At 37.3% G+C, this 72089-nt stretch overlaps 3 protein-coding genes across 12 annotated transcripts in view; 2 read left to right on the top strand and 1 right to left on the bottom strand.

Annotated features, from left to right (window-relative positions):
• The window catches only part of LOC138887865 (acyltransferase Pun1-like), a 570-nt gene extending 296 nt beyond the window's left edge, over window positions 1-274 (top strand). Inside the window, exon 1 of the mRNA XM_070169657.1 lies at window positions 1-274. This exon is cut by the window's left edge and continues 296 nt beyond it. Within this exon, the coding sequence (XP_070025758.1) occupies window positions 1-274 (274 nt within the window).
• Window positions 275-3083: 2809 nt separating this feature from the next.
• Window positions 3084-5011, top strand: LOC138887864 (uncharacterized). Its single transcript, XM_070169656.1, has 4 exons — window positions 3084-3277; window positions 3368-3799; window positions 3933-4248; window positions 4814-5011. The coding sequence occupies exons 1-4, from the start codon at window positions 3084-3086 to the stop codon at window positions 5009-5011; spliced, it is 1140 nt and encodes a 379-aa protein (XP_070025757.1).
• A 14140-nt stretch (window positions 5012-19151) lies between these two features.
• On the bottom strand, window positions 19152-61495 carry LOC104214807 (polycomb group protein EMBRYONIC FLOWER 2-like). 10 transcript variants are annotated; one of them, XR_011406151.1, is made up of 24 exons: window positions 61278-61495; window positions 56853-56993; window positions 56172-56278; window positions 55905-56073; window positions 55391-55446; window positions 54108-54225; window positions 53864-54023; window positions 53741-53782; window positions 52515-52654; window positions 49974-50036; window positions 49743-49864; window positions 48869-48933; window positions 48173-48225; window positions 47975-48028; window positions 47830-47889; window positions 47356-47402; window positions 47132-47253; window positions 42451-42616; window positions 41338-41386; window positions 29261-29319; window positions 23231-23314; window positions 21240-21319; window positions 20043-20132; window positions 19152-19537 (listed from the first exon to the last, which is right to left on the bottom strand). XR_011406151.1 is itself a non-coding variant. In XM_070170955.1 (24 exons), the coding sequence occupies exons 4-24, from the start codon at window positions 56228-56230 to the stop codon at window positions 19414-19416; spliced, it is 1923 nt and encodes a 640-aa protein (XP_070027056.1). In that variant the 5' UTR covers window positions 56231-56278; window positions 56853-56993; window positions 57903-57999; window positions 61278-61491; the 3' UTR covers window positions 19152-19413. The 10 variants fall into 10 exon arrangements, 9 of the variants coding, with proteins under 9 accessions (XP_070027056.1, XP_070027057.1, XP_070027058.1 ...); XM_070170955.1 differs by lacking the exon at window positions 29261-29319 and adding an exon at window positions 57903-57999 and having other exon boundaries at window positions 61278-61491; XM_070170956.1 differs by lacking the exons at window positions 29261-29319; window positions 56853-56993 and adding an exon at window positions 57903-57999 and having other exon boundaries at window positions 61278-61492.
• Between the last annotated feature and the right edge of the window lie 10594 nt (window positions 61496-72089).

Genomic DNA, 72089 nt, shown 5'->3' with positions numbered 1-72089 from the left:
GTGTATATTCCACAAAGTTGGAGATGGATACAGTGGTTACAATCTATTTAAGGACTTCAATATTTCATCCAACAAGGATGAAAGCATTCACAGAAGATGCACATTTTCTGGCCTAAAACTTGATGAACTTAAGGCCTCATTAGTTGCTAAATCAAGTGTCAAAAATCCGTCGCGCAATGAAGTTGTCAGGGGCGATTTGCAGCAGTACCCTATTTTTATGCCATCTTTTAACCTATACCTTATTTTTAAAACTATTGATTTTGTAACCAACTAACAAAAAATCCATAATAATATGACCATTATACCCCTTCCAAAACATATAAAAGATGCATCAAGCATACCTAGAATCAAATTCCAGATCTTCTTCGTATCTCCTCCATCAGTCCGTCTCTCCTGAGATCGCCTCTCGCAAACCATATTTGAACCAGATTCAAATTCCAAATTTAAAATTACAAAATACATTGTAAGTATTCAAATTCATCTTCAGAATTCAAAATAGTTTTTGAATTACATGTTTTCTGATTGATTGATTGAAATTGTTTGACGAACTTCACTGATATGCTGAATTTGCATTCTAAATCTATTTGACGATGAATTCTAACATTCTAATCCGACAAATATGCTGAAGTTATTTAGTTTATATCTAAAAAATTCAGCAAAACGTGCAGGCAAATAACACAACGAAGAAAAAATTATATTAAAACATTATATGAGTGTTTGAATATTTAAAACATCTATGCATTTTTTAGTTAATATTTAAAAACTTCAACAGGAGGAGCTAAAGTTTTTCTATTACACTGGGTAAAAAAATAAAACATCAATTAAAATTTCATATTGCACAAAAAACTTCGGCATAGGTGCTGAAGTTTTTTAGTTAATATTTACAAACTTCAGCAGGAGAAACTGAAGTTTTCCTATTACACTCTGTAAAAAATATAAAACATCAATTAAAATATCATATTACACAAAAAACTTCGGCATAGGTGTTGAAGTTTTTTAGTTAATATTTACAAACTTCAGCAGGAAGCGCTGAAGTTTTCCTCCTACACTGGGTAAAAAATAAAACATAAATTAAAATTTCATATTGCACAAAAAAATTCAGCACATGTGCTGAAGTTCTTTAGTTAATCTATAAAAACTTCGGCTGATGGAGCTGAAGTTTTCCTCCCGCACTATGTATTTTATTATCATTTTTTTGAAAAACTTCATACCAAAAAATTCTTATGTTTTCAGGAATATGTAAAATATTTTTCATATAATTTTTTGTATGCTGAAGTTTTTTTAGTTCGTCTGCTAAAAATGCTTAATATTTTGTCGTGCAATATGTAATTTTCGGATAAGTTTTGTTAATTGTTTTGTTATTTTCTAAGTTTAAAAAGAATTTTTAGTTCATGCTTGAAGTTTTCATCAAGCACTGTGTATTTTATTATGATTTTTTGAAAAAACTTCATACCAAAAAATGCTTAATATTCGGATTAGTTTTTGTTAATTCCTGCTGAACTTATATAGTTCATTTCCTCTGCTATTTTTCGACTTTGAATAGAATTAATATTAAAAAAACGCAGAAAAAACTTAAAACAAAAACTGAATATTTCATTAACATCAAAAAAGATAAATTAAACTACATAAATAAAAAAATAAATATAAATAACAAAAAGAAAAACTAATCATCCATATCATCATCATCATCATCATCATCATCGTCGTCGTCGTCACTACCAGATGGACGAGCATCTTCATCAGCAAGATTATCAAATCATGCATACATCACAAGCGTATCAAGCTTGTTGTTAATTTCTTCCACCTCCCAGTCGTACTTGTGTATGAGCTCATCTAGTTTCAGCTCAAAAGCCTCTATAATGTCTTGCTTGATTTCTTCCACTATTTGTCTGATGACAGCATCCATTTTTTCCTTTTTGTATTTTATTATGTCTGTTAAAATATATGCGTTTGAGTGAATAAACTCACAAGGAATAGCGTGCTTATATAGGGGGAAAAAACTTCTGCATGGTATATGAAAAGGCAAAGAGGAATTTTAAATGTTGTCTAATGAAAAGCGTGTATGAATGTGATAGGAATGTAATTATTACACTAACACATACCCTCAACGCAATATAATTACTACTTTAATTGTGTAGGTTACTCCTGTATACTATGCAATTAATGCTAAAACATGCTCAAGTTTGTTGAATTCATTTGCTAAAACTTCAGCCCAATATGCTGAAGTTCTTTAGTTCATTTATAAAATCTTCAGCACCTAATGAGCTGAAGTTGTTTTCCCTGCATTCATGAATCCCTGTCATACAGCTTTTTCAAAAAAACTTCAGCTGATATGCTGAAGTTATTAAGCTTATTTCTAAAAACTTCTGCACTTAATAAGCTGAAGTTTTCTGTGCAGCATTCATTAATTATGTCATACATCTTTTTCCAAAAAATTTCAGCAGAAGATGCCTAAGTGATTTAGTTCATTTGTAAAAACTTCAAGCACAAACAACCTAAAAATTCTTCTATTCACTTTCCTAATACTTGCCACTAACATGAATCTGCAGGATGAGTTCAATTTGCGTTGTTATAACTTTCAATGGGAGTTGGACTCCTGATTTCAAATACTTGGATCATGATACAAAACTTATTCTACTTAATAAGCACATATCATTCAATACTTTCCTGAAGAAAATTAGTGAAGTTGCAAATATTGATTCAACCAGATATGCACTAAAAGTATGGTTTGATATCAAACTAAATACAAGCAAAGGAATGCTTGTAACTTCAGATGAAGAACTCAGTACCTATATACATTTGCTTACAACTGATTCACCCTACAAGAATTGTCATTTTATCATCGAAAAATACATCCTTCAGAATCTGCAGCATTCAAACAATCGCTTGCATATGCGATAGATTCAGAACCTTTTGTTGATTATCAACATGAAGTAGGACAGTCAATAATGGAAGTAGACAACGAGCAACAACCTTCTAACATTACAGCTGCTTCAGAATATATAATGCTGAAACAATTACCCCATCCTCCAATAAATTCATACCAGTTTGTCGATGACCAAGAAGAAGAAGGATAACTAATAATGCAAATTGACAACCAACACAAAATCCAACAAAGCTTTTTGTTACCTTCTGCAATGATAAGCAACAACGAAGATGAAGTAAACATGGAGCTTATACCGATAACATCAAATAGAATTAAAGAAATTGCTGAAAGTTCTTGTGCTTCTCAGAAATCAAGAAAAAGAGTGAGGAGAAAGCTAAAAGAATCCACCATGTAAAATACTTAGGCACGATGCGTTGCCTGAGAAAGTAAGAGTTGGATCAATTTTTGAGAACAAACAAAACATGGCTAAATTTTCTGCAGCTTGGAGATAAACCAGAAAGTTGAATTCACTGCTGTTAGATCATTTTCAAAGAGATACGAGCTGAAATGCATCGTGGACAAATGTGGTTGGAATGTACGTGCTACCAGAATAAAAAATTCCACACTATTCAGGGTGATAAAATATCATAACACCCATGAATGCTCGGTTGATGCAAGAAAATTATATCAGAAGCAAGCTACATCAAATTTTATAAGTGAACAAATTATAGAACATGTTCGAGACAAAAAGATAGAGGTTACACCAGCCTTTGTAGAAAATGAAATGAAAAAGAAATTTGGAATTGACATTGGTTATCACAAGGCATGGCGTGCTATTCAAAAAGTGGTTGCTTGCATAAGGGGAACACCTGAAGAGAACTACCAGATTATTCCTTCATACCTACACATGATGGTGGACAAAAACCCAGGAACGTACACAAGCATAAAAAGAGATGCGCAGAATAGGGAAGCAAAACAATACTAACTATCAGCCTGAAGTTTCAAATGTTCCTATTTGAAAAACTTCACATCTTATGATTTGTTTTTTTTGTGTTTCACTGTACAGATTTGCTTACATGTTCTTTGCTCCTGCGACATCAATAGCTGGTTGGTCCTACTGTAGACCCATTATTGCAGTAGATGCAACGTTTTTAAAGTCAAAATATCGTGGTGTTCTATTTGTTGCTGTATCAAAGGATGCAAACAATCAAATCTTTCCTCTATTTTTTGGTGTAGCAGATTTAGAAAACAATGAGGCATACATTTGGTTCTTGGGGGAAATGAGAAAAGCAATTCAAGTCATCATGAACTATTTTTCTTGTCATATAGAAACCAATCGATTGCAAATGAGATTAGAAAAGTTTTTCCTGAAGCTCACCATGGTATCTGCCTCTATCACTTTGAGAAAAATTTAAAGAAAAGACATGCAAAAGCCACGGTAATAAATCGTTTTCAAAGTACTGCAAGGTCATACAAAGGTGAAGATTTTAATTAGTAAATGTCCCAACTCAAAAGTATTGACAAGAAAATATACAATTACATAATGGAAGAGCCTCCCGAAAGATGGGCTCGATCGTGGTTCCCACGGCGACGTTATGATATGCTAACAACAAATATGGTAGAATTAATGGATTCTGTTTAACTAAAAGGGAGAGAAATGCCTATTTTAAGAATGTTAGATTTCATCCAAGAAAAGTTGGGAGAGTGGTTTTATGAACGGAGAAAAAAGGTAAATGAAACTTTTCACAGAGTATCAATATGGGCAGAAGAAGAGATGACTAGGAAGATGGACTTGGCTTGCAAAATGTTTGTGAGTATATTTATTAACTTCAGCTTTTTATATCTGTTGCAGTGATTTACTGCTTACATTTAAAAAAATTCATACTTTTTCTTTTTGAAGCAAAAATACACTAATATAGTTTGTCTTAATTTTTTATTCCTTGTTAGATGTTCAACCTTGACTCAATGTTGTTTAGAATAAATAGTGAAGGAATCGAATTCATTGTGGACTTAAAGAAGAGAACTTGTGACTGCCTGGAATTCCAACTTGATGAATTGCCATGCCCACATGCAATTGCTGCTATAAATAAGAGATATTTGCAGAAATCTGATTACTGCTCAAATTGGTATTCAAGGGAAAAATAGTTGAAAACATATAAAGGACATGTGAATACCGGGGGAGATCAAAAATCATGGGATATACCACAAAATGTACAATCTGAGATCACAAAACCTCCCGATGTAGAGATTTTATAAGGAAGAAGACAAAAGAAGAGGATATACCTGCGACTGAATCAGTACCATTCAAGTCTACCAAATGCAGTCGATGTAAACAAGCTAGGTATAACAGAACAACTTGCTTGTCTTCTCCAGCACCTCATCCATATTCCAAGAAACACACTGAAAAATACTCCAACCTTCAATAATCCTTAGTCTGAATTTAGACTTTCTTTATTGTATGACATAATTGAAATATAATTTTTTTCATAGGAATAAAAAAAAACTCTTGGACTATTTTATATACCGCTAAAGTACAAATCACTCATTTTTGTTACGCAAGCTTACAGGTTTGGTTGCATTTTAAAAAAGTACGCAATGACTTCTGTGACAAAAAACATCAGCTTACAGTATGTGAAATACATATCCTTAAACAAACAAACACACACACACACATATATATACACACTCACACATACACACATACGCGTACATCACATAAAAAGAAATGCATGTACAAACAAAAGTTGCAGCATCTCTAAGCTGAAGTTATAGAAAAAGAACTTAATAAAAACTAATAACCATACTGCAACTAAGAAATATAAAGCAAATACCAACAAATAACAAGGATAATGCAATAGAAAGCTAAGAACAAAGAGGGTGACAACTACATTAATATAAAAAGAGATGAGAACAACAAACAAAGTACAAACAAAACTTTAGCTCTCTGGGCTGAAGTTATACAAAATGAACCTAAAAACTTCAGCTCTATGGGCTGAAGTAAACAAAAAAGCATAACATTAAAACATAAAAAAAGGATTACAAACACTAACAATCATCACCACCACCATCATCATCATCACAGTACTCCTCAATTTCTCAATATATCTCATCATCATCAGTATCGGAGATAACTATAGGGTAGTCGGGCAAAAGACCATTGAATCCAAGAAGATCAATCTTCAACTTGTTGCATTCATCACGCAGCTGACTTTGTTCGACGATTACTTTGTCCATAAGAGTAAGAAGAGTCTTCAGGTTGTTTTGCAGCTTGAAATAGTCGTTCCAGCTGGGAAACTGAAAACTATCAAACTGCTGCACAACCTTGTCGAACGAGGTTGAATAACCTCCACAACTACGTTCCAGGTTAAGCCTGTTCTGGAATGATTCATTCGCAAAGAGATTTGGTCTGATTCTCTCCCAATCATCCTTTATTTGATCCCACAAAAGCATAAGATTAGCCATAGCTTTGTTATTGTACCACTCACACTTCAAACTCTCCCACTTCTACATAATTTCATCCATATTAGGCTTCCTACTTCCGCTTGCACCAGACATTTTTTCTTTAACAAAAGCTAAAAGACTAAGGATGAATATAAATTTAAAGAAATATGATGGAAGTCTATGAATGACTATTAAATTTTCAAGTGAAGAGATTGTTAATATAGACAAAGAGTTCACCTAATCAATTTAATATCTATAAATGTAAAAGTAACTTTTCAGCTGTTTTTACTGCTTTACGTTCAGAGAAATTGAATGAAACAAGATAAGTAGGTGGTAAAAGCAAGTATGTGGTAAATGCAAAAAGAAATGTAACTTCAGCCGTAATAAAGCCCACAGTTTTTCTATAGTAAAAAAATAACTTCAGCCTGAAAAATATCTTTTTGGATCATTTACTATATAGCAAACAAATGTAAATGAAAGATGAAATAGGTGACAAAAAATAAAAAGTAGATAGTAAATAAAGATAAGTATCAACTTAAAAAAATACCAAAATATGCCGAAGTTTTTGTCATAAGCTTTTCCAAAATCTTCAGCCCAATGTGCTGAAGTTATTTAGTTCATTTCTAAAAACTTCAGTACATCATAAGCTGAAGCTTTTCATCGTGGATTCAATAGTTTTGTCGTAAAGCTTTTTCAATAACTTCAGCCCAATATGCTAAAGTTATTTAGTGCATTTATAAAAACTTCAGCACCTGGTAAGCTGAAGTTATTGTCCTGGACTCGATAATTTTTGTCGTAAAGCTTTTTCAAATAACTTACGCAGAAACTGCTTTAGTGTATTTAGTGATGAGCTGAAGTTTTTGTCGTACATTTGACACTTTTGTTATGACTTTTAACCAAAACTTCAGCTTAAAAAGAAAAAGTTATTTACTTCATGCTCAAGTTTAGCATGCTGAATTTCAACAAAAATATACTTGAAATTCATGAAAAAACACACAAACATATTTGAATCAATCCAAGTCACATAATTCACACAAAATAATGTATATTTACAAAATCTAATTTTGTTTTCACTTACATCCTTGGAAAAAAAGAAAAAAATAGTTTTTTATTTACAAGTTATTCTCTATTCAAAAAATTCACAGAGTGTCTACATATTCTCCATAGTCATGTCCTAGTTGCTCTTCTTGGTTTTGTTAACCACATTTCATGAACCTTCACTATGTCTTCAACTGATTCACAGAAGCAGCAATACGAGCACCTGACACAGGTTGACGAAGTTTAGTACTATGATTTTTTTAGCAACTACCGTCTTCTTTCATAAGAAAAAAACAAGAAAATATTGGCCAAAGACATGCTTACTGGTGTGCATCTGGGAATTCGTGGGAAGCAAAGATGGTGAAGGAGAAGTTCAAAATACTTCATATGTGACGGAGAGTGGCCACATCAAAAACTCGAGCCCCAGGAAATTTGCTCTTTTTCCTAAAAGTTAAATTTATCAACTAGTAAAAAGAGCAAATTGTCCTGGAGCTCGAGTTTTTGATCTGGCCACTATCCTTCACATATCAAATATTTCGACTTCTCCTTCACTATCTTTGCTCCTCAAGAACTCCCTGCTACACCCAATAAGCATGTCTTAGCCAACATTTTCTTGTTTTTCTTTGAATACAAATTTAAAGAAATATGATGGAAGTCTATGGATGACTATGAAATTTTCAAGTGAAGAGATTGTTAATATAGCTAATTTAATATCTATAAATGCTGAAGAGATTGTTAACTGTTTTTTGTTCACAGAAATTGAATGTAACAAGATAAGTAGTTGGCAAAACAAATAAGTGTTAAATGCTAGTAGTTGGTAAATGCAATAAAAATAGTAAAAAATAAGGCCACAAAAATAGTAAAACTTCGGCCCAATGTCCTTAAGTTTTTTAGTATATTTCTAAAGACTTTAGCACCTGATAAGCTGAAGTTTTTGTGTTGGATTCAATAGTTTTTGTCGTAAAGCTTTTTCAAAAAAATTCGGCCCAATGTGCTGATGTTTTTTAGTATATTTCTAAAGACTTCGACACCTGATAAGCTGAAGCTTTTGTGTTGGATTCAATAGTGTTTGTCGTAAAGCTTTTTCAAAAAAACTTCGGCCCAATGTGCTGATGTTTTTTAGTATATTTCTAAAGACTTCAGCACCCGATAAGCTGAAGCTTTTGTGTTGGATTCAATAGTTTTTGTCGTAAAGCTTTTTCAAAAAACTTCGGCCCAATGTGCTGAAGTTTTTTAGTATATTTCTAAAGACTTCAGCACCCGATGAGTTGAAGTTTTTGTATTGGATTCAATAGTTTTTGTCGTAAAGTTTTTTCAAAAAACTTCGGCCCAATGTCCTGAAGTTTTTTAGTATATTTCTAAAGACTTCAGCACTTGATAAGCTGAAGTTTTTGTGTTGGATTCAATAGTTTTGTTATGACTTTTAACCAAAACTTCAGCTTAAAAAGCAGAAGTCATTTACTTCATGCTTAAGTTTTTTGAAACAAAAATGTACTTAAAATTCATGATAAAAGACATAAACATATTTGTATGGCACAAAAGTGAACTAAAAAAATAATTAATGTATATTCACAAAATCCAAATTATGTTTAACCAATCCTCTAATCAAAAAATTCACATAGAGTCTCTTCAAAATCTCCATAATAATGTCCTTCTTGTTCTTCTGAAGTTTCATAGCCGCTATTTTTTTTCCACTTTCCATGAGCCCAAAGATTGGCAGCCAATTCTCTCCTGAATGTCAATGACTGACTTTGATCGAAATTGAAGACATCTTCTTTTTTCAACCGCATATCAATAAACTTAAGAGAAAATATACCACAATCAACACTACAAAAAACACATGAAAAAGAAATTGAAGAATCGTTAACACAAGGGCAAAAAATAATAAACATAAGATGCATGGTAAAATATATGCGAAACACATACTTGTTAGTCTATTGCGGTGTCTTCATCCACATAATTTGAATTTTTTCCACAGGACTTTCCCCATAAAATTTATTGTGTGCCCCAAAATTCAAGTATTTGAGACAGTGTGGAATCAACCGGGCATAAATTCTGACATGTTCAAGCGCACGATCGTATGTTACACTGCCCATGAAATTATACACATATATAATTTTATCTTTAAAGTCCAAAATTCCAAAAAAAGTAGTGCATAGATGTCTGGCCCGTCCTTGGCTTAAGTCGAAATGGAAAGAATACTTTTCTAGCAGATGCCCATGAGATACCACAGGAAAGGTCGAGGCCTTTTACGTAGTTGGCCACCTTTTCATTCGTTGATTCTTCCTCAAACCAACTAAAGTTTGTAAGTGGCTGAATAACCCCTTCTTCTTCTTCTTCTTCAGCCTGTTGTTTGGATATCCTCTTTCTCTTTGATTTGCTCTTTTTTTGATCCTGCGTTCTCTTTTGCTTCCTTTTGTTAATTATCTTTATCTTTTCTTCTGAAGGATAAATACCATCCAGCTTAGTCATATACTGATCGAAATGTAAATCTGTTATTGCACATCTTGATTTTGGATAACGTGGAAGGTGATAGCAATATTTTTTGTGCAAGTAATATATGCCCACATCAATATGCTGCAAATGAACAACAACAAATGATAACATGTGAAAATACCACTATGAAGTTTAGAAAAAACGCATTACAAAACTACAAACAGCATGAAAAAAACTTAAACATATTCAGTTTGAAGTGTTAGGCTGAAGTTTTAGCAAATAAGCTAAAAAACTTCAGCACTTTACTATGAATAAAGCTGAAGTTTTCCAAATTACAATGCAAAAACTTTACTATAAAAAATAAGCTGAAGTTTTGGGAAATACAGTTGAAAACCAATTCAAAAAACAAACTTAATAACTTACTTCATCCACAAGATCAGAGTCAGGATCCATAAGCTCGGTAAAGAATGATTTTGCAATATCCAGCTAATCTGAATCGGTTGGAATCATATTCACTGGCATCCATCTCCAACCACTCTGTAAATCTTTCGATCAATCCACTGTCTTGATTAACATAATGGAAGGGACACCTTCTTGTATTCTTTCCTACTTTCCAATCTTGCCCCCTTTGCTTTTTTTTTATAAACTACATAAGGAGAACTCAACCAAATACTCTCCATACGAATCATTTTCCCTTTTTTATCTTGTTTTCCTTTTGCTTGCTCTTCCTGCTGTTCCGTCACAACTAACTGCTGTTGTTCAGCAGCAGGGGGAAAAACTACAGCCATCGTGGCAGATGCTTGACCAACTCCCTATTGTTCACGACGTTCTTGTGTCTCTTCACGAACAACAACATCAACAGAATTATCTTCTGAACCAGTCCTTTGTGTACTACCAAGTGAAAATGAACATAAATTGAAGTTGGGGATATCACTGGTGTCACACATAGGAAAACTGGAAATCTTCCTTCTCTTAGATTTTGGAAGAAGTTTTGATGCATCATATGAGATCTGCAAAAGCAAGGAAAATATAAAAATAAATAAAACTGATAGAAAACACACATTAGGCAAAAAAACAGCTTGTAATTGAATTGCAGAAAATAACTACATGGTCTAAGTGTTGCGACATAGATGGTGTTTGCATTCCAACAGTACCTGTATCTTCATGCAAAAAAAACTAAATAATACTAACTAAATTTTATAAAATAATATCAACACACTTCACACCTGTCTGTGAGGCAACAGGTGTGAATATATGTATTTCTCCTTTTTCATATAGCTGCTTAAGCTCACTAAATTCTTTTTGAGCTGCCTCGAGTCTTTCTGAAAAATCATTCAAAAACATAAAAAAGAAAATAAAGTATGTAAAATTTCAAACTGTAAAAATATACTTCAATCAAATATAATAAATTCATGATCTATAGAATACCTTGACGTTTGTCTTCCGCTGTGGTTTCCCCAGGCTGCATGCCTTTGTCAATGCCTTTGTCAATATCAGCATTTATAGCTTCATTCATTTGTGAACTAACTTCGAGGAACATTGGAGTATTCTTTGGAAGGTTTTTCTCAACTCTACCTTCATTCAATTCAGCATCATCAGACAGTTTTTGAGTTGTGTCAATTGAAGCATAACTAGTTTCAACTTCCACTGCATATTCATAAAGAGGGTTAATAGATCAACTAGTTTTTCTATATATATATAACATAGAAAAAATTTATACCTATAGTGAAAATTTCACTACAGGATATTATAAAAAAACAGTTAAAACTTCAACTCTAAGAAGGCTGAAGTTAGATAGTCATAAACAAAAACTTGTTCGACAGTTACAAAAACAAAAACTTTAACTCTACAGCTGAAGTTCACCAGTTACAAAATAAAACATTCAGCAAAAAAACATGCTGTAGTTTTTACAAAAAACACAAACACATGAAACAAAACTTCAGCTCCAATCTAAGGTATCATTGAAATATTATAAACTTCACACTTTGTACCTGTAGTAACAATTTCCTGTGTATCACCACCTAGAAGTTCTTTGCAAATAGCTAGTAATCCTGCATACCGATCGTCTTTCCCAATAGTGCTAGACACATCACTCGCTTTCAGTTCTAAAGTACAAACAGGTGCTTGATCTCCATCGCCAAACAAATTGCCTTTTCCAATATCACTTTCCAAAGGACAACTCGGTGCATGTTTTTCAGTGCCAACAACTTGATCATCTAAACCTTTCTCAGTTGTTAACTCTTCATCATTTCCATCTTTATTCTGTCTACAAACACTAGATTGTTCCTCTACACCTTGTTGTTGAACATGTTCATCAACTTCAACAGCCGCTTCCTTATGTGTAGCATTATCATCTGCGACTTTACACAATGCATCATGAGCATTATGTTCTTCAGTCTTAACAACTTGATTATCTGCATCTTGCTTGCTTCCAATATTCTCAGTTGATAACTGTGCTTCATCATTTCCATCTCTGCTCAATCTATCAGCACTGGGACGTTCCTGATCTTCAAATTGTTCTTGAACATGTTGATCGCCTACAAAAGCCGTTTCCTCACGTGTAGCATTTACATCTGCGACTTTATCTAATGCATCATCAACAACATTAATATCCGATGGATGTTCGTAAAAGTCGTTCCCCCTATCATATTCTCGATGGTTCCTCAAATCAAAATTGCCATAATCCATTCCATTTGATTTGTTGACAATCTTAAACAACTGTTCAAACTTCTCATCGAAATATTCCTAGAAAAAAATTACTAACAATGATTAATCTGAATAACATCAGCAAAAATAAAAAGACTTCTCTATAAATTAGCTTACCTTCACTTTTACAAAAATCGCATCCACAAAAGCAGATCGCTTCTCCTTTTTAAACTTATCAAAAACTTCTTTCACGATTGTGCTTCTTTCTTTTTCTGCATGCCTTTGAACCTCCATCGTTAATCTCTAGAATAAACACACAACAAAAATTCAGATATAGAACAAAACTTCAGCTCAAAAACATGTTGTACTTTTACAAAACATAAAACCAAAAAACTTTAGATCAAAACTTACAGAACATATTGTGTCGAGTAATTCATTGTCATCAAAGTCACTTGTAGAACGGTAAGAACGACTTTGGGTATGAGATGATTCGCCAATAAAAGGAGTTCGATTCGCTTCTTTTGATCGACTCCGACTACGTGGTGATTCACCAATAATAGGAGTTCGATTCGATTCTTTTGATCGACTCAGAGTATGTGGTGATTCACCATTTGAAGGACCCGCGTTAAGTACCTTTGAACGAATCCGGCTGCATGGTAATTGGCCAATTAAAGGCATTGAATTCAATTCCTCTTCTGTAGGAATTATATCCAATACTCTGCTGCGATATTTCTGTTTAATATAAAAAAGTATATTATGAGAAGAATAAAACTAATACGTCAACATATTAACACAAAAACAAAAAAAAGTAACTTACTTCATGACTACTGAACATCTCAAAAAGTTCAGGAAATTTAGGCTCTCCCACACATACATAACGTAACATCCTGGGAACCTGAGGGGTATCAAGGTACTCATCCTCTCTTATATACTTCTCCCGAATATCTGGGAAGCGCTCATAGAACCAAGCACATAACGGATAAGGAAATCCACCAAGTTTATACTCAGTTGCATGGAATTTGTTCTGTTTGTCCAATGCATGTTTCGGTGAGTAAATGAGCTTCTCATAAGCCACATTACCCCAAGGATATTCAGCACAAACCTTATCATCTTCAACAATAGATGCATACTCCTCCATTACAGATGACTCGGTCTTTTTCCCAAACAAAATAGACTCTACAACAAGAATTTCCATAAGCTTCACAACATCATCATCGCTCTCGCATACGTGTATGTGATTCACAGTATTCTTTGGAATTTCATTCCGAGTCATAAAATCTCGAATATCCTTCAAAGTCACACCCTTAGACTTACCAAAATAGCGCTTCAGAATATTGCTCTCTCGATTAATTGGTTTCTTAACATTATGTGTTGTGATCCGCAAACCACACATAATGTGAAAGTCTTTAAGGGTGAAGGAAACATCATGGCCAAAAATCTTGAAACTAATCGAGTCTCGATCATTCGTGAATATTCGAGAAAGACATAGACAATGAACCAACTTCATGCTGCATTTGAATTCTCTATAGCCATAATGTATCGAAATGTACCATTATGAAGCTTATCATGTTGTGTAGGAGTCAAGAGAGTTGCAATTAATTTCTTCAAATCGCGGTTCCCCTTCCAGTAACCCTTAGAGTTAAACCAATCTCTAAACTCAAAATATCTTTAACCTGGTCTTGTAGGTGGAGGAGCAGGGACATAAGGACCTGGGGGTATTACAGGTAGTCTAGGTGCTTTAGGTGCATTAGCTGCTTTGCGTACTTTAGCTGCATTAGGATCTTTAGGTGCTTTAGGTGCCATCTGTTCAAAAAAAGTAAAACATACAAAAAATAACATCAGGACATTATCAAAAAGATCAGTTAAAACTTCAATCTCTAAGAAGGTTGAAGTTCGACAGTTACAAAACAAAACTTCAGCTCTAAAGCTGAAGTTCGCCAGTTACAAAAACAAAAAATTCAGCTCTAGAGCTGAAGTTCGACAGTTACAAAAACAAAACCTTCAGCTCTAGAGCTGAAGTTCATCAGTAACAAAACACAAAAACTTCAGCTCACCAGTTACAAAACACAAAATATTTAGCCCTATGTTGTAGTTTTTACAAAAAACAAAACACAAATTCAAATCCAAAAGTAATGCCAAAACATGAAAAAAAAATTCAGCTCCTATCTAAGGTATCATCACTTTAATAGTATCATCTATTTAACTCTCAATTTTTTTTAAAATTTGGACGTCTAATCACTGAAGAATTTATAGAATTTTCATCAACAACATAAAAACTCGTTTAAAAAACCTAAAATCACAATCGTAAAAGTAAAACTAATGCACTTATCAAATTAAACACTAAGAAACTATTTAATCATAAATACATGACTATCAAAACCAAAACCAGAAAAAACACAGAAAATCGTAAAATAAAAACCAAAAAATTAATGCAATGTACCTGTGATTAAATCGTAATGTGGGAACAACGACGAATAGCGGTTTTGAAAAATCAAAACAACGACGAAAACCCTTTGATTTCAGAAAAGAACAAATCAAAAAACGCGAATAACGGGAGAGAGAGACAATAAAGGACTAGCGTATACTTGGAGAGAAAATAGTCTTTTAATGAAGAAGGGCAAAATAGTCTTTTTCAAAGGCTTTTAACAAAAAAACGGGTACGGGTGCAAACAGAAAGATAAAGAGGCTACAGGTTAAAAAGAGGTACCCAAATAAGGCGCCCCGTGCAATTTTTACAGTTGTCAGTGCACTTCTCTTTAAAAGTTTCGGTACTGCAGTAAAAGTAAACTATGGTAATTGTCACAGGGGCGTTTTCAGTCCGCCGAAAATGCTGCCCGATGTGCGGCAGTCAAGTCCCCACTTGACCTCAGCGTTACCCAATTTTCGTTCGCTTCCGAGGTTTAACACTTAGAATCAATTTAAGGCAACAAAATAAACAAAGGCAACACAGATTTACGGGAACCCTTTCCCAACCTTTTATAATAAATCAATTACAAGGGAAATTCTCGAGTTAGGCAAGGTGCTGCCACCCTTGGCAGGCACCAACTCACAAAAATGGCCTACTCTTGCACGAATCAGCCCTATAAAAGCCCCTGCCTAAGGCTACTCGTGCTGCCACTCGTTTGGCAAGGCAATGGCACATATTTTGCCATGCTCAAGACATAAAATAGACAACCCTATGCCTATCTTTCAGACATTTCCCTCCCTAGGTACTTAGCCCGTTTTTAAGGCTGCTAACACACATATATATAGTGTAGTCAGCCCAAAAGTGTTGTCCTATTTCAGTTGACATCCCCCAACTGATAGGACATGATCCCCATGATCAAAACGTGTAGGACATGTCTCTCACATGCCCCAAAAACGTGCAAACACTCAGCCATTTAATCAGCAACTCCTGGACATGGGTTGTAACCTCCCAACTGCATCATGTGCACCCCATGTGCGCATTTCCTTGGCCAGCTGCTGCCCAATTTCATGTCTAGTCTTGGACCGGCTCAATGCCATTATATCCAGCTGCATTGTGCCAAGCTCCAACACCATTATATCCAGCTGCGTTGTGCTATAAATTTCCTTGACATTGCCACGAACTTGTTTGCCGCACGCCGCCTGCTGTCACAGTTGATTGTTCTTGTCAAGTCGCCCCTACTTGATCAAGTCTGTCCGTTGCCCATGCTGATTTTAACATCAAGTCACCAAGCCTTGATGCCCTTCCCTTTGCCAAGTCATTTGCCCACAATTAACTTAGGTGCCAGCCCGCTCACCTAAGTCATGGCAACATCACATTGCCAATGCCACTGCCTTGGCACTAAGCTGCCTCACTTTAGCGCCTAGGTCTTTCCCGTTTAACCTTGTCAAGCTCCCATCCAGCCCGCCTAGTTCCGTCAAGGTCTTGGCCTTGCTTGTACGCAACCCACTCTTGCTTTGGCGTAGTCCGTCACACCTTAGCCCTCAAATACAAGTGTTGTCCGTCTCACTTGTCTTAGCAACAGTTTGTTGCCATCGACAATACCCCCGCATTGTCTTGCATGTTGATTTTCCCCGGCACATAGGCTAATGGCAAGGCCATCATGCCAAAATCCTCGCCACTGTCATGCCGCTTGCCGATCAGCTTTGTCAGGGGTATAACAAACCACCCCAACCAGTTGAATTCGACGCCCTCGTCGAATAGATTCCAACACATGCTGCCATTTGCAAAGACATCACAAGTTCAGCACCCTTTTGAGAATTACGTTGTCCTTGCCCCTCAAGTGCAACGTTTTTGTTTTCTCATTGCATTTCTTGTCCGTCGTTCCCACAGCAAAACCAGCACGCCAACTGACTGATTTGAAAGAACCCACACTGATTTTTGGCACCCACAAACTCGAAAATTCTGCATCACTGCCTTCCTTGCCTTTTCTGAATTTCTAAACCAAGACAGTCCCTTCCACGAACAAGAACACTGACCCACTACCTTGCAGTCTTGTCCATGGCCATCTCGACCTCGTCACGAACCAAACCAAACCAAACCTGGCTTGCTCTGATACCAATTGTCACAGGGGCATTTTCAGTCCGCCGAAAATGCTGCCCGATGTGCGGCAGTCAAGTCCCCACTTGACCTCAGCCTTACCCAATTTTCGTTCGCTTCCGAGGTTTAACACTTAGAATCAATTTAAGGCAACAAAATAAATAAAAGCAACACAGATTTACGGGAACCCTTTCCCAACCTTTTATAATAAATCAATTACAAAGGAAATTCTCGAGTTAGGCAAGGTGCTGCCACCCTTGGCAGGCACCAACTCACAAAAATGGCCTACTCTTGCACGAATCAGCCCTATAAAAGCCCCTGCCTAAGGCTACTCGTGCTGCCACTCGTTTGGCAAGGCAATGGCACATATTTTGCCATGCTCAAGCCATAAAATAGACAACCTTATGCCTATCTTTCAGACATTTCCCTCCCTAGGTACTTAGCCCGTTTTTAAGGCTGCTAACACACATATATATAGTGTAGTCAGCCCAAAAGTGTTGTCCTATTTCAGTTGACATCCCGCAACTGATAGGACATGATCCCCATGATCAAAACGTGTAGGACATGTCTCTCACATGCCCCAAAAACGTGCAAACACTCAGCCATTTAATCAGCAACTCCTGGACATGGGTTGTAACCGCCCAACTGCATCATGTGCACCCCATGAGCGCATTTCCTTGGCCAGCTGCTGCCCAATTTCGTGTCTAGTCTTGGACCGGCTCAATGCCATTATATCCAGCTGCATTGTGCCAAGCTCCAACGTCATTATATCCAACTGCGTTGTGCTATAAATTTCCTTGACATTGCCACGAACTTGTTTGTCGCACGCCGCCTGCTGTCACAGTTGATTGTTCTTGTCAAGTCGCCCCTACTTGATCAAGTCTGTCTGTTGCCCATGCTGATTTTAACATCAAGTCACCAAGCCTTGATGCCCTTCCCTTTGCCAAGTCATTTGCCCACAATTAACTTAGGTGCCAGCCCGCTCACCTAAGTCATGGCAATATCACATTGCCAATGCCACTGCCTTGGCACTAAGCTGCCTCACTTTAGCGCCTAGGTCTTTCCCGTTTAGCCTTGTCAAGCTCCCATCCAGCCCGCCTAGTTCCGTCAAGGTCTTGGCCTTGCTTGTACGCAGCCCACTCTTGCTTTGGCGTAGTCCGTCACACCTTAGCCCTCAAATACAAGTGTTGTCCGTCTCACTTGTCTTAGCAACAGTTTGTTGCCATCGACAATACCCCCGCATTGTCTTGCACGTTGATTTTCCCCGGCACATAGGCCAATGGCAAGGCCATCATGCCAAAATCCTCGCCACTGCCGTGCCGCTTGCCGATTAGCTTTGTCAGGGGTCTAACAGTAATCTATTCCAATCATGGGTCATGACTCAAACTTTTGACTTGCGAGAGCAAATTGGGTTGCCGCCTAATTCTATTGGAAATATTGTGATAGTGTCTTTCATATCTATACTCACTGATGAAGATATGACATAATCAAATATAGTGACCGAAATAAGAAAGGAAAAGCAACATGTCTGCAGTAGAGATAATGTCAGAAATAATCTACTTCTTAAAGAGTTTCTTGAGCTAGCATCAAAAGAGAAAACTTTGTTCAAAACTCAAGAAAATGCATTTCGTTTTAGCAGCTTAGTGAAATTTCCACTTCATGAAATCGATTTTGGCAGGGGAAAGCCTGCAAAAGTGAGCATGCCAAATGGCCCAAATAACAGACTAATCATCTTGGTGACTAACCAAAGTGGAGGGATTGATGCATTTGTGTCACCGAGAGAGCAAGATATGTGTGTCTTTGAACACGACGTGAAGCTTCTTGAGTTTGCTATTCCAGTTCCAAATTTTTAGAGGATCAACATCATGCTTTTGTGTGTGTTGTATTTTTTAATGTAATAAGCTTGTCGCAAACCTACTTTTGCTGTTGAGTTCGCTACAGGATCATAGTTGTCCTTTATTGATCTTCAATGTATAGAATACATCTTCAGGACTACAGAACAAGGGCTAGCAAACACTTGTTTTTGGGTAAATTCAAAATGTACCATTGAGAACTGCAAAAGGAGCTCGAACATAATCGCATCTTATGGGGCCAAAAGCTGCTCCTTTTTAGGAATATTTACATTTTGGTATCTATACTTGCCGCAGAAGTGAATGGAAACACAGCTGCCTAAGCATGGGTGGGTTGGGGGAGGGGGGAGGGAGAGAGAGAGAGAGAGTCTGAAAATGAATCAGAGAGAAGATATAATAGAGCCCTCGAACAATGTGAATCATTAATTTCTAATTTAGAACGGCAGATGCCACTGTATGACCTCTATAAAACATTAAATTAGCGAATCTTACCCTTAAAAAGACAAAACAGTCATCTAGCCACGATAACATTAAGAAAACAGACGTTGAAAATTTGGAGATGTAGATCCAGCCACAAAGCTGTATCACTACCAAATCCATTGCTAGATTGTGAAATATAGTCACACGGGTATTCAGCTTCTAGTAGAATCATTGTCTTGGCTTTGGAATTGCTCTAGTATTAGGTTACAATTGTTGATTCCACGCGCTTCAATAAGACCATGGTTCCACAGTTTGGTCATGAATAATCTCCAGTACCTGCCATAAAACATTGGATTATACATAAAAGCTACACTAGAGATGAGGAAAACCGAGTACATGCTACTGTAGATGATGTGCAATTATCACATATTGAGATAAACCTAAATCGGCAATTTTAAGGGAAAACCAGTGCCACTAAAATGTCTAGACGTTTGTTGATGGCGCTATAACTACTTCATCAGATCTGAGAAAACATGTATTTATGTGACAACCAACAATAAATTTGTTTGCATGAGTAAAGAAAAATGAGCCACCCAAAAAAATGTAAATAAGATAAACAAGCTCAGAAATTCCCAATAAGCATCGTGATCATGAAATAGACCAACATTCTAATACATATTAGTAGTGTTCAACTCAACAAAAAACAGAGCAGTTTCTTTCTGGGAAACATACAGGATCTCAGATGAACCAAACAAAGGCACGATACAGGTGTCTGGATTGGATAGCATCGGATAGAAATAACAGTGAAATGTCGACACAGGTAACTAAGAAGATTAATTACCACAACAAGGCCGGTGCTCGGGCGAACTCCTCACCATGCAGCTTTGAAAAAGCCTCACATGCCCAAGGAATGTGACCATCTGCCAACACCCTACCACAGTAACAAGAAACATGTTATACAAATATAAAAATATAAAAAAATAAAGAGGAAAGGTCGCACTTTAAATAAACTGAGACTCAAAATTAACAAATTTCTGAAACTAAAGGGGAATGAGCCAAGAAACAAACTCGTAGTAGCCCAACTTGAATTAGAAGCTTCTCTATAGTACTTAAGCTCCTCTTCTCACCCCCAGACCCACACAATCCTCTTGTTCCGCCATCAATTCTCCCTCTGTTGCTCTTTACAGCCAGCAGGAAGGTAATTCAGCAACCGAACTTTTCCAACAGGCATCCCTTTATCACCAGCAAGTATGTAATTCAGCACGAGAAGACCACACTTGTTGCCCTTTGTTGCTTTATACAACTTTTGTTTTTTGCTTAATATATTATTATTCTGATAATCTTACCAGTCTGCTTGTGCATGAAGAGGGAAGAAAGACAGACCCAACTTCAAAACACATTTACTTCACTGAGAAGTTCGTGTAACTTGATAATAACAGATAAATAGGTTAGCGGCTTCTCGAAAACCCTTAAATGACGCAGCATTTTCCAGAAGTTCTCAAAAAATGTCTATTTGAAAGCATCAGATCAAGGACGGACTTCTCTTTTTCAAGGAACTCCTCTTTTGTCTTTCTCTTTTCCTATTTTCCAGGCAGTACATGAAGGTACAAGGTGATGTCACTCTCGTACTGAAACTAGCAAGTTGGCTGGTAACCAATGTCATTTACTCACTAATATAACACTGTTTTTGGTTAAACGAAGATGAAAGGTAGTGGAAGGGGGAGGTGGACTGGTCTATCTACTTCCATAAAACGGTTGTCACACCCCTCTCTTTTGCACAATGGTAAAGAAGTAAATGAGACTTACCTTATTATCACTCCACCTATTTCGGGGAAGGTTGGAGAAGCTAATCGCAGATTGTTGCACTTTTACCACATTCCTAAGTTACCCACCATCTACTATTACTTCACCGGCCCTCCCTCTTCACCCAAACAAAAATAAGAGCGGACGATACACACATCTCCATACCCCAGCACTCTGAATACTAATAGGAAAAACCGTACAGGCAAATAAAATCACATACGAAATAAGATAGTACCTTTGCTTTCTAACAAATGAGTTCCACAGATGCATCATTTGCTTCTCATCTTTGGTAACATCCACAAAATCATCAAGCATCTGTAATATGTCTGAGGTTAGTGGAATGATTTCTTCAAATAACTTATACAATCAAAATCTTGCCTCTTGAATTAACTAAACTTTGCAGCAGTTCCCAATGGAAATCAGTTGGAGGGAACAGTTTGGGTAACCTTTAGTAGTTCTCAAATGCATTATATTAAAGCAGCTTATGGAGTTCCATGATTCTGCCTAACATTCAAGTTGAGATTTCACGGTTCCGTCAAATGACAAGCAAGTATTAGGCAAAAACGTTTACCATCCAGTCAGAACCAGACATCAGAACACACCTTTCCCTAGTTGGTTTCAGTGGTCGATATTCATCCAAACCATTCAAAGTACCATTTTCATTCATTTGAGGAAAAATCAAAGGCAATTTGCCTAGTCTGTATCAGCTTTAAGGAAAATGGTGGATCATGAATAGAAAACATTCTGCAAAATGATCAGACCTTGATTTTAGTTTTAAGCAATTACAGGATATATCCTTTAGATCAATGAAATATACCACTTATCAAAAGTTTACGTCATTAAATGAGATTTTGATTCAATTACTCGGCTGTTCAGAAAATTACAACTGCATCAGCAGCAAGCCATATGGACGCTACTGCTTGCTGATAATTTTCAAAACTCTAGTATACATGGGACAATATAACTCATTGACACAACATAGAGAAATGTAATACATATGTTCCTCCAGGATCATGAATAAATAACATTCTGCAAAATGCTTAGCCCCTTTTTCCTCTACCCTTATCCCCTTCCCAAGTGTCCTTACTCATGTCCTAGCCCCTCAATGACCACAACCCACTTGAAGCCCACCACCACCCACAAAAAAAACCCTGCATTGATACTGATGATGGTCTGCCTGCCTCCATCTACCCTCTACGATGACGATCTCCCTCCACTGTCACACATTGGCAATCTCTATTTTTAAATATCTGATTTAATTTTCTGTAATTCGTTTTTTTCCAGTTTTTCAGTAACTTCTCATCAGCAATCCTTTATTTCTAAATGTCTTATGATTTATAATTGTACTTTTCTAGCTCTATTTCTTTTTCTTTTGGATGCGCTTTGCAGTATTTTCACCAGTTTTACTGTGATCTCTTTCTGCAAATTGTTCATTTTCTATATTTTTCCTTTATTTATCAGAATTTTATCCAAATGTTGTTGCTGTAATTTCTCTCTCTTCTCTCCCTCCCTCCCTTCCTCTTCTTTTTGCTAGATTTTTATTCCTTCTTCTGCTATATGTGTTTTCTTGTAAGTTCTTTTAGTTGGACGATCGAATTGTTAGTGTGTAGGATTTGTGATGATCAAGGTGGGATGCCCATTGAATTATTAGAAAAAATAGATGCAGCACTTTGCAATTAAAATATCGACTTGTGGCACAGGGTATTCATAGAGCTAATTGTGATCTGCTTGTGACGAAAATGTGGACTGCATAACTGCAGGAAAAGTGCAATCCGGTCATTAGCCTGGTATAAAAAATGGAAAGTAGTCCAGCTAATAATCCCGTCACTGTAACCAAATTACGGTTACTAAGTCCTGTTTGGCGCACTAAAAGACCCTTTATAGATTAATCCCACTACTTTCAAGCCCAAAACTTCGAAGACCCAATTTGAGAATGAAGAGAGTAATTTTGAATGGCATAATAAGTTCAGTTAATACCCCATATCAAAAAACAAGTTAATACAATATACTTAAAATAATTGTTACAACGAATGAAAGTGGGAAAGTTTATAAGAGGATATAACAGTAAGGCTAATATATAGTTACTTCAAATAAGTCAAGAGAGCAAGTTGTTGCCATTTATTTGAAGGGTCAAGACAATTAGGACAAAACTATCCCAAAAAGTCAGCCAACTAATATGGATGCAGACTAAAATAAAGAAGCAAACTATATAATTATGCAGCATACCCTTCGATCTTCCAGATCTGCAACATCATCATCAACTTCATCCTCGCTGTCTCGATCTGATAAAACTTGCTCCAGTGCCATGGGCTTCACCCCAAATAAAAAATTTCATTAGCAAACATATGGTTAAAAGGACTCCTCATTGCTTCCCAGATTTCTAAAGACATATATTTGCTATCAGTTCTTCGAAAGATTTTAAGATTCATTACAAGTAGACAAACATTTCCAAATTTATTTAATTTTGTGTCACATTCAGCAAGATAATTCACCTCCAGACCCCAAGAACTGGGGCTATTTCAAATGGAAATCACCACACACAAGGGAAGCCAATATTGAACTGTCATTATTTAGATCTTTGATTTGTTCAAGTGAAATTTTATATATCAAAAAAAATACCCAAGCAAGTGAATTTCGCCGCATCTCTGATTAAATGACAAACATGAAAAGTGAACAGGGATAGAGTGTTTACAACTTAATATTGTAGGAAGCTTCCAACAATAAACCCAACACATCAGTATATGACTACAAACTCTAGCAGTACTATGGCAGTGGCAAAGCCTTCAGTGGTAGGCTTTTTGATAAAAGTGAAACCTAGAGACTGAAGTCTTGATCATTGAATAATTTAGGTTGCTGAATTTTAACTCTCTCCATTGATTGATATGCAGCTAATCTAAAAAGTTAAGGACTTGTTAATGTCTACTATGCTTCTAATTTATTTGAGATTTCTTTTTTTATTTATAATAGGTTTAATTATGAAAATTCTTTAAAAAAAATTGATAAGGTAAATTGTATTAATCAAAAGGGAGAAAACTCCCGTATACAAGAAGTATCCAAAAAGTAGAGAATTTACATCAGAACATGATTCTCTACAAATGACGCCCAATCTTCTATAAAAGTAGGGGCTATATGAATGCACCAAAAAAGCGATCAAAGATAAAAGACTATTCTTAAGATGTGAAAAAAGAGACTCAATCCCCTCAAAGCTCTCCTATTTCTCTCCCCCCAAACTATCCACACGAGAGCTAACGGGACGAACTTCCACGCCTTTTGCTTTCTTCTTCTATGGAAACCGGCCCAGCTATATAACATTTCCTTTACAGTGGTTGGCATCACCCATTGAACACCAAAAAGATTCAGGATTGCCCTCCACAAACCCGAGGACACAGGGCAATGCAACAAAAGATGATCAACTTCTTCCCCTGAGCTTTTGCACATGTAGCATCAACTAACAAGTGTAATTCATTTTCAGTAGTCAAGATCACTCCCCTCGCCGCTAGCCATGCAAAAAAGCACACATTCGTGGGCGCCTTAGGAATTCAGATCGAGGAGTATGGAAAAGTGGTCTCCTCTCTCACTAACATACTCTGGTAAAAGGACTTTACGGTGAACGAACCATCGCCATGCAACCCCCATCTCCAAGAATCACAAGATGTCTGGGGCCTGTCTTGCCCATATAGCAGTGCCAACAAATCTTGGAGCTCCGCAATCTTCCAATCTTGCATGTTCCTTCTAAATGAGAGGTCCCATATTATCCCCCTTCATGCTCCCTGCGAATCTGTTGAACCATCAATTCCTTCTAGTTTGAAACTCTGAAGACGTGGGGAAAGAGACCCTCAAAGTATCCTCTCCACACCAGCTATGATTCCAAAAGCTAATTCTCCTTTCATCTCCCACCCTGTAAGTGATGTTGCCATTGAAGGCTTCCCAATTCTTCATGATGCTCCTCCACATGCCACACCCAAAAGGTGATGTGATCGCCTTAGTCCTCCAACCCCCTCCCGTGGACTCGTACTTTTCTACTATGACCTCCCTCCATAGAGCATGCTCTTCTACCCCGAATCTCCACAGCCACTTCCCCAACAAAGCTCTGTTGAATACCCTAAGATCTTTTACTCCAAGTCCATCCCACTTCTTTGGGGAAGTGACTGTCTGCCTATTCACTAGATGAAACTTTCTAGTTCCATCCGCCGCATCCCAAAGAAAATTCCTTTGAAGCCGATCCAGTTTTTCTGTGATGCTCACAGGAGCTTGCAATAGGGACAGATAATAGTTGGGCATACTCAATAAAGTGCTTTTAATAAGCACTTCCTTGCCACCTTTTGACAAGTACCGTTTCTGCCAGCCTGCTAATCTTTTTTCGACCCTTTCGATCACTGGATTCCAAACAGTAGTATCCTTATGCGAAGCTCCCAATGGAGACCCAGGTAATTAGTGGGAAGAGAGCTCACCTTACATCTGAGAGCATAAGACAAAGCATCGATGTTAGCAACCTCACCCACCGGGAAAATCTCACACTTGCCAAGGTTGATTTTGAGTCCTGATACTATCTAAAACCACTGGAGGACCTGCTTCAGGTAGGTCAACTGATCCATATCGGAATCACAAAAAACCAGGGTGTCATCCGCAAAAAGCAAATGAAAGACTCTTCGGGCACCGGGCGCCACGATCGAAGCTGAGAATCCTCGCAAGAAGCCTCCGCCCGCCGCATGATCCAACATTTTATTCAGAGCATCCATCACTAGAATGAATAATATAGGGGATAGGGGTCACCTTGCATGAGACCCCTGGAGCTGCCAAAGAACCCACACGGGCTACCATTAACCAGGACAGAGAATCTGACTGAGGAAATACAGAACTTGATCCATCCCCTCCATCTTACCCTAAACCCCCTCCGCATCATAATGATATCCAGGAACTCCCAATTGACATGGTCGAAAGCCTTCTCAAGGTCCGACTTGCATAGTAAGTCGGGTTCTCTATTTTTCCTTCTGGAGTCTACAAGTTCATTTGCCACCAAAGCAGCGTCCAAGATCTACCTACTTCCACAAACGCATTCTGAGAGGACAAAACAGACACGTCAAGAACCTTCTTGAGTCTAATGGATAGCACTTTAGAAATAATCTTGTAAATGCTCGCCACGAGACTAATAGGCTTGTAGTCTCTGATACAAGATACATCTTCTTTCTTAGGCACAATGATAATAAAAGAAGCATTGATACTTCTCTCGAAAATATCATTCACGTGGAAGTATTCAATGGCTTCCATCAACTCCCCCTTAATTGTGTCCCAACAGAGCTGGAAAAAGGCCAAGGAGAAACCATCAGGCACGGGGGCCTTATCACCAGCACAACTCGACACAGCCTCGTACACCTCCTCCTCGAAAGCCCTTTCTAGCCACTCATTGTCTCCCTCCCCTATGTGGTTGAACTCCATTCTCCCCAAAGTAGGCCTCCAAGTAACTTCCTTTGTATAAGTTCTCATAAAACCCCACTATAGCCCTTTTTACCACCTCCTCTCCCTCAATCCTCACCCCATCCACAATTAAGGACTCTATGAAGTTTCTCCTTCGATTTGCAACCGCAACCCTGTGGAAAAACTTGGTATTCGAATCCCCCTCCTTTAACCAGAGCGCCCTCGATTTTTGCCGCCAACTAGTTTCCTGAGCTATTGCTAACTCGACTATTTCCATCTTAACTTCCCCCAGTCTTGCTTTCTCATATTCATCTAACTCTCTCGCCCCTTCCCTCTCTCTAATTCCCTCAATTCATGCATAAGCTCCCTCATTTTAACCTCTACCCTCCCAAAAACCTCCTTATTCCACCTAATAATATCTCCCCTGAGCAGTTTAAGTTTCTTCAAAAGATGAAATGAAGGTGTCCCTAATACCCCATAGCTTGTCCACCATTCTTTCACTTAGTCACCAAATCCTGGCATTTTCAACCACATGTTCCCGAATCGGAAAGGTGCACGCACCCCCCTCCCTATGCATCCATCTAGCAAGATAGGCAAATGATCCAAAGTCAGCCTAGGTAAAGGAATCTGCAACGCATTCGGCACCAGCTCATCCCAGAAGGACTATCATAAATCTATCAAGTCTAGACCTTGAATTGGAATCCTCCGCCCTGACCTAAGTAAACCTTTCCCCTGACAGAGGAAGATCAATAAGAAAGTGATCATTGATGAAGTCAGAAAACTCCTCCATGGCCCTCGAAATCAGGCTACACCCTAATCTCTCTTCCGGAAATCTAATAGTGTTAAGGTCTCCCCCTAAAACCCATGGAATGTCCCATTCCCCCATAACATTAGCCAGTTCCTCCCAGAAAGACACATTGGACCCTTCTCCTACTCGGTCCGTACACTCCCCCAAATCCTCACTCTACCTCACTCGCTCTATCTTTGACAAGAGTCGCTAAAGAAAAAACTCCCTTCTTAATCTCATTTACCTCCAAGCTTCTATCATCCCACATAAGAAGAATGCCCCCGGCACTTCCCGCTGCGGGGACCCAGTCATAGTTTATCCAACTACCTCCCCAAACACTCCTCACAATCGCATCCGACAAAACTTCCATTTTGGTCTTAAAATCAGTCGACATAATTGTCAAAGAATGATTATGAACTAAATATTTGAACTTCTTGGTTTTAAACATTAACATTATTTGGCATATGCGACATCTAATGATTTGCTATTCTCAAATATAGCAACAACAAGTCAGGTTGCTTTAGATTAAAATTAGTAAAGTATTCACAATGGTACCTGTTAGCGTAAACGTAAAAGAAAGAACACAAGATTTAACGTGGTTCAGATCAAAATAATCTTACGTCCACCAGAGAACAGTTGCCTTTTATTATTAACAAAGGAATGGGAGATTTCCCAATTACACATAAGAGAATCTCTCTCATAACTCTCTACTCACTATAATGTATTGTATTATTTTTGGGATGATTTCTACAAATGAAGGAGTGCATCTATTTATAGAGGTAAAGACCTCATCTTGATGTCATTAGTGACATCAAACTACCTTCTCTTGATGTCATGGGTGACATCAAAAGAGGAAGCTTCCTCCTAGTATCCACACCAACTCTTTCCACCAACTCTTCTAATTGGCATGCCATTGTTGACTAAACATAAATCAACATTTTCAATCTCCACCTTGGTTTGCGTTTCGAGCATGAGTGTGAACAACTCTGGCCAAAACTTCTAAGCTTACTGGGCAACCCCATTGTAAGAAACAAGAAGAATCAAACCATTGTTGAACATACCACCTCCACCTAACAATTGTTCTCTTCGGAGTTGCATCAGTTGATGCACACCCCCGCCAAGTCCTTGCAGAGTGCAAACTTAGCGAGCGAGACTATCTTGGTCAACATGTCTGCAGCATTATCGTCTGTGATAACCTTCACAACCTTGATAGTTCCCTCTTCAACAACATCTCGAATAAAATGAAGTCTGACATCAATGTGTTTAGTGCGCTCATAAAATCTCTGATTTTTCATTAGATGAATAGCACTCTGACTATCACATCTAAGAGTTGATTCCAGCTGAACCAAACTCAATTGCGCTACTAAACCTTTCAACCAGATAGCTTCCTCCATCGCCTCCGCGGCTGCCATGTATTCTGCTTCTGTCGTAGACAAAGCGACAATTGACTGCAGAGTCGACTTCCAACTAACGGCACTGCTAACGAGGGTAAAGATGTATCCAATTGTGAACCTTCTTCTGTCAAGATCTCCTGCATAGTCAGAATCCACATAACCAAGAATTGAAATAACTCCAACACTTTTTCGAAAGGTCAGACCAACACTAGAAGCTCCCTTGAGATATCTCAATATCCACTTTACAGCTTCCAAATGCCTCTTTCCTGGGCTGGACATGTATCTATTTACCACACTTACAGATTGAGCAATATCTGGACGTGTGCATATTATAGCATACATAATGCTACCAACTGCGCTTAGGGGTGAGCATAAAATCTGAAAAACCAAATTCCGAACCGAACCGAATTAATTTGATATTTCGGTTTCGGTTTTTTCAGTATCTCGGTACAAAAATTTCGGTATTTCGGTAATTCGGTTCGGTATACAATATTAGGTTTTTGATATTTCGGTATACCGAAATACAATAAACTTAAGTGATTCGAAATTTAATGTGGCAATCTCAATCATCCCATTCCTTATCCCTCCGTTCTTTAAGAAAATGCATATTCAAGAAACCATAACAGGAAAAGAATGGGTAGCAAAGCAAATATCACTAACCTTGTCATCATTTTATAACGTTTTATATACTCTTCTCCAAAACCTCTCCGCTCCATAAGCTGCAGAGGATTAAATGAAATCCAGTGAAGATCTTCCATTCAAACTTTGAAAAACCTCAAACCAGAAGGAAAGTCAAGGAAGTTTGAACAGGAACTAGAATGAGATGTTTATGTAGTAATGAGTAGGAAAACGCTGAACTTGTATCAAAATATTTTCTGCATTTGATCTTTCCTTGTTAAATTTACATGAACTAGAATGAGATGTTTATATAGTTATGACTAAGAAACCGTCGAACACATTCTTTGATAGGACCAAACTGATGGAGTCCTTGTAGCATGTAATGACTACTATTTGTAATTTTGAAATGTTCCAACAATGGTTAAGAATGATCCTCTATTATGTTTCAGCTGGGAGCTCTAGACGGTGAAGATTTGGTTTAAACCGAAACCATACCGAAACCGTACCGAACCAAAAAAAGAAATACTGAACCGTACCGAAATATTTTGGTACGGTATTTGGTATACACAATTGATAAACCGAATACCGAACCGAAAATTTTAAATACCGAACCAAAGTACCGAATGCCCACCCCTAACTTCGCTGGCATAAGGAATCTTTGACATATGCTCCACCTCATCCTCGGACTGAGTCATTTGTAACTCCGAAAGTTTAAAATGAGGAGCTAAGGGTGTACTTACAGGCTTGCACGTGTGCATATTGAATCTTTCGAGAACCCTTTCAATATACTTCTTCTCAGAAAAATGTACAACACTGTCTTCTCTTGAAATCTCCATACCAAGGATTTTCTTTGCAACTCCTAAATCCTTCATGTCAAATCCTTACTCAAAAGATTCTTCAAAGCATTTATCGCTATAATGTTGTTAGCGGCAATAAGCATATCATCAACATACAACAGTAAATAAATCATTGAGTTACCAGACATCTTCTTGTGATACACACAGCTATCAAATGCACTCTTTGAGAATTCATGTGTAGTCATGAATGCATTAAACCTCTTGTACCACTATCTAAGGGATTGCTTCAAACCATACAAAGACTTCTTTAGTTGGCATACGTGATCTTCTTTTCCCTCAGCTAGGAAACCTTCAGGCTGATCCACATAGATTGTCTCTTCTAGATCACCATGTAAGAAAGCAGTTTTGACATCAAGCAGTTGAAGCTCCAAGTCAAATTGTGCAACCAATGCTAGTAGCACACGAATTGAGCTATGCTTCACGACTGGAGAAAAAAATCTCATTGTAGTCAATTTCCTCCTTCTGACTGAAACCTTTTGCAACCAATCTTGCCTTGAACCTAGCATCTTCCACTTCAGGAATTCCCTATTTCTTTATGTAGACCCACTTGCATCCAATTGTCCTCTTCCCTTTTTGTCCTTTTGTTAGCGTAAACGTAAACGAAAGAACACAAGATTTAACGTGGTTCGGATCAAAATAATCCTACGTCCACCAGAGAACAGTTGCCTTTTATTATTAACAAAGAAAGGGGAGATTTCCCAATTACACATAAGAGAATCTCTCTCTTTAACTCTCTACTCACTATAATGTATTGTATTATTTTTTTGGGTTGGTTTCTACAAATGAAGGAGTGCATCTATTTATAGAGGTAAAGACCTTCTCTTGATGTTATGGGTGACATCAAAGGAGTCACCCATAACTCTTCCAATTGGCATCCACACCAATTGGCATAACTCCTCCTAGTATCCACACCAACTCTTCCAATTGGCATGCCGTTATTGACTAAATATAAACCAACATTTTCAATCTCCACCTTGGTTTGCGTTTCGAGCATGCGAGTGAACAACTCTGGCCAAAACTTCTAAGCTTACTGGGCAACCCCATTGTAAGAAACAAGAAGAATCAAACCATTGTTAAACATACCACCTCCACCTAACAACTGTTCTCTTCAGAGTTGCATCAGTTGATGCACGCCCCCGCAAAGTCCTTGCAGTGTGCAAACTTAGCGAGCAAGACTATCTTGGTCAACATGTATGCAACATTATCGTCTGTGATAACCTTCACGGCCTCGATAGTTCCCTTTTCAACATCTCGAATAAAATGAAATCTGACATCAATGTGTTTAGTGCGCTCATGAAATCTCTGATTTTTCATTATAGGAATAGCACTCTGACTATCACATCTAAGAGTTGATTCCAGCTGAACCAAACTCAATTCCGCTACTAAACCTTTCAACCAAATAGCTTCCTTCACAGCCTCCCCGGTTGCCATGTATTCTGCTTCTGTTGTGGACAAAGCGACAATTGACTGCAGAGTCGACTTCCAACTAACGGCACTGCCAACGAGGGTAAAAATGTATCCAGTTGTGGACCTTCTTCTGTCAAGATCTCCTGCATAGTCGGAATCCACATAACCGAGAATTGAAATAACTCCAGCACTTTTTCGAAAGGTCAGACCTACACTAGAATCTCCCTTGAGATATCTCAATATCCACTTGACAGCTTCCCAATGCCTCTTTCCTGGGCTGGACATGTATCTACTTACCACACTTACAGATTGAGCAATATCTGGATGTGTGCATACCATAGCATACATAATGCTACCAACTGCGCTGACATAAGGAATCTTTGACATATGCTCCACCTCATCCTCGGACGGAGGCATTTGTAACTCTGAAAGTTTAAAATGAGGAGCTAATGGTGTACTTACAAGCTTGCATGTTGCATATTGAATCTCTCGAGAACCCTTTCAATATACCTCTTCTGAGAAAGATGTACAACACCGTCTTCTCTTGAAATCTCCATACCAAGGATTTTCTTTGCAGCTCCTAAATCCTTCATGTCAAATTCCTTACTCAACAGTTTCTTCAAAGCATTTATCTCTGTAATGTTGTTAGCAGCAATAAGCATATCATCAACATACAACAGTAAATAAATCATTGAGTTACCAGACATCTTCTTGTGATACACACAGCTATCAAATGCACTCCTTGAGAATTCATGTGTAGTCATGAATGCATCAAACCTCTTGTACCACTGTCTAGGGGATTGCTTCAAACCATACAAAGACTTCTTTAGTTGGCATACGTGATCTTCTTTTCCCTCAGCTAGGAAACCTTCAGGCTGATCCATATAGATTGTCTCTTCTAGATCACCGTGTAAGAAAGCAGTTTTGACATCAAGCTGTTGAAGCTCCAAGTCAAATTGGGCAACCAATGCTAGTAGCACGCGAATTGAGCTATGCTTCACGACTGGAGAGAAAATCTCATTGTAGTCAATTCCCTCCTTCTGACTGAATCCTTTTGCAACCAATCTTGCCTTGAACCTAGCATCTTCCACTTCAGGAATTCCCTCTTTTTCTGTAGATCCACTTGCATCCAACTGCCCTCTTCCCCTTTTGTCTTTTCACTAAGAACCATGTCTGATTCTTGTGAAGAGACTCTATCTCTTCAGTCATGGCTAACCGCCATTGTGCAGCATCTTTGCAAGAACTTGCTTCAATATATGAGGAGGGCTCCAGATCCTTAACCTCTTCTTGTGCAGCTACGAACGCATATGCAATCAAGTTTGCTTGATCTATAAGGCGTTCCGATTGCTGTGTCCGCCTCTTCCCTCTCCCCTTCGCAATTGTGTATGGTTCATTGACAGCAAGTTCTTCAAGGTCTACATCTTCTGACTCATCTTTAACCTGAGTCTCTTGATCCTTTTCCTTGGCAAGCTCCACCGGAAGCTCCACCTGCTCGTCGTTCTTGTTTCCTGAAAACTCCACGGAAACTTTACGGGGATCAAGTATAGAGGATTCATCAAAGGTGACATCTCTACTAACTATAAATTTGAGTAAAGACAAACACCAAAGTTTGTACCCTTTTACTCCATCCACATACCCTACGAATATGGCCTTCTTAGCCCTTGGTTCAAGCTTTCCTTCATTAACGTGATAATAAGCTGGACACCCAAATACTCGTAAGTATGAATAGTTAGAGGGTTCACCTGACCATACCTCATTCGGAGTCTTAAAGTCAATTGCCGATGCTGGAGATCGATTGACAATATGAGCAGCAGTGTGAACTGCTTCAGCCCAAAATACTTTGGACATTTTGGCTTGTAGGAGCATACAACGAGCCTTTTCAAGAAGAGTTCTGTTCATTCTCTCGGCAACTCCATTCTGCTGTGGGGTATGCCTGACAGTCCTATGTCTTGAGATCCCATGAACCTTGCAGAATTCATTAAACTCTTCATTGCAAAACTCCAAGCCATTGTCTGTGCGAAGATACTTGATTTTCCGCTCCATTTGATTTTCAACCAAAATCTTCCACTCTTTAAATGCTTCAAAAGCATCACTTTTTGCCTTCAAAAAATACACCCAAACCTTTCGTGAGAAATCATCAATAAAAATGAGAAGATACCTCTTTCCGCCCTTCGATGGAAGTTTAGAAGGACCCCATAAATCTGAATGGATGTAGTCTAGCACTCCTCTTGTCTTGTGTTTGCCAGTGCTGAAGCTGACCTTCTTCTGCTTCCCTAGAACGCAGTGCTCACAGAAGTCAAGCGTGCTGATCTTCTCACCTTCCAAAAGTTTACGATTGCTCAACATCTCCAGTCCACGTGCGCTCATATGACCCAGTCTCATGTGCCATAGTCTTGCCTTGTCATCATTAGATAACTGCACTGTAGATGCATTTGCAGAGCCAACAATGGTGCTTCCGGCCAATGTGTAAAGGCCGTTCTCCAGCTTGCCTTTCAGCATGACTAAAGAACCTTTAGTCACCTTCATAGTTCCTGCTTCGCTCATGTACCTGTAGCCTTGTTCATCCAGAGTACCCAAGGAGATCAAATTCTTCTTCAGATCAGGAACATGACGGACTTGTGTAATAGTCCTCACGATTCCATCATGGCAGCGAACCCGAACTGAGCCAATGCCAACTATTGCACAAGTTGCATTATTGCCCATTACTACGGTTCCTCCACTTTTCTCATAGCTGCTAAACCAGTCTTTTCGGAACGTCATATGTAGAGTACAAGTAGAGTCTAACACCCATTTGTTTCCATAACTACTATTATTACATGATGTTGTTAGTACATAATCATTATCAGAATCATGTACCTGTTCAACTGTAGATGCGCTCGCCTTTTCCTTGGACTTTTGACATTGGACAATCTCGTTCAAAGTGCCCCTTCTTGCCACAACTCCAACACTCTGTATTCTTCTTATTCATACGAGACTTTGATCTGTTCTTTAATTTGCTCTTTCCCTGTTGGCTAGTCCGGCCTCTCACAAAGAGCACTTGCCTAGTCATCTCTGTCTCCTTCAATGTGCCTCCGCACATCACTAGAGTTAAGTGCCTGCCGCACTTGCTCAAGCTTGATAGGTTCCTTGCTATACATCATTGAATTCTCAATATCACGATAAGTCAATGAAAATAGCAAAGCACATGCAAGCGTCTCCTCCTCCTTTTTAATTCCTGCAATCTATAAGTCCATGACAAGTTTATTGAACGCATCTAAATGATCTTGTAACGAAGTACCTGACTCCATCTTAAATGTTTGAAGACGTCGTTGTAACAACATCCTTGTTGTCACTGATCGGTCTTGGTATAGCCCTTCTAGCTTTTCCCATAACTGTTTGGCCGTCTCTTCGGTACCCGTACTCACTTCACAAAGCACGTTAGGTGCAAGGGATAGTTGGATTGCACTCAATGCATCCCCTTCAATCTTCTCCTTATCGGGAGCTGATATATCCTTAGGATACTTTCCGTTGATAGCATGGATTGAACCTTTCCTCCGCAGTAACGCCATCATCTGGATCTTCCAGATACTGAAGTTGTTGCGTACACTAAATCTATCGATTTCAAACTTCATGGAACTCATCTTTGCTTGTTCTTCCTCCTTAGATCGTTAAAGAATCCTGCAGCTCTGATACCAATTGTTAGCGTAAACGTAAAAGAAAGAACACAAGATTTAGCGTGGTTCGGATCAAAATAATCCTACGTCCACCAAAGAACAGTTGTCTTTTATTATTAACAACGGAATGGGAGATTTCCCAATTACACATAAGAGAATCTCTCTCTTAACTCTCTACTCACTATAATGTATTGTATTATTTTTGGGATTGTTTCTACAAATGAAGGAGTGCATCTATTTATAGAGGTAAAGACCTCATCTTGATGTCATTGGTGACATCCAACTACCTTCTCTTGATGTCATGAGTGACATCAAAGGAGGAAGTTTCCTCCTAGTATCCACACCAACTCTTCCAATTGGCATGCCATTGTTGATTAAACATATGACATTTTCAATCTTGTGTTCTATCTTTAATATCCGACCCTTGTGCCTATGCAAGCATGTCATATTTTGCTCGGCCGACTATGGCAGTTTGATAGGAAAGCAATGCATGATGGTTACAAGAATAGATATTCATTTGAAAATGATGGAAGGAAGGTGACACTTTCACCTTTAAAACCAAAGCAAGTTTTTGAAGATCAAATGAAGTTGAGAGATTCTCATAGGAATAAGGAAAAAGAAAAAAAAACATAAGAAAAAAGAAGAGGAAAAAATAAATGAGGGAGAAAGAAAAGATGATTGTGTGAATATTGAGACACCCAATGAGCAAGAAAAAAAGAGGGAAGAGAAAATGAAAAACATTTGTGAGGAAAAAGAAGATGAGGTAAAAGAGAGCAAAATAAGCATATATGCAAAATCCAGAGAGTGTATGAGTGCTTACAAATCTAGGTCACACCTTGTGGTTCTTTTGTATAAGGGATCTTATTTGAGCGCTAATGAACTAACCATTCCTTTGCCTAGTGTTGCTTCTTCTCTTTTGCAAGAATTTAAGGATATCTTTCCTGAGGATGTTCCAAATGGATTGCCACCAATTCGAGGAATTGAACATCAAATTGATCTCATCCCGGGAGCGTCTATTCCAAATAGGCTAGCTTATCAAAGCAACCCCGAGGAGACAAAAGAGTTGCAAAGGCAAGTAGAGGAGCTTTTAGCAAAGGGATACATCCGTGAAAGTATGAGTTCATGTGCAGTGCCACTGCTTTTAGTGCCAAAGGATGGAACTTGGCGAATATGTGTTGATTGTCGTGCCGTTAACAAGATAACGGCAAAGTATCGTCATCCCATACATAGACTAGATGATATGCTTGATAAATTACATGGTTCATGCATATTCTCTAAAATTGATCTTAAAAGTGGATATCACCAAATTCGTATGAAACTTGGTGACGAATGGAAGATTGCATTCAAAATTAAACATGGTTTGTATGAATGGATGGTGATGCCTTTTGGATTAACTAATGCACCTAGCACTTTCATGCGTTTAATGAATCATGTTTTACATGCTTATATTGGAAAGCTTGTTATGGTTTATTTTGATGACATCCTTATTTATAGCAAGTGTCTTGATGAACATGTAAAGCATTTAAAATGTGTTTTGGAAGTTCTTAGAAAAGAAAGATTGTATGCTAACTTGAAAAAATGCACATTTTGTATGGATAAGGTAATCTTTCTTGGGTTTGTTGTCAGTAGTAAAGGGATTGAGGTAAATGAGGAAAAAGTGAAGACTATCAAGGATTGGCCAACGCCAAAATCTGTTATCGAGGTGCGAAGTTTTCATGGTTTAGCTAGTTTCTATCGAAGGTTTGTTAGGGACTTTAGCTCTATTGCAGCACCATTGACCGAGGTCATAAAGAAGGATCGGGGTTTTAAGTGGAGAAAGGAACAAAGAGAATGCCTTTAATTTGTTGAAAGAAAAACTTTGTTCTGCTGCATTATTGCAATTACCAGATTTTAACAAAGCTTTTGAGGTTGAGTGTGATGCATCAGGAATCGGGATGGGTGCTGTGCTAATGCAGAATCAAAAGCCAATTGCATTCTTTAGTGAAAAGCTTGGAGGAGCTACATTGAATTATTCAACATATGATAAGGAGCTTTATGCATTTGTGAGGTCGTTGGAGACTGGCAACACTACCTTTGGCCTAAGGAGTTCGTTCTTCGGACGGACCATGAATCTTTGAAGCATTTGAAAGGCCAAGGAAAGCTCAACCGAAGGCATGCCAAGTGGGTTGAATTTATAGAAACATTTCCTTACGTGATTCAATACAAGCAAGGTAAGGAAAATATAGTTGCTGACGCACTATCTCACAAGTATGCCCTTCTGTCAACTCTTACATCTAAGTTGTTGGGATTTGAACATATTAAAGAATTGTATGCTAAACATCATGATTTTTGTCAAATATTTGAAGCATGTGGAGATACTTCTTTTGGTAAATATTATAGACACGGGGGCTATTTATTCAGAGAAGGTAAACTATGTATTCCTATGTGTTCTATAAGAGTTACTAGTAAGAGAAGCCCATTCTGGAGGCTTGATGGGGCATTTTGGTGTTCAAAAGACTTTGGACATATTGCACGAACATTTCTTTTGGCCTCATATGCGTAGGGACGTCGAAAGAATTTGTGTCCAATGCATATCATGTCGGCAAGCAAAGTTCAAACTCTTGCCTCATGGGTTGTACACACCTTTACATGTACCTAGTGGACCTTGGGTTGATTTGTCTATGGACTTCGTGTTAGGACTACCTAGGTCAAAAAGGGGAATGGATAGCATATTTGTTGTTGTTGACAGATTCTCTAAAATGCCTCATTTCATACCATGTCACAAAATTGATGATGCTACTCATGTTTCTACTTTGTTCTTTAGGGATGTTGTTACGTTGCATGGCATTCCTAAAACTATTGTGAGCGATAGGGATGCAAAGTTTCTTAGCCACTTTTGGAGGGTTTTGTGGGGCTTTTCTCCGTTTGAAGTTGTGTATGGTTTCAATCCTTTGACACCATTAGATTTGGCTCCTTTACCTATAAAAGAGCTGGTTAGCTTAGATGGTAATACGAAGGCTGAGATGATGAAGACAATCCACAAACAAGCACAACAACAAATTGAAAAGAAAAATGGACAGTATGCATCGAAAGCTAACAAAGGAAGAAAACGTGTGACCTTTCAACCAGGAGATTGGGTTTGGGTACACATGAGAAAAGAAAGATTTCCATCTAAAAGAAAGACCAAGTTGCATCCACGTGGAGATGGACCATTCCAAGTCTTGGAAAGAATCAATGATAATGCATATAAAATTGACTTGCCAGGTGAGTATCAAGTAAATACGACTTTTAATGTCTCTGATCTTTCTCCCTTTGATGTAGGTGAAGATTCGAGGACGAATTCTTTTGAAGACCGGGAGAATGATACGAGCACGCTCGATGAAATTGCAATCAAGGATCTATATTTACCATTTGGACCAGTCACAAGAGCTAAAGCTAGAAAAGCTCAAGAAGTAATGCATGGGTTGGTAAAGAAGCTACTTGACATGAGATCAGAAGGTATAGGTGTGGATGAGAATCCAAAATTTATACACACGTATCTCAAGTGATCCAAAATGGAGATGCTCATGATTCTTAATCAAATGGTGATGAGCTAACTTGTGAGTTGATCCAAGAAAATAAAGAAACGAAAATGACAAAAATTAAAGATAGATTGAATAAAAGAAAGAGTTTCTTGAATTCAAGAAGTTTATTCTTGAAGTTGAATCCTAGCAACAACAATTAGCTAACGAAGAACTAATCGCCTTTGGTAGAGAATTAAAAAACAAGAGATAGATTGTGAAACCCGACCCTTTAGAATAACAAGAACAACAATAAGCCTAAACTTATCACCTTCCTTGAATACCTAGAAGTGATCTAAGATTTCGAAAATGGGGAAATCCGACCCTTTAGAATAACAACAAAAACAATAAGCCTAAATTTATCACCTTTCTTGAATACCTAGAAGTGATCTAAGATTTCGAAAATGGATTAATCTTACCACCTTAAGTTGATTCTTGAAGGTTGAAGAATAAATCCAAGAGTAACCACACACAAGGGTGCAAGAATCACATTACTTCTTGGATCCCCCTATCGTGTTGTTATCAAGTGGTATCAGAGCATAGGCATATCAAGATTCCAATCTTGATAATCTTGGGAGGTTCTTGAGCAAAAAAAAAGAAAGAAAGAAGAAGGTGTTATTGCTCATTATTATTTTTAGAATTCAAGTATTATTTGGTTTCCAAGTCAAGAAAGGAAACAAGAAGAGGGGATCCTAGTTCTTGAACATTAAGGTCGAAATTCGAGGACGGATTTCTTTCAAGAAGAGGGGAATGATAGCATCCTAGGAAGCTCAACTCTACTCAAGGACAAAGATGAAACTTTGGAATCTCAAAGAGGGCCTTTAACAAGATGTCAAGCTAAAGAGTTGCAAAAACAAGGTCATTAGACTTCAAGTGCAAATAAAGAAATTGTTAATTGGGAGAAAGAGCTCAAGGATAAAGGATATGAATTGGCTAGGTATTACAATTGTTTTATGGCCCAAATTTATGTCCAAAAAGAGGAGTATTGGATCCCAAGAGACATCCTTTGAAGAAGGTCCTAATCAACCCATTTTTGGACCATTTTGGCACCTAAAATGTGTTCAAACTTGCAGCCTAATAAGTCTTACATGAAGTCACGATTTTATAACATAAAAAGGGCTTACTTGATGTCAAAGAAGGGTACAATAGTCGTGCTAGAAGTTGAGTGCAAGTTAGTACCAAGTTGCTTGCAAATTTCCTTCAAGATTTTCAAGATTTCCAAGTCAAAGATTGATTTTTGACTTTCAAGATCATATCCTAAGGTAGTTGGACAGTTTGTCCAAAGTAGAAGGACTTTATTTCTTTTTCAAAGATTCCTAAGATTTCCAAGATTGGTTTTGGACTCTCAAGATCATATCCTAAGGTAGTTGGACATTTTGTCCAAAGTAATTAGGACTTTTTGTCCAAAGTAGTTAGGACTTCCTTTGTTTGTTTTGGTAGAGTTAAGTGACTCCCTCTCTATATAAAAGGGTGTCTTCTTTGTTTTTAGGATATATTATGATGGACAATATCAATAAAGAAATGTGAGAATTTTCTTGCACCCTTGTGTGTGGACCATTAAGAAATTTCTGATCCCGTAATAAAAGATTTTAAATATCGAATTACTTAGCACACTGAGTTCCAAGTGCTGATTGAAATTAATTGATAGTGCAACATACCCTGTCTCGCATAGAGTATCACAAATCCATTTGACAAACCTGGAAACTTACAGGGACAATATTTAACTTTTTTGTCCATCCAAATTCACCATGTGTAATACAAGTTGTACTTCAACTAATTAAGCTACAGAAATTTTTTCTTCAATTAGAATACAATTACCTAAACAAGCTGCAGAATGTGTGGCTTCCTAGTTACAACTATATGTATGAATCATCTTGTACAGAAGTGATACGTCAATACGTTTTAATGCCGAGAACAAAATAGTTCTCACGGAATAGGTTCCTTTTTTCAGTCAAGTAAACATGATAAATAAAGCAGCACTCAAGGAGTATGCAACCCGTAAACAAAATATGTATGCAATTTCTCAAGGAAAAATAAAAGATGGCTACACATTCTCCTCTTTTTCATTCATTTTTTTGACAGATATCAATTAATTATGCTACTTCATTTTTCAAATATCATGGATGACACAGATGATCAAATAGTTCTAACATTAGAAACAAATAATCCTTCAAAACTTGACTCTAGTGAATCAAAAAATTATCCCATGTTTCTTCCGGATAAATGAACACCCTCCCATGTTGTCATATCCAGTGCGCCCACAAGTTGGTTAACGAATTTGAGAAGCCAATTGATCCTCTCTTATACCAAGTATAAATTGTTCATCGTCTATATTTTTTAAGGAGGCCATTCTATATAGTTGCAAGGAGGTAATCCATCATTCACTGATAGGATACTCTGCTTCAGCCCTGGGTCAATTATACAACCTATCAAGCAAGTTGACTTGACCAAAAGCAAACATATTGGCACACTGACTGAATTTTTAAGTGCAACGTCCACTCTGTAAGACTCTAAGACAACTGTATACATTGAGTAAATACAATATAATCCTGATTGTTAAGCATTTCACATTCTAGTCCATCGTCAGTAGGAATAGCAGTTGCTTTATGAGGAACCAAAAAGAAATTCCAAGATCCCAGAGCACAAGGTAAGAAATTGATTACCTGGGCTCTATGAGAATGAAAGAATTGCCTTTTTTGCAGGAGTGCACGACTGTAAAAGAAAAAACTACATTGTATTAAAAGCCAGACAATCTTATCTACGAACTATAAAGGTAAACCATACTACAGAAAATTGTGTTAGTCAATTTTCTCGCAATTAGTATCACATCAAAGACATTAAGCAAAACCAAGAAACACAGAAGTACAGATAATACAGAAAAGCATCACTGGACAGTCTCAATACAATCAATTTTTAGCATTCTTAACCTAGATAGGAACCAGTCCTAATTTTGTAGCATATAAGCTCAAATAGGATTTAACAGCTGACAGAGAAAGAGAGGGAAAGGGTTTGACGCATCCATCAAATGGGAAGTAAACCGCAGTCAACGAGAAACTCAAAACACGAGTGTACCATCAAACTACAGAAAGGATAGTCGAGAACCAGTCCGTCTTGCCAATACTAAAATCGTGATCATGGTCTAGGTTTCTGATAAAGTTAAGATTGAGGCTATCTAAAAGGCAGAACAGAAAACCACCATAACCAGGCCCTATTAGGCACTAGACCTAAGGCAAAGACCATATTTGAAGATGGGGGCACCCTTGGATTTTTTGAAACACTAGAGGGCTAGTATATCCTTCATAGATACAACTTCATAACTAACGTAGGTCCAAGTTGGGTACAGTGACCCTACTGGTCACTAAACTAGAGGCCAAGACAGAATTTGGAGGTATGGGGCACCATTGAATTATTGAGAAAAAACTAAAGGGGGAGGAAGTATCTTTCACAAGAATTTCCTAAAATTCTCAAAATTACAGACATCAAAACCTCAAATTTACAAAACATGGGAGCATGTTTCCACCCCACCTCCCAAAAACAAGCACCATAACTGCAGTAGGCCCAATGGGGTACAGTAATAAAAGGGAAATAGCTCCAACTTAGACAGCCAATAGTCCACAGTGAAGTTCAAGGGATTAATGCCTACTGTAGCAAACAAAATCAGCTAATTGATGATTTATTGGACACCGTACTGAAGCTCTTCTGCAGTGAAATCTTTTCCACCCAAAATAATTTGGTTAAATAAAAAATGCTACTCGACACTGTGCCGTTGAACATACTTTCTGGGATCAGAGCGCTCAACTGAAACCTTTCTTGACTTGGGTGCAAGGGTGCTTCCTGGTACTGATTGCACAGAGTCAGGATCTGGATACAAGTGACCAGTTGCAGAGGAAACGCCCGCACCATTGGGACTTGATGGATCACACTCTACAGCCTCAGCAATGCCTGATAAATATTCAACAAAAGTGTCCACACATGAGCAGAATGACAGCAGTTATTTCATGAAATTCTTCTTCAATAATCATGCAAAGTGCTAGAGGAATAAGCCTTATCTTACAACTTGCTACAAGTTGTATGAAAAGAACAGTACACTACCCCCTTCCCTCCCTCCTCTCAAATAACACAAATAACAGAAAATATCGCTGGAACAATAGTTAAACAGAATTTAATGGCATTCAACAGTTGGGCTGGCAGAAAGACACCAATATTTCATATTATACCGTTAGATTATGCCATTTAGTAACTTGGTATATTTTCTCCTCTTCCATCAAGCAACTGTGTAATTAACTTTGCAAAGCAAGAATTTGAGTTCTAAGTTGCGGACTATTTGTTTTTGGTGCCGCACCCGTCTCAACACGGGATGGGTGCGGGTGAGGGAGCGGGATACATCCCGATTTGGTCAACTAACTTCGGATACTTTGACCTGAGTACATCGATGAATTTGGGTGGAAATTGAGATTTTGAATTCTCAAAATTAAAAATAAAACAGATTTAAGACATGGGAAATGGCATACCTTCAATATTGTAGTACTTTTGTCTTATATTTGTTGCTTTGTGTTTCAGAAAAAACCAAGAATTCAAGGGGTCGTTTATTGAGTTCGGACTTCTGGTAGACAGTAGCAACGATATAGATGAAGAGTTGATGGAAGGCCCTGAATGGCTTTCTTTTTCTCCTTATAGCTCTATTTTTTATAATTTTGAATGTTTTTAGCTGAATCCCCGCACTCGTATCCATACCTGGATCCACACTCCCCGAATCTTAAAATTCAGATTTTGCCTAATCCGACACTCGGATCCATACCCGTATCGTATGCCTGCACCCGAGTCCGAGCAACTTAGTATGAGTTAGCAAATGAATGGACATTAGGACTAAAATTGACTTGGCAGATATTCAAACCTATGCATTTTGGATTATGAATTGTTGTTTGAATCCAGAGTTACTCAGGAAAATTTCGAGGGGAAATTGAACAGAACTCAAGTTGTAACAACCCATGGACTGCTCGCTTTGAACCCGAAAGGGGTTCGCTGTGAAATTTGTCTTACAGACCCCACATCACCTCAACAAAATGGGAGGGAAAGTTAGGGGCCACGTGAGGGTGAGTTCAAGATTCAACTGTGGAGACGCCTTTTGGGTTAAAGACCAAAAGGGACAAAAACGTGAGGCCCAAAAGCCTTGCAATGGCCCAGAGGGATTGGGCCAAAGTGGACAATACTTTGTCAGCAGACCTGGGCCATTACACATATCATGCATCTGGGACACGCTCAAGCAGTTGGGCCATGCGTCTCATGATACGCCCCACCTATGCCGCAAGATGATTGGCATTCACCTTGCACTGGGGCACGCTGCAGTTCCAACGGTTAAAACATTGGAACAAATAACTCACATATACATAAATGCAAAAGCAAAAATTCTGTATAAGCGCGTTTAGGTACATAAAAGATCTTCACTCCGTCGGCAAGTACTATAAGGGAGAAGGAGGTGATTGATGTAGCTTAAACCTATCTATTACTCCCTTGTAACCCTCCCACCCTAATACCAAGGAGAGAGACTGGGTTCATATGATCGTAACATTCAATGGTTTATTTTTTTCCATTTGCTTTCACCCTCCTATTGTCTTCCCATTACCGAATACTTTTGTTTTCTTTCAACTACTGTTACTCTAATTAGAATTTAATTTTTAATATTTATAGATGCATACAAGCATGTGTACACTTGGTATGAAATTTATATAATCATTATTCCAACAAGATATTTTTTCATTGATAACTGAGAAATACACGAGCTATGGTAGCTTAATAGGTCGAGCCGAGTCAGCTAGGCACACTACCGGCACACAAAAGAAACGGACTGACCCGGACCACATTTAGGAAGGGGGTTAGAGTGCATTGGTACAGGTTATGGGGCTGGAGTGGGCTGGTACACTTTGGCTCGGAACCAGGACCGGCCCGCATATAGAAAAACTGGTAGCTCGGCACACTAACCCACCAATTTTGTTTCCTTGGTCAAAATATGTTCATTAGAAATGGACAACTTTCAAAGTTGGCCATTGCTTAATGGCCTAAACGGCTAAATCAGCCCCTCAACCCCCAAAACATCCCCACCCTTACCAAAAAATTACATTTCTAACCCCCTACTTAGAAAGTTACACTTTGGCCCTATTGTTAAACAAAATAATACACCAAACTCTTCTTAACATTTTGAAATGGTGGAAGGATAACTTAAAACAATTTCTTATTCTTTCCAAAATGGCTTGAGATGTGCTTTTAGTTTCAACCATGGCGTCAGAAAGTGCTTTTAGCCAAACAAGGATGTAGTTTGGAGACAACAAACACTCATCGGTTGGGCCAACATTGAAAACGCATGTCTGTTTCAGAGACTGGGTTAGAACAAAAAAAATCCAAGAAATGAAGGCATAGAAGAAAAGCAATTCGAGTAGGGCTAAATAGTTCAGCTTAGCACTTATCAATTTTCAAATGTACTAAACCGCTAACCGAACCGATAAGATATTGGTCGGTTCAGTTTTGATTTACCAGTTATCGGTAATGCACACAAGATATGTATTCCATCGACCAAAGATTCAAAAGGAGAAATAATTGGAATGCCATTTTGGATTGAGTGATATTCCAAATCACATTCAAGGTTTAAATTAATTAGCTTTAGATTGTGGTTTAGAGTATACAAGGTTAAAAACACAAACTGAAGAAGAAACGCTAAGAACCTGGCCCTGGTTGGCTAATGGCTGAGCATCACTGATTCTTTCTAATCGATAGTGAATCTTCCCTTGATTTATAAGTAATAAAAGAAAGATGTATTCTAGGGATGTCCAGGTCAATGGAACAAAGAAGTGGGGATTTTTCTTAATTTGTCACCTTGGTTAATCATGGACAAAGAAACTTACGTGATACTGGAAGTTGAAATGGAGATTGGAGAACGTCCGCGGACAGTGGACTGGAGGCTGGAGGCCGGAGGCCGGAGGCTTGGTGCAGTGGAGCTGAGAGAAGGGCTTTAGGGTTTTTAAAGATATTTTATATATGTAAGGGTAGAAATATAAATCTAATAATTCTTAATGGGTTAACAGCTAAACCAATAAGGAAAGTGAGCAAACCGCTACTATAAACCATTAACTAGAAAATTCGAAACCGCTTCCCGAACGTTCAGCCCATAGTCCGATACCAATAAACTAATTTACCGTTCGATTTTGAACGGCCCTAGACTAGACGACGAAGCACATGAAGACGTCATGACAACGTCAGCTGACCAAAGTGGCGAGAAACGATAATCAAGATATTCTGACACCAACTAATCCTCCTTGAATTGATATTGAGGAGATGTCTAGTTTATTTAAGAAACTTTTGATATTTTTTATTCATCTATTGTACTTTGAAGTTCCTCTTTATTTCTTTTACTTCAGTAGAAACTCTTGAGTCTTGTTGTAATTGCAAGTTTAAAGTTCAAAAGTCAAAATACAAAATTGCAATTTGTATGAACTTGAAATTTTCAAATCTCAAAGTTATACTTAAAAACCTAAGGCTAATTGAGCTTTTGAGGTTGTTTTTTTTTCAAATTTGTAATCCAAATACAAAATCCAATACTTTAACTTCAGTTTAGTAGTTTCTCATTTTTTAACTCATCAAACTTTAAAGTTTAAAGTAGAAACTATTGTGGTAGAATGTAAGTTAGTAAGTAATTGGCAAGTTTAAACATTAAAGTTAGTAAGCAATTTGCAAATTTAAACATTAAAGTTAGTAAGCAATTTGCAAGTTTAAACTTAATAAATTTAAAACTTTGAGCCTTTGAGGAAATGTATCCAAATACCAAAATTCCAAATCCAGTTCTTCAATTCACTCTTTACCTTTTGTATTAAAATAAAAAGGTTGTAAAAAAAATCCCCAACACACATTAACCCCGCCCACTTAGCCCGACCCCCAGCCCACATCCTAAAGAGGTCGTGGAATGGAGTGTGCTCAACTTTGGCCCAAAGAGCTGGCCCACAACCCGGCACACAAAGGGAAGACCAACTCAACTCGGCACACTGGCTCAATGTGCCTTCGCTTAATGTGTTGAATTGGCCAGGCCCAGCCCACATGCCAACCATGCCCTGAGGGCCAGCAGCACACAAATTCCACCAAGGTAATATGTTAAGTCTTCACTGAGCGACGAGTGTATAGGGAACATCTGCTACCATTTTGCCATAGACAAGACAATTTTAATTTTATTGCAAAGTATGCAAGGAAAGATCGTCTAGGAAGTTTCTTATCTACAAGAACCAAACAAATTTGCACTTTCAGACAGCAAATATGCACCTTTCACGTACAAAAAAAAATCTCGGTGATACTTTGAAAACAAGTAATATTCATTTACATGTATCCATTAAGAAACCATGATCTACCACATTTACAAAGGAACACAGAACTAACAACAAATTGAATAATCCAAGGAATACAATGGGTCATCATTACCATTAATCTTGTCATTGATCCCATTCGTTGATGTAGGAAAATCTGAATCTAAAACAAGTGGGTGCACATACTTTGAATTTTGAACTAAATTCTGTTGTTTCCTCCGTCTTAGTGGCTTTGAACTGAGCACAAATTACAGGTAAACCGGTAGAATATCATAACATACTTCTGAAATAACATCAAATAGCTACAATACAAACTGAAGGAGCATGATAGTTACATACCAAAAGAAGAATGTTTGTTGCTTAGGATCAACGCCATTAGCAACAATCTGAACAGGTCCAGAAAGAAAATTAATTCGCACATTAGAAAAGGCATGACTAATGTGATTAGTCAACCAATTTCAACTATCTGAAATGAATTAAATAATAGAGAACCGACTTCTCAAACCTTTGCCTAACAAAGTTATAGAGAACGTTAGAATCTAACCTGGTATCATGCAAATAAAAAACATGACCTTATTAAGGAAATTCACCATTAAACTCTATGGCTTTTCTTTTTCATCAAAAACAGTAAAGCTTCCTAGAAGATCAATTGCAGACACGATTACAGATATCAAAATACCTAAAATAAGAGATAAGCATCCATCTCCTACAGTCATATCAAGAAACTACTTTGCAATGTAGCATATTTACGCTCAGAGCAGATATTACAGACCATATACGATTCACCTCCGAGTAAAAAGAAAAAGAGCTGACCTCAGATCTCCCCATGTCAGTTCTCACAGATACATTTACAGCTTGATATTCTTCATTTACCTACAAAAGATATGAGGTTAAATTTGACAGCTCACACAAAATACACAATTAAAATATAATTTGAAGCTTGCTGAAGTTTACCAACCCAAAATTCAAAGTTGAACAAATCGTGAGATGAGCATAAGTGATATCTCAAACCCTAAAACCAGAAAAGCAAAGATACAAAAATATTAAACTACTTATTTAATCAATCTAAATCAAATTTCTCGCCCAACCATTTCAGGGTGGATACAGTATAGCTAGTTTTGTTAAAGAAACAAAAGAAGATTATCCCAGTCTTTACCTTAAAGCTGGCACATTTTACCAAGCAGAGAGGACATGTGAAGTCCTCAGTCACTGCAAGTTTAGAGAAAAGCAACTAAGTAGCTAGAACTGCACAAGTTATATGTATGGAAGGAATTTAATCATGGAAAAGAATACCACTCATATAGAAGAAAGTAATGCAAATTTCATCAATTTCACCATTCTAAAAGCCATTAACTGCATGCACGCCAAGGGCTGAATATATCTTGATATATGTAGGATACTGACAATTCAAACAGATCGGTTTGACATAGGAAAGACTAAAGTCCGACTAGTAAGTTGGAGACCTTTAGCTGCTTGCTCCTATACTTAATTTCAAAACAACATATGTTGTGCACTATTTTGCTTTATTATGCCCTGACTCTAACGTTGTGACTAAGAAATTGTACCCAAAATTTGACGTTAGCCTGCATTTTACATGACCCAACAACATAAAGCATTCATGTCAGTAAAGGAAGGGAGGGTACATCAAAGTAAAGTAAATACATCAAAATAACAGAAACCCTGTATAAAACAAAACTAACCAACATGGAGTCTGAGCTGAGTTCAAAAGCACAAGAAACTAACCACCCAGAGCAAACCGAAGATATCAGTGGCAATATCACGATAAATAAAATGAAACCAACTAAATATGAAGTCAAACAAGCCATAGCTTTACCATAAAATGAAGATTTACCTTCTGTTCTCTGCAACTTGTTGTTATAGTACCTATAGTTGAAGACAACATTTCCTGTCCTCAACCTAGAAAGCGCAATAAGTAAAAGGATTAGCTACACGTCTACCTCACAGGACACATGAAATTTTTGAATCTCTTTAACTTAGTAGAGAGCTAAGTCCCCACTTCCAAAATTCTCTTTAAACAAAAGGAAAGAAAAGAAAAGAACTATTTTTTTTTCTTTTATAGGTAAGGATATGTTGTTTGCTAAAGAGAAAAGAAAATTTTGAAAAGGGACATGCAGCAGAAAAGACAAAAATCAGCAATCTTTCAAAACCACAGAGAGCATGGTTCGATATTTAGCAATTTTATGATATTGAGTTGCGTCACTACATTCACATTGGGAAATAAGAAGGATCAACATGCTTGATCAATTTGGTTGAATATGTTGAGTCAATTACAAACGAGTAAAGGTAGCAAAAATGGGTAAGAATGATAAGGTCTACCAAACATGCACAAAACTTGCTGGGAATATAAGAGGAAAAGTTAATCCTGTTCTAACAAGGTAGAAATACACCAGTACAATTGTGGGGATCTGTCAGTAACTTTTGCTAGAGCAGTATGGCCCTGAATGCTGACATGAGCTAAAGAGCCAAATCTACCTAGGGACACGGGCTTAAATAAGCAATAAACTGAATGCAAATAGGTACAGAGGGGAAGAGTTAACACAATGCTGGACAATGTTGGAAATATCGGTGTCAACAACAGTAGTACTGATAATTTCTTGTAATGCTAGGTGAAAGGAGCATTGCATAAACAGAAATACAAGAAAGGCAATACACACGACAAAATAGAAATGCAATGCAGAAAAGAGACCAGAAATGGGTAACTTCACCGTATTATTCGAGGCAATGAAGTCATAGAAATGTCATCATAGGAGAATGAATCATAAGTTGATTTTTCTCCAGCACCTGCTTCTTCTGCAGCAATTTTGACTTGCAGTTGTTGTATTGTTGCCTTTCATAATCCAACCATTATTCAAGAAAATCAATTATATAAGCAAAGAGATGAAAAATCTTTTACTACAATCCTCAAAGACATAAGCACTGAGTACAAAATGGCCTACCAGAGCCACAGAACTGCAAGGATACTGCAAGGAAATATGTATGTCTTTGTCCAAACAGTTTGTCTGCAGATGAAGACACAATAACCATCAGAGAAGATGGTTCCTCTTGGTTATTTTTTTCTTCCTTTTTTTTGGGATTGTTGGGGGGTAGTAATTGTTTCTTTTTCCTCAAGGAAGAAATCAAGGATCTCTTGGCAAGAAACAACAACAAACCCGGTGTAATCCCACTAATGGGTCTGAGGAGGGTAGTGTGTATGCAGATCTTACCTATACCTTAAGAAGATAGACATGTTGTTTCCGATAGACCCTCGGCTCAAGCAAAGATGAAAAAAAAACAGTAACAACAAGCACTAACAACAGCAAGATAATAAGAAACCGAAGCAAAAGATACTGAAGGTAGCAATAGAAATCTCTTTTTTTATAAATAAACAAAAGTGATACTCCTTCCGGTCCATAATAAGTGACCTTTTGGCCTTCGGAACGCTTCTTAAAAAAATATTAACTCCTAGAAAGAAAGAAAATGGTGTTTTGACTAAATTACCATTAATTAAAATTTGTATATTGTTAACTAGACACATTGGGATATGTAAATAAGACCATTTGGAAAAATTAAGTTAATTTCTTCTTGATTATGTAAAAAGGACACTTATTTTGGACCAAAATAAAAAGGCCAAAAGGTTACTTCTTATGGACCAGAGGGAATAACCTATTTGACTGGGCACAGAGTTTAAGAAAAAAGAAAAGACTTTTGAACTTTTGATGTAAAATGGGGCATATATATTTTGTGTGTATATAAATCATTGAATAAACGTAAATTGTTTCCAAATATGGAAAGGGGTCATTTTTTTGCACAAACTAAAAAGGAAATAGGTTCACATAAATTGAAACGGGAAGAGTACTATTTATTCTATTACTACAGGTAGTAATAGAAATCTAAGAATAAGAAAATACAAGACTAACACTAACACTACTGGTATGAAAAAGAAAAATGCTCGACTACCTACTAACCCTCTACCCTAATTCTCGGTCTTCATACCCTCCTATCAAGGGTCATATCCTTGATAAGCTGAAGCAGCGCCATGTCCTGCTTAATCATCTCTCCCCAATACTTTTTTGGCTTACCCCTACCTCTCCTCAGACCCACCAAAGCCAACCTCTCGCACCTCCTTACTTGGGCATCTATGCCTTTCTCTTCACATGCTCAAACCATCTCAGCCTCACTTCCAGCATCTTGTCTTCCACGGGGACCACTCTCACCTCCTCCCGAATATCTTCATTCCAAATCAATCCTAATATGCCCGCATATCCATCTCAAACATCCTCATTTCTGCTACTTTCATCTTCTGAACATGGAAATTCTTGACTGGCCAATACTTTGCCCCATACACCACTCTATAGAAATGACTTTTAAGTTTTGGCGACACATTCTTATCACATAAAACACTGGATGTGAGCATCTATTTCATCCACCCCGCTCCACAACTATGTGTAACATCCTCGTCAATCTCCCCATTTCCTTGGATTATAGACCCAAGGCACTTGAAATTTCCTCTATTGAGGATGACTTGTGTATCAAGTCCCACATCGACGTCCGCTTCATGAGTCACGTCAACTTGCACTCCACATATTAAAAGAAGGTAAAGTTCCTTTTTATGAGAAAAAAAATATATGAAAACAATTGCCTGCAACAAATTATGTGTGATTATGCATCACTATTACTTATTTCATTACGTGTGACCATAATATCAACACCAGGACAACTTCATGCGCAAATCAATCAGAAGTACTTCAGCAATGCCCTTCCAGCATCATTTGTCCAGAAGAACTAGCCTCTGCAGAATCTCTTACAATGCCCACTATGAACGGCTTCTACATCATGAAACACTAAGTGAAAACAGTCTACCTAGAAGAAGCATCCTCTCTACCAAATATGTGAAGAACCGATGACTTGGTTATCAAGCGCTACACATATGATTAAAATAATAGAGGACTAGGAATTGCTCGTTTTCACTTCCGGAATTACTAAAGATAATATAAAGGAGCAAGATGAGGAAGAGAAAAAATATTTGCCTTAACTAACAAAAACCAACTCCAAATAGAGTAATGCTTCAGAGAAGGCACATTGATTCAGAGCTTCCGATGTAGTCAAGTGAGCAAATAATGGAGATAGATCATATACAAATTCAACATTTGTATGGAAGAGTTGACGTGTTTTTAATCTGAGAAGCTGGTTTTAAATCTATTTCAATATTGGTTAAGAAAAAGGAGGCATATTGAACTGAGTTAGGGAAATTGCAACACCCTCACCAGTGGCTAGACCTCAATTTACTGAGGTGATGCTCTAATGGTATTAGGTCGAAGAAAATTTCCAAATACCACAAGTTTTGTCAAACTAAGAATGTAAATTTTGAAGGAGAGAAAAATTAGTTATCAACTCGATCACTCTTTCAGATTGTCAATGAGATGTTGGTTCACAATAAGTCAGCTAAGCAATATTAAACAAGCACTACATACTTCTATTAGAGACTTCTGCTAGCGTACCTTCATAAAACAAGGGCTCAAGTCAACAGTTGACAACATCTCAGCTCTCTCCCCTAAACTCAAGTTGGGAGACTTTTCCCACAATAGATGAAGTAATTCAATCGGCATTCTTCCCAACAAGAAGTGCCCTTCAAGATGCACTATCACAATTTTGAAAATAAGATTAGAACAAGAAAGAAGATGGACCATGAGAAACCTGAAGAAAAGTTGTTTTTAATGGAGTGAAAACATCCCAACATTCAAACCAACTAAATAAGAAAAAAGGAGGTTATCAAACATAATGAAAAAGTATAAAGCAGCAATAGACAATAAAGATTGCAGAAAGCCTAATGCAATGGAATTTGACATAACAAAAACCATTATGTGGTTTTTCTTTTCATGCGCTAATGGAGCTAAGCAGTGAGTGCATGTTCCAAGTGCTGAGAAAAGTCTGTGGACTTCGTTGAGATCCATTTGTTGACAACATTCCAGATATAACATTCAAACTTTGTATTATATATTTTAAACATCAAATGACAAACATGAATTCATGATCATGTTTAGGTTTATGGTTGTTTCTTAAGCTGGCCTGTGCTGCCATAAGATTGAGATATAAAAGTTTCCAGTGTTCCTTTTAAATTTGACTGGTTTCACACAATTGTTGTTGTTAGACTTTAGGAATAATATCATCAAATCATGTTTCAAGGTCCTAAATGTGCTAGAACCACCAGCGTTAAATTAAAAGACGTCCAAATCTTGTCAGGTCCACAGACAGAAAGAGAAGAAGGGAAAATTAAAGAGACGGTGTTAGTGGATGTGAAGGAGAATCACTTTATAAGGGCATAAAGGGACAAGTAGAAGGAACTTCTCTTTCCTCAATCAGTTAAATATGACGATCCAAAAGGAAATGCTTTCTAAGAAAGACAAGAATCGGAAAGAAATACAATAGACCTAGGTTACCATACTGCAAATACTATGTCATTTCATTATAGTCTTCTTTCTTTTACTTCAAGCTTGTGAAATAGGTCACTCAAAACTGAAGAAACATGTTTCTAGATTTGGCACATTATAGATTGTTAGACTTTCAATATATGTATGCTTAACTTATTCCAAAGCATAAAAATGAATACCAAAAGAGATAACAAAATGAAAAATTGCAGAGTTTGACAAATGCCAGCAATCATAAAGCTTATGTGACACCGGTAACTGCACAAAATAAGGATCTTTCCAACTTCCCTGCTACTTACATGGAAATGAAAATGTATCCAAATGATCTCTAGCAAGTTCAGCTGCAAGGGAAGAAACCATTTATAGTTGGCCCTCAAAACGAATCTCAACAAATAAAGTTTCAGAAAACACTTTATACCTACCAAAGCTGACAAACAGGATGACAAGAGACCCCGCCCTTGTTTCAGCTGAAAGTTTATCCATTTCAGGGAGAAAGAATTTTGCTTGAACTCGATTTATTCCATCAACTCCAGTGAAAGAAGTTGATATGCATGCCCGCCTAAATTGATAGACATCAGAATTCTGTAACCAATGGCATTAGCGAGGTACCCAACAGCATACAAGATTACTACTAACTGGACGCATTTGCACAAAATAAGAACTTACTGCCTCAGCACCTGCAGCATTTGATACTGGCCTTGCCAAGATTACACACAGAGGAAAAACATTCTGGACCTGTGATTCATCGTTCACAGTTGCTGGTACAGATATTGCCATTTGAATCCTAAAAAATTTAGCCACAGTAGTAAACCAAAGCAATCTAATTGCAAGTATATATACACTGATGAAATCAATGTTATTAAAAGTCCTCGCTTGGTTGCTTAATGCGATGAAGTGATGCGGAGCAAGGGGTTATCATTTCATGGTGAAGCCATGCGTTTCAGTGAAGCGTGGGCTTCAAACAATTACCCACAAAGTGATCCCAACAAGAAGCAGCTGATTCTTTGAATTTCACCTTTAAGGACTTAGATTTTTTGGGATAAATAAGGTATTTTATTAATAGAGGTATTTGAATTTCATCTTTAAGGAGTTGGCTTTATTTTGGTGATAAGTAAAGGTATATTTTATTTTATTTTTATTGTTAAAAGAAGTCAAGGTGTTGTATATTGGTTGCTCAAACTAGTTATTTTAATTGAAATTTGCTTATTATAGTATAAAATTAATATACATTTTGCATTTTTTAATCTTATGAAATTGTCTGTTTCACTTAAAAAAGCATGCACTTCACTTCACTTTTCGCCTCAAGCCTCATGAATCTCGTTGCTTTTTACGCTTTTTGCTTTAAAACAGTGGATGATATTATAGGGTGATATGATGAATAACATGTATCATATTGATCACCAACTACAAACTGAACTAAATTGTGTTTCGACAGCTATTTCAAGCGGTAGTCAGTAGACTTTGCCTTCGACTTAGACAAACTTGGCAACAGTAATTAGGTCTGTCTTCTAAGAAATTACTTTGCACCTATAAGGTGCAAGTACCCATGAACAAATGTTTGAAAGGAAATGTTTACCAAAGAGTCAAAGTGTAGTGCTACGAAGTAGAACACTGAATCAGATTGTGAAGACCTATATTATCACTTGGGACTTGTTTGATATAGACCACTGAATCATTTCCTGATCATCTATACAGATTCTTTAAATTTAATCCAATAATAATGAGTAAACAGCAACTATAATTGGGAAATAATTCAAACAAACATTCCCAATAGAATCAAGTAAAGGAAGACATGTCTCCCCACAAATTTAGAGCTTCACTTCCAAATCAGCATAGACTATACTACATGACAATCAGAAGTACCTCAGAGTCTCTAGTATAGAGCATATGAGACATAACCTTGCATAAGGGGTAATTTGGGAGTGAAAGCAATCACAATCAAAATATACCTCCTTTTGTGCTTTGCTTGAATTTTGTATTGTAAACATCTTTGAAGGAAGGAAGGCTGCATGAGATTCTACATTCTGTTAGAAACATCTTGCACTAAATACCAATGATGAATGTATAATTACCACATCATAAAACTGACGAGACCAATTACATTAAAACTCGTAACAATTGGCAGCAAGCAAAAATGGAAGGGAGTCAGGACCAAAAACATCCCCTCAAAATCATGGGTGAGAGAGAGATAATAATCTTGAGTGTGCTTTTGTCAAGAATGCTTGAACTGACAAAAGAAGCGTATATATGAAACATCAGCGCTGAGAAGAACGACAATAGTCTTGAGTATTACCGGAAACACTTCAACTTAAACAAGATGTGCTTATTTAAAATGAATGTTTGATGCATATAAACAAAAACAATAAAATCAACAATCTTTCCAAGACCATTAATATCAACAAGGAATAATGCCAAAAATGTTGGCCTTGAGGAATAGGTAAAAATGGTCTTTAAGTACATTACATTTCTAACGGCACGGCGTTGGAGAATGTTGTAGAGTTCAACAGGTTTGCAATAAGTCGAAAGGCTTTCTTCAGCAGCAATCTTCTCCTCTGCAGACAAATGTGTAGCAGAATCTTGCCTGCACATTGAGTCCGTAACTGTAGAGTAACTGCAGTAGCAAGTGTAATGCCTGTTCCACAAATTATATTATAACAATCAATATCCATGTTTCAGTAAGTGCATTGGTGTACTTTAAAATGTAATTATTGACAAACATATCTAGAAGACCTCCAATGCAGGGCACAGGGAATACCGGTTTCACGAGCCACTAAAGGTATGCTTGGCATCCTTGTCAGACACTATTCAAATGTATATTCATAGTTCTTTCAACTTCACTAAATTCAGAAATTAAAAACATGTGAGAAAAGAATCATAAAGTACATGACATAATGGGCAACAAGGAAAGGAAAGATAAGGGTAATATTGTAACACCCCCTAGGGAGGTTGCCAATCATACAAAAGAACTAAGGTAAGCTACTAGCAATTATTATCTGAAACTAATTTAAACATATAATTATCATAATCTATTAGTGGAAATAGGCCCACATGAACGAGGTACAAAATACGACATTTCAGTATAGTAAAATCTCATAAAATTCTTAAAAGTACGAGAATATTACTTTTAAAAAGAGTGAACAGCACCTATTTGAATTAAATCAACATCTTAGGTTGTATCAAATAACTAGCAGTATTGTTGGAGGCGAAAAGTTCTTAAAAAAAGCGCTCCCGGTCTATTGGGGCTTTAAGCGCAAAGCACAACCAAAATGCAGGCTTTAGTAAAAAAAGGCGCAATTAAGGAAAAAATTAAAATAATTACCTGTAGTACAAAAAAAAAGAAATAAATTCATTTATAATGTTTTCCTCAACAACTAATATACTTATTTGCAAATTGTATTTGTCCTTTAGTACCTTCGATTCAAGATAAAACTCATAGCCAATAAGGGTCTTGCCTACACTGAAGCACATCTCACGAGCGAAGCGCCCTTCCTGAGTTGTTCTGAGCTTCGGATCTTAAGCGTGCCTTAAATAAGCCTTTGACAACACTGATAACTAGCAGAGGAATATTTTTCATACTACAACATTCAAGACTTCTTCTAAGCATGAAATTTAACTTTTAATCTCAAATAAAAACTAGTTAAGTCTCCCAAGTTCAAAGCAAGTACCAAATTAAACATATCACAAGATTTGGGCAAAGACAATGCCAAGATAGTCACATGATTTACAAAATCAAGTTACCAAAATAATAGAATCACGACCCCATATTCATTCAAAAGTACATATCTAAGTATCTTATGGATCATGTACAAGTCTCCAAAAGTTCCTGCCATGCATGCATGCATCCATGCATCCATACATCCATACAAATTAATCAAATACTTGCTTAAGGTCTGGGCAAAGACAATGCCAAGATAGTCACATGATTTACAAAATCAAGTTACCAAAATAATAGAATCATGACCCCATATTCATTCAAAAGTACATATCTAAGTATCTTATGGATCATGTACAAGTCTCCAAAAGTTCCTGCCATGCATGCATGCATCCATGCATCCATACATCCATACAAATTAATCAAATACTTGCTTAAGGTCTGGAGTTTAAGAATATATAAACTAAATCATGATAAATATAAACAAAATTGGGTCTAAATAGGTCTCCACAATTCACAATTCTTAAGGAGAAAACTTGGGCAGCAGCTCTGCCCTGTATTGCAGCAGATATTTGAGGCAGTAAACCACATAACTGGATGTTTTGGTCTCTATAACAATTGTAGATATATCTCTTATCTTTTTACAGCCTTTTGAATCACCCCAATCCGATTTTTAGAGAAAAAGTTATGCCCAAAATACTAACTGCTATCCAATTCGAAAAACGGGATTAAATTTCTGATTTTAAATGACTAAAATTCACCATGCAAAAGATATATTAATTCACACATGGATAGAGTAAGAAGCTTACCACAAGTTTGAGAGAGTTTCTCCACAAAATTTAGAACCTAGGGTTTCAAAAATAAGCTCAACCCATCTTGATTCTTGAAGGTAAAATCCAAATCTTCCTTCAATAGGTAAGCAAATAGGTTTTAATGTTTTAAAACTTGGGTTTTAATGATGGAAAAAGAGTATGTGTATGTGTTGAGCTCTTCAATAGTGTTTGACAGATGAAGGAGGAGGAGAAGACTTCGAGAGATCAAATGAATAGGAAAGAAAAATCATAGAAAGTTCTTTCTATTATGCTTTACAAATTTACACTATAATCCCATTTTACCTATAATATGTAGAGATTAGTCATTACTCTCTTAAAATATATATATACTAGCCCCAATAAGATTTTTTTTCTTTCTATTCTCCTTATTGGCCCTCAAAAGATCTCTACATCTCCTTAAAGGTATGTCACTAGTAAATAATTTTCCATAAGTTAACTAAGCTAGAAATTATAAAGTATCTAATGAACTAAATACAAATACATATATGAATTAAAAAAAATTAATTCTTTTAACAAAATAGAATTTAAATAACATGAAAACTTAAATTTAAAGAAAGAGTGAAAAAAATTGTAAGCAACATATACATATTTAAATAAAATAGTCAATTAATGTATATAATATTTTATAAAAATCAGGGTGTTACAAATATCTTATTCAGATTTCTGCTTCAGGTTGTACATGAGTCTAGCCTCATTTGATTTTAAGATTAGACGTCTGAGTCTGATGCATATCTGAATTTTAAGATATGTATTAAGATTAAGATAGCTGAATCAGAATGCACATATGAATATCAAGACGTGTATTAAGATCTGAATACTAAATAATTAAGATTGTTTATTTTCCAATATCTGAATATACAAAATTTATTTTCATTTGAAAGTTAATAAATACGAAATTCAAATAAAAAATAAAATACTAATTAATCTGATGTTCTATCAACATAATATTTCTAAAATGGCGGGTAATGACAACTATAGATGATGATGATGATGGTGGTGATGGTTGGTGGTGGTAGTTGAGGTAAGTGGGTGGGTGAGGATGATTTAGTGGTGGTGTTGAGGGTGTTGGGTGGTGGTAGTTGATAAAGATGGGGTGATCGGTCGTGATAGTCGACAATGGTGGGGGTGGTGGTAGTCGATAATGGTGGACGGGGACGGCAATAATTGAGGATGGTGGTGGTCGTTGTGGTTAAGTAGGCTGGTTTTGGTTGGCGGCGGTTAACAGCTAATGTGGATGATAGCATCTTAATGGAAGTAAGTCTTTGTCTTAATCATTTAGACATATTCAGACCCATTAAGTGGTTGTGAAATAAATAACATAAATATACTTAATAATTAAGATTTGAATTATTAAGATTTAGATTTAAAAACAAACGCACTTAATGTCTGAAATTTGAATGATTAAGATTCGGACCTCCATTAAATGCAAACAAATGAAGCCTACATATCTCTTTTCTTCGATTGGGGCGGGGAAAGGGAAAGAGAGAGAGATCCAGAACAAATTGTTCTCATTTCATTTGAAAAAGCATAACCATGAAGTCTCACTATACCATTTATGGGAAAAAATAGCCACATTTCAAACTGCAACCTAATAACAATATTAAGAAAATGATACAATGAAGAATATGAGATGACATGTTGGGAACCTTGATAAGCAAAAAACCAATAGGAACCTACTGGAACTACCAAGCAGACATGTGAATGGAGCTTAATATGGCAATTGGTGTGCAGTTTCTTCATCAAGAGAAAAGGGACTACACTTGCGGCTATAGCAAGATAAAACTTTCTTCTTTGATTTTATAAAGAAAGGGAGAACCACAGCAATACACCATTGGAACTCATGTGCAAATGCTTTGAGCAAAATACAGGAGTCGATCAAAAAGTAGTGTTCAACTGAAGGAAGAATAAGTTGCCCATAATGGTCAACTGCGATGAATTAGCAAATAAATGTGATACTTTGACAGTATTAATTACTCAAAAAGATCAGGAATCATTCTCTCCCTAAAAATCAAGACTGATTCACAAGAGAGAGGGAGGAAGGGAGAGAGAGATTGATCCGCAACATTTTTGTCCTTATGTAGAATATGAATGAGTCTCCATATGGTGACTTATCAAAAAGAGAGTGTCTCTCATATAGTGATCCAAGACCAAAAGGGAGGAAAAGAAAATTATGGAGATCATAAAGATGTTTGTGCAATGTTGATTCATGGGTTAATGAAACTATCTTTTTTCGCCGAGGTTACAGTTCAAACAAATTTTAATTTTTAGCATCTGATAACCAGTCAAGTCTTCTAACCTTCCAAATTTCTGTTTCACTCTCCCTCCCGCTGCACCACCCCCAAATATTCTTCCTAAACTAATGCAGATATGCCATTCACTCTCTCCCCTGCTTAGTCCCCACCACCTTTCTTGAAAGAAGAGTCTGCCAGTGATGTCCCGCCCCCACCTGACACCAGACCAAATTTCTCAACAGTGAGCAATTCCATTTCCTTGAAGCAAAGCAAACTACTTCTGCGCAAACTTAACCCAATGGAATTATCAATCTAGTGTAAATCAATCAATAGCTCATCAAATATATCAATTCCAGCACAAATAATTGCTTAATTTGTTGAAAAACTTTTATCAAACTGAACTACAACTTCGCCTAGTTCAGGTCAGCCTCCAAAACATGCATGGAGGCAAGATACTTTGTTCTCTCTAACAATCTGATACTGCTGGAGGACAATCTAGAGCACCTTTTGTAGGTCCGAAAACCCCTCTAACATCTAATACTTTTCTAGATTCCCTGCTTCTCAATTAGTTCCTGATTTTAAAGATGAGTGTCTGAATTCATATAATGAAGCTGGTTTTCACCCTTCACTCACATGAACTACATAGAGATACTTTATTCTTTATCACTAGAGACTATTTCTTCAAATTTTGCAAATCAACCAAAAGCTATAATCGATTTGCAGTTGAACAGTTACTAAAGTGCTTATCAGGTTCGAATAAAGAAACATTCATTATCAATAAAAAAGTTATCTTTTTTTCACATAAAACCGAGGACTGTCTTCAACTTTTTTCTTCTTTATATTGGTGGTGTTCGAGCCAGCTAGCGCACACCTCCGATTCTTGCTACCCCTACAAGCACACCTACCCAGTCACTTAGCTCACCAAATCTTAGCACATGCAAAGATTTCACCAATCCATGATAATTCTTAGGAAAATAGTGATATATATATATATATATATATATATATATATATATATATATATATATACACAAAGTTATAATTGATTGCAATGTTCAGAACAATCAGATAAAGGAATTAGGGATTAGAGACAGTGTGGAGAGGAGAGAATGAAACTTACTGTTCGATTTCGCTGGAGAAAACGAGTTCGCAGCTGGTGGTGGAATGTGGCTCCGTTCAACTGAATCGCCGAAAAGAAGGAACGGTGGCGTCGTTTGAAATTGGCGGACCTAAAATCGGTCGGATTTTATTAGATCCGTATTCGGTTTCGATTTGTTTGACAACTCAACCAGAGGCGTTTTTTGGGCATGGGTCAGAACTTTTAACGAGGGAACAAGAATAATGTGTGAGCTGTGACTAATTTGACCACCCACAAAAATAAAACGGGCACATTTTATTATTGCTGTATTGCTGAATACTAGTCTATCTATCTATATCTATTTATATTTATTACTATATTAAAAGTATGAATAACTTTAATGAAATATTGTTCGCCTTTTAATCCTTTTAAAATATTATTTATATTGGACAAATTAGTCATTTTATTATTTTCCTAATATTTATGACTTTAAAGTCAACTAAAATATTACATATTAAATTATTTCTTTATCTGAACAAATATAGGAAGTCCTAATATTTACGATTTTGAAATCAATTAGTATTTCAATTAATCTATGGAACTATAAGGAAAAACATAAAATCTAACGTGTGAAATTTTTTGTAACATATTTCTTTTAAGGTGTGGATTTCAAACGCCAAAGTACTCTTATATGTGGCAAAAGTCTTGAAATAATTAAACTCAAACTATATTATCAAATAGGTTATAACATTTGAAATATATCTTATAGAGATCTCACACATAAATTATATAAAAATAATGAACGAAATAAATAAAGGAAAGAATTAAAAATATCAAAGAAAGCGGAAGTATGGGGTTCTTGGATAATAATAGAGGTGCTTCACTTTTTAATAATGTTTTACGTTTTCATATATAGAATTACTCATTTTATGTTACGAAATTTAAAATAGACCAGAATATTTCATTAATGGTATTATTCTATATCATATCGTTAGCTTTTAAAATTTTAAAATATTTATCATATTTATTCAAATGTCGAGAAGAAATCCACTATAACTCAGAAATTATCAGTGATTCCAATAAGATAATTTATGAAAATCTTTAATTTTTTAAATAACGATAAATTAAGCTAAATATAAGTGGATTTCTCGATTAAAAGAATAATTGTTGTTCCTGAGAAATAATTCAAATTTTAGATTTTTTGGTATGTAATGATTGTTAATTCTTTGAGATTTATAAATGTTTTCCTTTTTTTAAAAATTATTTGGAACATGTCTTGCATGGATGTTTTTCATCCATTCAATTTTTTAACTATTTGAAAAAGAGAATTCCTATTTAAAAAATTTAATTAGAATTAAAAATTAAAAATTTAGTATAAGGTAATATTGAGGAATATGAATAAACCTAAAATATATTTTTTTCAAATTCAACATATAAGTGAAATCATTTTCCAGTTAACACAATTCTTAAGGTATATAAACTATTTTTATAAAGACCATTGGTGATAAATGAAATCCAAAAATCAAGTAAAATGTTTCAATTGACACAATCTTAAGGTAAATAAATTATTTTCATAAAGACTATCATTGATGAAAGAAATCAGAAAATCAAGCGAAATCTCTTACACTAAAATGTTAAGAGTTAAATTATTTAAATTTCAAACTTGAAAAACAAAGACGATTCTATAGATACAAAATGTATTCAAAATAAGCCGACATTAATCATTTCTAGATTTTACATTACCACTTAATTCATTTTCTTATGAACTATATGATCAACCTCTTCATTTCAAATCTCTAAAAGAAAGAATCAAATTTTAAAAAAAAATTATATTAATTTGAAGACTCTTTAAAAAATCATGAAAAAAAATATAATAAATATCCAGTCATTTTAGATGATGTTATGACATAGAAATGATTATAGTCGTCGTGTAATATTCAAAAGTATGTTCCATTTAAATTTACGAGGAAATACATGTGTTCGAACAAAAAATATTGACCGATTTTTTAGATTTTACATTAAAAAAATTAATTATTTTTCAAATATTTAGAATAGCAAGAGAACTTGTGAAATTGAAGTTATAAAATTATAAAGTTGATTTTTTCAGTTAAACTGTTGATTGACAATTGAGAAATTATATGAAGCAGTTTCTTTCTTTATTGAGTTAATCATACACGATCAACATGTATAGTCATCTTCAATAACTTAAATTTTATTTATAATTAGATATAATTTTTTAACTAAATCATATTTATTGAGATAGGATACACGCGCGATAAAAGTGTTAATTGACTACATTGCTCACTGTCTTTGCTTAAATTCTGAAAATTGATAGATTCGTGAGATTTTTTAATAAATTATATAGATCAAATATTTGACAAAGGTAGATTTGATAAAGAAATAATTAATGTCTTAAATTTTTTAAAGTGATAATTATTTTTAATCAAATTTGTTGGCCAAAGCAACAATTAAATAAATAAATATATACATATTATCTTTATCATTCTTTTCTAAAAGAATCTTATAGTGATGATGTCCTATCAAATTAGATGAATCTCAATATCTTATAGGGTAGCTTGTTCAATTTACAAGGACAAATTATCAAATTAGTCCTGTCAAGTGCCAACTAATTGGACTGGGGCATAAAGGCTCACACGAGGGGTTGCAATTATAATTGAACCTACCAGGAATTGCTATTAGAACTAGAACTTTTATATTTTCTAGTATATTATCTACTTCTACCAATGATCACATTTGTATCTATCTAATATTACGAAAATACACTATAAAATCGTCTTACACTGCGATTCTAGAATGAAGGATAGGGAGCTTTTTTGGTTTAATAGCACGTTGGCCAAAGACATAAGAGGCGGAGTTATGATTTTAAGTGTATGACTTCTAAATTTTAGAAAGGATCGTGACCTAGAATCAAAGATTAAAAATCAGATTTTATATAAATTATCAAATATGAAATATAAGAGGAAAACATGAGGAAAAAAAAACAGAAAAGAAGAATTGAAGATTTTACACCGGAGAGTTTACGGCGTCCGGCAGACGGTGGTAACAGTGAACGACAGAACCCTAACTTTTTTTGATTTGGGAATTGTGAAGAAAAGGGCGCCTGCTTTATTTTAGAGTAGGATGCGGTTTTCTTCAAGTTAATTTATGTTTTATTTATTAGAAAGGAAAAAAGTTTATATTTTGTTTATTAAAAAGGAAAAATGGTAAATATAAAGGAAGTAAGCTTCTTCGGCTTCTTCATTTGGAGCTATCGTTTAGTTTGTATTTTTTTTTTCCTAAAAAAAAAGAAGAAAATATTGTAAAAATCACGGAATAACACACTGCTTTCAAGGAGTCTCAACCCGCTTGTCTTCTCTGTAAAGCCAGAGCCCTTACCATTGAACCTAGAACGCTTTTGTTATTGGGTTCGGGGTGATTTATTTATATAGAAGCAGTGAATTTTTCAATACAAATATAGGATCCCCGAAAAAATCACTGGGTTTGCATGAACTCACATCCACTACTGTAGCTCCGCCCCCTGACCAAAGTTTCTTTTGAGCCAAAAGTGTTTTTTTCTAAAGTTAAGTAGGCGTTTGGACATAAAAATTATATATTTTTCTAAAAAGTAGTCTTTGGATTTAAGTTGAAAAATGATATTTAAAATTTAAAATTTATGTTTGGACATGCATTTCACTTAAAAAAAATATTGTAGTTTTGTGAGTGGTGACATGCATTTTCGGAAAAATTCCAAAAATTTTCAAAATTGTATGGACAAGCACATTTTTGAAAAAAAAATTTAAAAAAAAGAATTTTTTTTATGGACAAACGGGCCTAAGTTGTTTGGCGAAGCTTTTTGAAGGGGAAAAAAGTATTTTTGAGTAGAAGCAAAAGCAGTTTTAGAGAAGAAAAAAAATAGCTTTTTCCAAAAGCACTTTTGAGAAAAATATACACTTAAGCCTGTTTGGCGATAAAAAAATTCACTTTTTTCAAAAAAATCAGTGTTTGGCCTTAAATTTTTTAATTTTCACGTAAAGATGAATTTTTGAATTTTTCAAAAATTTGAAAAACTCCAAAAAACTGTTTTTTAAAATTTTTACTCAAATCACTCACAAAAATTCAAAAACAATCCAAAATTATATTCATGTCCAAACACAACCCTAAATTTCAAATACAATTTTCACTTGATTTTTTTTTTTTACTTTTCTCTGAAATTTTACAATTCTTATGTCCAAACGCCCATTTAAAATCACTTTTTAAAAGTTTGGTCATAACCCCGATATTAAGACCAAGACTATATATCGAACTTGCAAGACCCCTAAAAAGGCGTACCCTCGATATAGATGCCAAGGTCATCTCACCCGGGGACTATTAACTATGGTCATATTAAAAGGCTCCAGCCAAACTAACGCGGCTCAGAGATGTCCGATCACCGCCATAACATTAAAGGCCTTCAAATACTTCGAAAATACTTCAAAAAGAACCGGTTAATCAGGCTACCCCGACATAAGCAAAGGAGCTTCGATCCTATCAGCTCCAAACAATGACAAGGCTTCGAGACAATCAACCTTTAGCAAAAAGGCTTCGAGACAATCAACCTTCAAGAGAACCTCCCGAGGTACTCCATTATCGTCACATATCAACTCATAATCGAGGTTTTTATTTGAGCCGTTGAAGAGTCGGATGAAACAAAACATGTCAAGGCATAATCAAAACTTCAAAGTCTTCAGCCAAAACAGGGAAAACTATAGCCATATTAGAGGTCGCATCGACCCAATCTAAGAGAGCCTAAGGTCAATGTGTAAGAGCCTAAGAGCCAGCCTAAAGAGCCTAAGGGCCAATACGTAAGAGCCTAAGGGCTAATATATTGAAAACCTAAGGGTCAATGAGCCTAAGTCAAAACTTGATTCGAGAACCGAGCCCTGAACAGTCAACTATTATCAATTACTCATCAAGCACAACCTAAGGGTTCCTATCTTAAAAGTCCGACATATCAGACTAATTATCGACAAGCATCAACACTCAAAACATGAACAAAGACACAAGCAAGTGGAAATTCATATGAAGGCAAAACCAAAGGAATCCTTTTTTATTATGAATAATTGTACAAATATACATTTACAACACTCCCGCAGGGAGCCCTATACAAAGAACAAGAAAGAAAAACCTAGTCTGCCCTCGAGAACTTAGCCTTTCCCCCCTCGGGGACTATGTCACCATCGGCACCAGCTCCCTCACTAGCCCCCCTTTGTTGTCTTCAGCATCGAAAATGAGGAACTTGGCGTCGAACTCATCCACCTTGGCATGCTCTATCTCCTCCGAGAGATCAAAGCCCTTACCATGAATCTCTTCGAGAGTTTCCCTCCGGGATTTGCATCGGGCATCTTTCAGATAGATGCCCACCTTCTTATCGGCCTTTGCTCGGACCTCCTCGGCTTCGGTTCGAGCATCCATGACTTCGGCCTTCATCTTCAAAAGATCTGTTTCAAGCTTAGCAATTTTGCTCGTCTGGACTGATTCACCTTCCCGAGCATTACGAAGTTGTATCTCGAGAGTGGAGGCCTTAGCCAAAGTGTTCCTTTTGTCCGCGACATGAACATCTATATGTGCCTTCAAATCGTTGCATTCAGAATTGACCTGGTTGGCTTCGCCTCGAAGACGCTCCAGGGTCTTTGTATTTCTCTACAACTAGGATACCAAAACGTTAGTTTCCGAAGATGGGAGAAAAAGCCTATATTCCCCCAAAATAGAAGTTACTTGTTTCTCAAGGTTGCCTTCGTAATCACGACTTCGGTCCAACTCCGATCGAAGATGTATCAGCTGTTTTGTCTTCTTATCATAAAGAAGCCTGAGGTATTTCTCCCCATTCAAAGCCTTACACAACTTAGCTTCGCAGTGAAGCAGCTCAAACTTGAGCTTATCGAAGGCCTATGAGAAAGAAAAGTTCAATTGAAAAAAAAGGACGAAGTTAGAAAAGTTATAATGACTTCAAAACTGGCCTTACGCAACTTAGCTTCGCAGTGAAGCAGCTCAAACTTGAGCTTATCGAAGGCCTATGAGAAAGAAAAGTTCAATTGAAAAAAAAAGGACGAAGTTAGAAAAGTTATAATGACTTCAAAACTCACCATAGAGCAGAGTCGCTGAGCTTTCTCGAAAGTCGATTTCGCATCTACCAGTCTGGTCTTGTAGCCCTCGGTAGAGCAACCTGAGGTGCTCTGATTGGGCAGAGATGCGTCGAAGCCCATTTCCCTCGGAGTATTTCCCGACGTTTGAGAACTAACTGCCAAACCAGGTAATGAAGGACATTCTCCTTTCCTCCCTTTATGGAATCCCTCCATCGAGACTAGGGGCCTTGACCCCAGCGCACTCAATAGTCTCGGGAGGCCTCATGGTTCGAGCCATCAGTGGAGACCGGGTGCATTGATATCCACAGAACGCACCAATAAAAATGAGATCTTTGTCAACGACAACATCCTCCTCGCACACCCAGGCGAATCCTGCTTTGCTACGAGGATCCTCGTCCTTTGAGGTCCTTTTCTTTTTATTATCCTTCTCTGTCCCGGAAATCGAAGGCCCTTCCTCTTCCTCAAAAGGGGACGATCTCACCTCAAAAAACTCACCAATGCCTGCAACAAAGAAATTGGTACACAAAAGAGAAAATACTCCTCGAGAGAAGGGCTACATAGCATATACCATGGTGCTTAACCTCCCATTTGCCTCTCGAAAAATCTCTCCACTTGCGCTCATCATAAATCAAAGAGGCCGCCAGTTTGCGGACCTAGTCTGCAAGATCGGGGACCTTGCTTGGCATCCACGGGATCACTGCGAAAAAGGAAAGAAGACGTCCTTACAAAGTCTGGCTCCACCAATAACAAAAACAATAGAGTACAATGTATCACTTACACTTGAAATTCCATTTTTCGGCAAACGACAAGAACTCTGCAGGAATAATTTCAACAGTCCTCACTCGAACAAACCGACTCATCCACCCTCGATCCCTGTCCTCATCATCACTAGCAATAAAGGGCTTGGTAGATTGACGTTGCAGTGTAATTAGACCTCAATGATGCAAAGGCCGATACAATCAGATGAGGTGGCTAAGAGTGAACTCAAGCTCGGCCTTTTCAGCAAAAAATCTCATCATCAACACGATCCGCCAGAAAGACAGATGAATCTGAGCCAAGGTAACTTGATATCTTCGACAGAATTCAAGCACGAGTCGTTCAAGAGGACCCAATGTAAAAGGGTACATGTATGTTCAGAATCCCCTCTGTGTGGGCCGTAATGTCCTATTCCCGAGAGAGTACCTGCAGTCTCACTTTTCCCCCCCTTCCGTAGTCTCTCCTTACAACCTCGAGGTATCTCTCTTCTATTGGTCGAATGAACCTTGATGCGTGTTCTCGATGACCTATAATGTCGAGAGGTTTCTGTATCGTAAAATCTCTCATTGAGACAAAACAGTTCGAAGTTAGCTCACCAAATGCTGGCGGTTTATCACTGGCCGGGTGGGAAGCAGAGGTGGGACTTCCCTCTTCCTATTGATCGGATTTGGGCATGGTAGCCATGTCTCCTTCAAAGCAAGAAAGGGAAGATAGAAGCTCAGGTGAAAGCTTTAATCTAATGCGGCACTAGAACTAGCGCAGAAAGGGGACTCTATAAATAAAGGTAGTTACACAAAGCGGCAAAGCCCTCAATGAAAGGAAAATAAGTATATATAAGAAGAGCGGTGACTATTCATTAACTTTGATAGACAATCAGCTATGACAAAGCAATTATGACCTTTTGGGAAAATGTACCGACGGGGCCATTTTGGTTATTTCGCGGTCATGCCACCGGAATCACATCACCACACAATGTTCAAGGGATCGAGAAGTCAAATCGACTCCTTACCAGCCCGACCTGGGGAAGGCATGCGATCGAAACCAGAACAACCCGGTCTATAGGGTCTTTGTACCCCGAGATCGAGCTCAAAGAAGTTAAATTGATGAATCCTAACCTCGACATGAACACTAAAAGGCAAAACTTTGAAGACATTAAACAAGAAAATACTTTGCATTCCAACAATATATTTACAAAGGTGCATTTACAAAACTCCTACGCGGAGTCCATGTACAAAAGAAGAAGAGGTAAAAAGAGCAAAGATGGATTAGTCTTCATCTTTGCTACTCCCCGAGCCACTCACAGAGCCCTCATCCGAAGTAGTCAGAGCTACTGACTCCTCTTCCAAGGCCTTCACTTCTTCGATCTCAACAGAGAGATCAAAACCCTTGGCATGCATTTCCTCGAAGGCCTTTATCCGAGCCTCTAACCTAGCCTGTACAAGGGCACGAGCCAGTTTGAGCTCGGCCTCTTTAGATATCTCCCTAGCTCGGGTATTTGCTGCAGTAGTGTCGTCCCGATATGAGGATAAGAGTGCATCAACTTCAGACTTGGCCATGGATAATGCAACAACCGACTCAGCATGAAGCGCCTGGAATTTATGAGCCTCCTCTTTAGCACCTTGAAGGAGATCCTAGGTAGAAGCCAGCTCCCCTCGTAGAGTATCTCTTTCCAAGGCCATGTTGTCCTTGCACCATTTCAGCTTAAGGATCTCGGCATCTTTAGCCGCAATCTCTTCCCCAAGCTGCTCCTCTAAGGCATCCTTTCGCTTAATCTGCAAATGTTGAGTCAAGATAGCAAACACCAAGTTATGAAAACAAAGATCAAGCTCATGAATACCGAACTACCTGCTCGATGAAGTTGGCCCGCTCTTGGAGCACTTTCTCTGAGCTTGCTCGAAGGCTGTTCAGTTCCTCCTCCCTTCGGGCGTATATAGTTTTTAGCTCTTTAGACTCCGTGGCAAGCTTCTCAAACTCCTCCTCACTATGAGTCAGTTCAGCTCTTAACTTGGAGAAGGCCCGGTCATACAACATCGTGACCTAGAGCACAAAGGAAAGAAGTTAGAAAAACAAAGACCAAAACTCAAGGCACAAAGGTTATGTTGATCACCTGCTTTGGGAGTTTTGCAGCCTCCTCAAGAACGATTGGAGCATGAAGATCATCATCCTCTTTAACACCGGGCAAAAAATCTCCAAATATCTCATCCACTACCTAGGATGATCCCACATCGGGAATCTCCCTATTCTAGGCATCCCGTATTTGCCCTAGGGAAATCGATGGGCCTAATTGAAGACCTCCTATGACATCAACCTCTATTGAGGCTTCCTCTCGCCCTCTAAGGGCCTTAGAGTAGGATCCTCCAACTGCTCCAACCAAGTGATCATCGACACAAGTTGTATCATGTTCAATGGTCGGATCGAGGACTGCATCCAAACCCTCCTCGAGGGTCTCCTCAATACAAGGTAGGACCGCATCAGCCACCTCTAACTCTGCAGTCTTTTGCCCGAAAACCTTCGAAGCATCGGCGCTTCATCTTGCCCTATGTACCAGTGGGCAACCGTTATCGTCTTCAGCATGAAGACTCTCAGTAGCTGCCGAAGTTAGGACCGTTACATTGGCCCTGGGTTTCCGATCCTTGGCTCTCTTTGATTTCGGGGACTCTGCCAGCGTCTCCTTCTTTCTTTTTCTATCTTTAGAGGGCCTTTGGGTCTCCTCTTCGCCAGGAGGAGGCAGTCTCATTGAAACAGCTTCCTCGAGGCCTATGCAAATGTAAAATGTCTAACATACCGCCAAGAAATCCATTCATAAGGGATTTGGAAGTAATAATGTTGAGGGCGTACCATAATATTTGGCCTCATATCGAGTTTATGGCCAGATCGCGCCAAACACGCTTGTTATATGAAGAGGCGGAGTCTAAAAGTCTAACCCAGCCCGGGAGGTCGTTGACTGCGCCGCCGGGGAACCACACGGTAGCTAAGCAACCAGAGGAAAATCAAGTCAAACAATAAAGGAGTTAGTTCGAAATAAGAAAATAGAACATTCAAATGATAAAACATGCTCGGTGTAATAGCACTTATGCCTCATATTCCATTCCTCGGGGAATGGCATCTTCTCAACAGGGATGAGGTCCGAAGTTCTGACTCGAATGAAGTGCCTCATCCATCCCCAGTCTTTATCTTTATCGGTGTTGGCAAAAAATGCTTTGGCAGATCAATGCCGCAGTTTGACTAGGCCCCTTCGATAGAAGCGAGGGCTATACAATCTAATCAGATGATCGAGGGTAAAAGACATGCCCCGACCATGTTTAAGAAATGTCTAAGCAAATAGACAATTCTCCAAAAAGAAGGATAAATCTGACCAAGCATCACTTGATATTCTCGACAAAAATTGAGGATCACCGGGTCTATCAATGGAGAAGAAGAACTTACAAGACCCAAGGTAAAGGGATACGTATACACGCTGAGGAAACTAGGTTTATGTGTAGTTATATCCTCTTCTGAAGAAGGGATCTCTACTTGTATCGCCTTTCCCCAGCGGCAATCTATTTTCACCTTCTTTATGTCAGTTATTAGACTAATATACCTAGACATGGGTTCACATCGGCCCGGTACCGAAGAAGGTTTATCAATTTTGAAATTGGAGGTTGTATCGAAGGTCCCAGGTACACACTCCTCGATGATGGGAGGCACTACCTTTTTGCTCTTAGACGAGCATGACGAAGAAGGGGCTTCCCCTTTTTTAGGTACTGTCTTAAAAGTTTTGGCCATGGTTATAACAAAGTTTCAAAGCAAACTAACAAAGAAATGAACGCAGAAGAAGGGTGAAAACAAGAAACTGTTAACAAAGATTTGAAGATCTGAAAATATTGCAAAGATTTGAAAGATAGGGAATTGGAGTATTTATAAGTCACTTGGAGGAGTTGAAAGGGAGACCTATAGGGCGACCAATAACGGTTCGTGGGTTTTTCGAGAATCGTGT

The sequence above is a fragment of the Nicotiana sylvestris genome, chromosome 3 (assembly GCF_000393655.2).
Source record: "Nicotiana sylvestris chromosome 3, ASM39365v2, whole genome shotgun sequence".
Taxonomy (NCBI): domain Eukaryota; kingdom Viridiplantae; phylum Streptophyta; class Magnoliopsida; order Solanales; family Solanaceae; genus Nicotiana; species Nicotiana sylvestris.
This window is presented reverse-complemented; position numbering and strand designations above follow the sequence as displayed.

Excerpts from the sequence above, each read along its gene's own strand:
- LOC138887864 (XM_070169656.1), top strand. The coding sequence starts at position 3,084 with ATGCAAATTGACAACCAACACAAAATCCAACAAAGCTTTTTGTTACCT. Across the intron at positions 3,278-3,367 it reads AAGCTAAAAGAATCCACCAT|CTTGGAGATAAACCAGAAAG; the intron begins GTAAAATACTTA and ends AATTTTCTGCAG. Across the intron at positions 3,800-3,932 it reads GTGGACAAAAACCCAGGAAC|ATTTGCTTACATGTTCTTTG; the intron begins GTACACAAGCAT and ends TTCACTGTACAG.
- LOC104214807 (XM_070170956.1), bottom strand. The coding sequence starts at position 56,230 with ATGCCAAGCATACCTTTAGTGGCTCGTGAAACCGGTATTCCCTGTGCC. Across the intron at positions 49,865-49,973 it reads CTTGCAGTTCTGTGGCTCTG|GCAACAATACAACAACTGCA; the intron begins GTAGGCCATTTT and ends GGATTATGAAAG. Across the intron at positions 20,133-21,239 it reads TCATTTGTTAGAAAGCAAAG|GGTGTTGGCAGATGGTCACA; the intron begins GTACTATCTTAT and ends TTACTGTGGTAG.